This window comes from Bactrocera latifrons, unplaced genomic scaffold (genome assembly GCF_001853355.1).
Source record: "Bactrocera latifrons isolate USDA-ARS-PBARC rearing strain unplaced genomic scaffold, ASM185335v1 scaffold_24, whole genome shotgun sequence".
Taxonomy (NCBI): Eukaryota; Metazoa; Arthropoda; class Insecta; order Diptera; family Tephritidae; genus Bactrocera; species Bactrocera latifrons.
This window is the reverse complement of record NW_017535963.1, coordinates 696,986-769,074: the sequence shown is the minus strand read 5'-3', so window position 1 is coordinate 769,074 and position 72,089 is coordinate 696,986. Positions and strand designations below refer to the sequence as shown.

Genomic DNA, 72,089 nt, shown 5'->3' with positions numbered 1-72,089 from the left:
TAAATAAATCACATGCTAGTAACTGGTTGACAACGGTCAACTAAGTATATGTGAGTATGTTGTAATATTACAATTTATTTCAATTTTAAAAAAGTATTGTTATTAGGATTGTAGAGTTCATTTTATTTTCTAACCAATACATACCTAATTTTAATGCTAAATATCAACAATGGCAGCTGAAACAGAAAATATAGAAATGTTTGCCTATCCGAAGGCGCACTAACATATGTGCCTGTATAAACATAAAATTCATCAACCAAAGTTGGTATTAGACATGGTAAGCAGCCACTATTTGTCAATTATTTCCTATCTTTAAACATTTTTTAAATTTTATTTTTAAACGAATTTTCAAGTATTCTCAGTATATATGAACTTAGTTTCGCTGAGGACAAAGGAAATGAAATGGATGATCATCTAGCTAAAGGAGTGGCGCCAACCCAGCCGATAGGACTAGACAATTTTTTGCAATGCCCCGTACATGATTACATACAGAACAGCTGCGACATAAAGAAAAAAAATAAGGGTGATTACTAGCCGGAAATATCGCCAATCGAAAAATGGAAGTGATGTTCTATTGAGCAACTACGGGAGGACACAAGAGGTGACCGTTTACACAGCCAGTCAGAGGACACTAGCCTTGTCGTCGCCAAAAATCAACTCCGGCGTAGCAAACAAAGCAAGAAGACTTATCCGTAATATGGATTATTGGTCCTAAAAATATTTTTGGCTACGAGGTAGTTATATGACTTGTTAGCGAAGTCGGGAACCCTTCTCTACGTATCCGAAAAATATACTACTAACAGCAAAACATAGTAAGACTTTGCTCATAGTTTTAAAATTGTTAATTTAATCTTCAAAATCTATTTCGTCTCTCTCAAAGTAATCCCATACACTTTTGTCAACAATTTCCGGTGTAGCCTTCAATCCGCGTAGCGATTCACCTTTATTGTTTCAATTGACTCAAAATGGTTTCCCTGGAGTGGTCGCCTGAGTTCGCTGAATAGTCAGAAGTCACACGGAGCTAAATCAAGCGAATACAGCGTTTTCCGCACAATATTGGTTGAAAATTTGCCGTAAAACTAACAAGTAATGCTCTGTCCGACGATGCACTGTCGTGGTGTGAAACCTTAGAGTTGTCGGTCCATATTTCCGACTTCTTTTTCCTAGTAGCTTCACGCAAATGACGCATAACACTCAAATAGTATTACTTGTTGACAGTTTGGCCAATCGGAAGGTAATCGGAGTGCATCACTCCTTGATAAACCAGGAAAACTGTCAACAAAACCTTGATTTTTGTCATGCTTTGACGTGGTTTCTTCGGCTTCAGCACAGCTTTGCCATGATATTTGGCCGATTGATCGTCTGCTTCCGGGTCATGAGTATATCTAAGACTCATCGTCAACATGTTTCTGGTAGGCGGAAAGCATTGTTTCACAGACGTTAACACGATGCTGTTTTCTGAAAAAAAAAAAAAAAAATTGTGATTTTTGAACCAGTCGGGCTTTCACTTTTCTTAGGTCCAAATGATTTTTCACAATGTGTTTCATTGAACCTCCTGATATCAAAACGATGCCAGTAAGATCTCTGATTGTGAATCGTCGATACGATTGTCATCAAATATCAATTCCTGATTTTATTGACATGATGATCATTAGTTGAAGCTGATGGCTGCTTTGAACGTGGTTCGTCATCAAGGCGTTCTCGACCCTCTTAATTTGTACCAACAAAACACACTTGATTGCGGCAAACAATTATCACCGGAGGCCTTTTTCAACATTCTGAATGTTTGGGTACCAGAAATTTGATTCCGCACAAAATTTTGTTGAACTTCTTTGTTGAGTAAATTCACTCATCGTAAACTTTACTTTATGTAATTCACAAATACAAGCGATTAGAAAAAATTTATGACTATTTCGATGTATAATTTAGTAGAGATATCACTGATCCTTATATCGACATACAAAAAAAAAAAAAAATATTTCTACAAATGGGTCTATCCGTGAAATTCCAATTATAAAGTCTTACTATTTTTTGCCCACAGTAATGCAACCACATGCGGGATAGTGAGGCAGATGTGGCGAAGCAAAAACTAAGGACTTATTGGTGGTTCCGGAAGAAGTACACATATACAGCCCATAACGAGGCACTAGCCATTTGAAGAATATATAAACATGAGTGCCAAGCCCTATCTTAAAGCAATCATCGAATTTTTGTATATACATAAAAATAAAAATTCATAAAATTTTTTAAATTCATTTTTAATTCAAGTTGGCAAATAGATTTTCAGAGTAAACGATAAAACATTCCACAATAGCTGAACATAGATATGTATCTACTAAATTTATGTTTGAATAATATACTATAATATATGTATGTGTTGGCTGTAGCTTGTGGGTAGCTTTAATTATATAACTATATATACTTTTTTGTAAGTATGTGTGAGATATTTTTATAATAAATGCTTAAGCGCACCAAATACATACTTTTTATTGTTTGCCACTTTACACAAATTGGTTTAACTGTTAACTCTTGCCCTTAATAATATGTCATGCAATACTTGCTTTAACAAATAAGTACATATGTATGTGTGTATAGAAGTGAATGGAAAAATTGATATGGATTAGAAAGATTTTATTTAATGAGTTTGGTGAATAAATTCTATAATAATATGTATGTATGTGTATACACGCATACTGTATATTAATAAATATGTTTAGGTGCATATATGTATGTATGCAGTTTCAACGTCGTACAAACGGACATAGGTTTATAACGAGGATATGTGTGTATATTTACTTAGCATATATATGTATGTGTGTGTTCATATGTATATGTTACTATGCATATCCATGTGTGTAATGTATATATGTATTTATAATATAAATGAGCAATTCGACTAATTTGTGGCCGCTTCACTGATGCGTACACTTATCCTTCGATTTCTTTTTCCGCTCGTCGCCTGAGTTTGAGCGTCGCGTACCCTGAATCGGCATATAAGGCGGTGTGGGGCTTGAGCTTTTATCTGAAATGCAAAAAGGCGAAAGTAAGCATTAAAATGTACACGCTTTAGGCTGACAACCAAATACATATATACCAAAAGTACTCGACTGCGAGTAGTTCATGCGTGGAGCTAGCTCATGTCTGTTTAGTGAATCATGTGAATCGATGGAATAGTTTTCAGATCTGCAACAACAAAGATGTGGAGAGAATTGTACAATTATTGCTGGTGCAACGCATGCAACGTCACACCTACCTAGTCATTGAGTTGTGTTGCAACAGATGCGCATCACTGGTTGCGCTAATGTTCAGCGACGTTGGACGTTGCCCCGGGCGACAGCTGTCTACCGGCAATGTGTAGATGTCATCTTCGCCGCGATTGAGCAACATGCTGTTCGGATGCGCACCGATGCCATTGTGTTGACTGCCGTTGCTGCGACGCCCACCCTCACGCGACAGACTGCCATTGGTGAGTGTGCCATTTTGTTGTTGGCGTTGCTGTTGATTGTGCAGTACATCGATGGGATTCGAGTAGGCCTCCACATCGATGATGTCCGCCTCCTCCTGCTCCTCCGCCTGCACGTGCAAGCCATTGCGCGCTGCCGGTTGTGGCGCGTAGGAGAAGTTGTTGGCAGCGGCCGCAGTTGGCGAGTGTGCGGCATGTGACGAGTGTTTGCCAAATGAGAGGCAATCCTGTGGCAGCGGTAATAGTGGGCCGCAATGTAGCCCGTTTGATGAGCTGCCATTGGAGGAGCAGAGTGTTGTGTTGCCATCTTTCTGTTGGTGTTTACGCAGGCGCGCTTTTTCTTTGGCGCGTTTCGCCTTGGCGCGCTCCTGTGGAAAACGGTGCATAATTAATATTTATCAACAATCATATGGAAAGCAATAATTTACGCGATCTTGCAGCATTTTCGCTAGTTCTTTGTCTTGCGCCTCGATCGCCATCAGTCGATCGCGCTCTTCCTGTGTGAGTCCATCATGCGCCTCCATTTGCTGCAAACGACGCGCCAGCAGCTGTAATTTTAGACAGCTATATTATTTGCAGTTCAATTTGAAAATTGCAAAATGCTCACCTCATCCTTCTGCTCCTGCTTCAGCTTCTTGCTCATCTCCTTGATCTCCTCCATGGGCAGGCCGATCTCCTTCAGACTCGCATAATCACACGGATCCACATACAGTTCGATGTCGTCGGCGTGCGCTTGCATGTGCCGCTCAGCGGCCACGGCATTTGGCATGCCACGCCCACTGCCATCATTACCCACCAGCTGATCGTATTTCTCCGGTGAGAGTTTCTGAAATTTATGTTCATTTCTAAGCAAATTCTCATTGGAAACCGAATGCAGGCGATTGCTCAAAGCACCAGTTGATGGATTGGGGTGATTATTACTGAAAGTGTTGTGTATTGGTGATGATTCGGGTGTATGGCCAACAGCCTCACCGTTTAGTTGGCGTATGCTGTCTACAACATCCGAGTAATCCACCAACTCTTCAACTGGGTGCTGATGTTGGTGTAGCGGTTGTTGGTGCACACCAGTTGGTGTTGTTGTTGTTGTTGTGTGTGTTGGTGAGTGATTAGTATAGGGTGTATGTGTTGGGTGGTGCATATCGAGCGCAATGCGTTTTTGTTGCTGTTGTTGTGCGGCTGGTGCATGCAAGTGTTGGTGATTGTGCTGGTGTGGGTGTTGATGTGCAAATGTGGATGACTGTACCGAAGCGCTTGGCGATGCCATTATTGCTGCCGATGCTGCTGCTCCTCCCGAGGCTGTCGAACCCGTCGAAATGGATGACAATGAATGTTGATGTTGTTGCTAATGAAAATGAAATGAACTTGGTTAGTTTGTTAATTTTGGTGAGCTTAAAGGCAGGTGCAAGCCGCAACGTTAATAATTGGTGCTGACAAACTCACCAATAAGTGGCTGCTGCCGCTCGCTTGTGACTTTGCGGTTTTGCGTGTTGATGATGTTGGTGGTGATGGTGCATCTGCGGCGCTGGTGGAGGCTGCCGCTGCTGTTAGCGAGGGTGACTTTTGTATGCTTATGCCAACATAGCAGTCGGTTTGTGAGAAATGATTCTGTTGCAACAAATATGATTCAGGCGATGATTGTTGCAATTCGTGTTGTTGTTGTTGCTGCGGCTTGTAATATGGTTGAAATGCTGACTGTTGTGGTGTTTGTGGTGATTGTGACAATTGTTGATGACTTGATGTGTGCTGGCTACTACTACTACTRCCACCAAAATATCTACCATTCGATGTTGAGGGTTCATTTGGATTCTGTTGCAAGATACTTGCTTTAGCTGGACGTGGCGGTGGCAGTTGCGCCTTGCCACGCGTGGGCGGCGGCAAATTCACGTACAGCTCCTAGAGATGGTGCAAAATGAAATTAAATTAAGCATACACATATCTACTGCCGACTGGGTATATTTCTTGCCTGCATCTGCTGCGCCATCTCTTCGCTCTCTAACAACTCACGCTGTCGTTGCTCCTGCAAGTCACGTTCCAGCTTGTCGGCGATCTCCTTCGCAACACGCTTGTCATATGCTTCCCTGTGGTAATATAAAAATTTCAAATTTACTCCCAACGAGTGCCTTTTTATTGCACTTACTGCTCGAGCAAACGTCGCCGATACATTTCCACTTGCTTTTCCGCCTCTTCCTTCTCTTTGATTTGCTCATTCAGCGCTGTCGGAAAGTCTTCACGTACCACAGCATTGCGCTGCCGATTGCCTTTGTAGAAGTCATTTACTAGTGGCGAAGTAGTACCGGTCATAAAATGTTCATATGTATATATAATATGTAGGTTATATAGACTTACTCTCTTGAGACTGCAATTTATAGGCCAGTGCGCTGTCTTCACGTACCAGCCATTCCTTGCAAACTGCAATAAAAGACAGGAGAAAGAATTGATATTATTATTTAATTTAATAAAAATTTGTGAACACTAAGATAATGAGTCATAGAGTATATTTGTATATATAAATGGTATGATAAGTATGCTTATAAGGTAGTTATTCCTTTCGGTTAAAGAGGGCTTCTTAGGTTAGGTTGTGTTAAATGACTGTTCGCTCAGCAAAGCGTGAGGATCGCACTTGGACTGTGCAGCCCTTTGTGAAGCCAGACAAATAAAATCTGTAGTTTAGTTGGCTTTCGGCAAGAAAGAGGAAAGGAAACTCGAACATTCCTTGAATTTCTAGGTTAACACAAATATTGAGTTTTATTATTATACACAATATTTCTAATACTCCAAACTCATACATCGTCGTTTAGTATCCCTTTTATTTTATTATGCCAGTTTATATGATTTAGACCGATTTCGTAAGCTCGATATTTCAAGCACGAAATCCTATCCATAAACTATTATACCAGTTTCTGTAATTTATACTCGTTATTTAGTCTGCTCGGAACTACTCTCGTAGATTTGTTGAAAGAAGAGTTTCAGTCTGCCAATTCTTGTGATTTGAGTCAGCGCTTTTCCAGTTGCGCTACTCTAAAAGGTTTGACAAATCGATCAATTTGTAGTAGTTGTTTATCTCTTCCCTACTCTGGCATATCTAACGTATCAAACCAACTTTTATTTCAATATAAAAATTTGAGATTTATACCAGTTCTTTGTTGAACTTGACACCTGTAAACATTTGGAGGAACTTGCTACGCTCTATACTTGGCTCAATACCAGTTCTTTGTTTGACCTGCTACTTTTGTGTTTATTTTTGTAAGGAAAAGTTATTTTAAAGGCACATTGTTTATTATTATACCGCCTTATATTTGATAAATCGAAGCCATCTTAGGTAGGATATGACATTATTGCGATTTATACCAGTTGTTTGTTCGACTCTATCAAAATAGAAAATTAAAAACCTGCCTTCCCCTTAAATGAGACCATATGTTATATGTGTGCATACATATCCTAAAGGTAACTTTATACCACTTCTAAGCGCGGCCAACTCTCGTATTAAGTGCCATCACATCTTGTTAGTCATCGGACAACAGACAAAACAATTTAAACAGCTTTCTTTAGTTTTTTTAATGCCAACATTCTTATGGTCAATATTGCGAAATGCAGCGGTAAAGCAATACCAGATCACATCAGCGAGCGAAGTGCAAAAAATATGAAAGCGAAAAGAAGAGAGTATCGCTAAGAGCCAAAAAAAAGCGGCGATCATTAAATGGTATGTCATAAAAGCCAAGAATTTCTAAAAAATCACGTAAAAATGACTTTACAAACATATCTGTATACAAAAAACACATAATTTAGCCGAAAGCAAATATAAAATAAATTTATATTTACGAGTATTTGTGTACTTTGCGTGACTAATGATAAGTGACTAGAACACAGGTCACTCTAGCACGCACGGTCTGATGCAATAAACATTTCTATTTACAAACACATTTCTGTCATACTTTTTAATACTCTCCAAATGCTTGGTACTCATATTTGACACATTATAGCTGCATTTCGTTGATGATCCGTTGCGATCGTGCTAGACTGCTGTATTTTATTACTCCAAAGCCATAGCATAACAGCTCAACAAGTTTCATCATTGCTGTCGGTCATTAGCCAGGAATTTCTTTGTTTGATTTACTGGCCTCATTTACCTTAGGCACAGCTTTTCTACCTACAAGCAACCTTCTTGCCTTCCACCATGCACTGCTGCACAGGCGTGACTCACCCTGCCACAATGTTGCGGACAATCGGATGCAACTACTTAACGATCTCTGCTTTTTCTCAGCCACTTAACAATTTCAAGAATGTAACAACCATGTAAAGTATGGCTTAAAATATGCCCTGCAAGCGTTGCCCCTCAACAGTTTTTGATTGAAATTCACTGTAACTGTCGAATGACTGGTGTTTCGGCGTTTTCACCCGCATTTTGAGTGGCACTGACGCCGAGCGCAGAGGCCGACCCCGACAGGCTGTCACACAACACTGTGCTGCCTCTAACAATTTATCATAATTTTTGTGTGTTTTTCTTTTAATCCCTTTCCATTTTGTTTTTGCTCCGTCGAGCAAGCTCATTCGAAAAAATATTCATTCGTAAATAATGGTGCGTAATTTGACCGTGTTGCGTGAAAAGTGAGTGTAGAAATATGTGAGTGGATGCGTGGAGTGTGTGTGTTGGTGCATGACGAACTAAAAATTTCTGTGAACCATTTGAGGTTTCTAAATTAGCATAATTAACGATTAGGAATTTATTTGTGCGCTTAGAGTGGCTCTGAGTTTATTGACCACTTTGATTATGAATCATTAGGAGTTAATGATTTTGCCTAATTATGGAGGAGCGCAAATCAAAAATTATTTTGATCTTTTAAAATGCTAACCTCAGTAATTACATATGTATATGAATGTATATTGGGGTTGTTTCATTCATTAAAAAAGTTCATTGATTAACGTTAAACCTTCATCTGTGCATAGTCGAAACGAAATGACAGACGAATCGTACTTAGTTGGCTACGCGGACAACATTACAGCAGTAGTTACAGCAAGAGACACAGAAAGCATGAAGAAAGCTTAATCAGGTGGTACGGACGCAAGCAATGCTCGACTCACACTACGGAAAAAACAGAGCTACTACTGCTAACAAATAAGCACATACCCCTCGAAATAAATATGCAAACGACTACGAATCTTCTAAGCACACAAAATGCAGTAAACTAACCCAGACTAAACTTCTGTGTACAATTCCAGTACAGCAAAGTTCAGCTTCCAACTAAGGTATTGGTTAACATCGGGGCTCCAGCCAAGGAAAGAGAAAGATCCTAATGAAGTCGAAAGTCAGCGTCCTATTATACTTACGCTGGGCAGACGTGCTTAAAAAGGAAAACCGGCTTAAGGTAGTCGCCGGACAAACTTCAAAAGGTACAGAAGACGACACTGCACATTCAAAGAATATGTGCGTTGGCAACGAGAACGCCGTAGAAGACTTGGTTGACCCAATAAGCGCTGCTAATTTAAGCAGTGACGCAAACTGGGGGATTATCAAGAAATTCGCAACAGAAAGCGGGACCTGGGACGCAGGTGCCCAGATGTATCAATGAGAAAAATGAAACGCCATCTTGAAATAATGCTAATGTGATTATGGGATGGGCGAACAGATGATTCCTTAGAGGAGGTGTTTTTATTGATGCGTAAGTGGCACATAGCGTTGCTGTGACTACAGCACTAGGGATGCGAGTGATTTTTTTCAAGATAAATAGTCCTTAAAAACAAAACTACTTGTCTGAACTAGAGATTTCTTTGACGCTTTTGTTTGAGACTCCAATCCTTCGAATTATTTTCTCCGACTGCATATATTTTGTTGAAGGCAGAACCGTACTAGTTCACAGACTAAGATTGGCTAATTAATTTTTTTAAAAACAGTTCTTATATGCGAAACTGTAAAGTTAGAGACTGGTTTTTTTTTTTTAACTTTGGGTCGGTAAAACCCAAAAGCATGAAAAATTTCCTAACACGTAGCATGTTTTGTGGAGTAGACAACGGGTATAAGGCGAAAATTCTGAATAATCTGAACACCTCAAATACCCTACACATCTCTTAGCCCATCAGTCGTAAAATTTTCCTTCAGAAGTGTTATTAAATTATGCATAGAGGGGGAGTACTATCATTGAAAAATCTGAACATAGACCGGCTGTGAAGACACAGAAACACTATGTGGACTATTGATTAACGAAAGGCAGATATTTGTGCCAAAATGATTACAGTAATGTAGTTGAAAAGGCAATCGAATTTTGATAAAACCTTTTTTCAATTAAGCCTTCTAATAAACAATAATTATTATTAAAAAAATTGTCCTAAAAAAAAGTCAAACTCAATAAGAATATCTCAAATATAATTGACGATTGTCTTTTTCGAAGTTGTTTGGAATTATACAAATATGTATATATCAAAATAATAGATTGAGTAGCCTGAGCGAGTATAAAAAATGAATACACTAATTAACCCGAAGCATTCCTCGTGTCTTAAGAAACAGTTTCTAAGGTTTATATTTTCCCTTTATAACACTTGTTATATACCTTTAGGTCTTACAAATTTATAAGTTATAACGAACCGAAAATATAGTCAGAGTTGTATTTGCGTAAACTTATTTTAGTATGCAATCCAACAACAAATGTTGTAAACTTGTACAAAAATTTACGATTTTATGATTGTATGCTTTTCACTTGATGAATAATTTTTATACCTTATAACAAAACAACAATTTATCAATAATTTCTAGTTACAAAAAATCACGCTTCTGCTATGCTTTCATATACATATGTACATATATACATACGCATATAAGTTTGTCCTACATATGTATACCATATACCATATGTACATATGCATATAGTTTTTAAAAGATTATATAACATATTCTTCGCCTGTCATACCCAGTCATGAGTACTTTCGCGCCGCCTTCAAACGTGCCGCAACAACAATTCTTATTTATATTATTTTTCCAAACGATAACCGATTTTTTTACGTGTTTTGTTTAACACTTAGCTGGCCTTTTATGTGCATGAATAAGAACTTATCGCGTGTCCCACCAGCTTCGCACATGGTTATCTTCCTGGTACAACCGAATTGCTTATTGCAAACGTTAACTGACACACATTTGACCCATATCGCTCCACAGATATGACGCTTGCATTCTGTTGCGGTTTAACAGCAGGCATTCATACAAATATGGAACGACTTATCCACACACGTACATACATATGTATGTTGTGGTGAGTGTGCATGTGTGCAGGCATGACTAAATCTTATGAATGGGCACGAAATTTTTTAAATGTTTAGCACTCATTTTTAAGTGTCATGACTGGACAGCACCCACATTAAAACGGGTTAACGGTAAATTTGTATGTGGAGGTTTTTAATGTACATATATGAATGTATATTCTATGTATTTTTTCATGTTACTTTGTAGAGCCCTTCGAATTTTCATGTCCTGCGACTTGCTGGTAGGTATCAATTAGTTAGTAATCAGTTAGTTGGTTTCACTTATACTAAATTTTTTATTTAAATATATTAACAGGGCCGTAGAGAGAAACCCGGAGGAGGTTATAGGTTGCGAGCTCCCTGAACCAAGGTAAGTATTAGTAAGTATATTAGTAGTTGTAACCGCCATATTTAGAACATGACTTGTATTAGTAATTTTCGTAATTTTATTGAATACGCTCTCAACAATCCAATCACCAGATCATGTAAATAAAAGTTGATAGATAGCTCATTACAAAAAAATTTTACAAACTTGTGCATATGTAAACACATTTATATATTTTTTTACAAACAGGTTGAGAATTATATAGCGTTTGTGAGATAAATCACGCTTCACTAGTTTACAAATTTTCATAACACTGCTCGTTTTCAATTCCTTCCAAGCCGGATTTATTACAATTAAATTTTTATGCAAATTCTAAGTAAAAATATTTCTAACTTGAAGCAGGGAATAATCTTGTATTAAACACAATTATAGTCATAACTTCTCCACGGCTTAGCCAATTATAATTTCCTGTCAGCGCGGGAGATTTGTATTGTAGAAATTCATGACTCCACGTGTATAGAACTTCAAAGGCCAGCGCGCTGCTAAACATTATCACACTTTTATGTGGAAATTATTTTCATACCTTCACAATTTTTTCCAAAAGTAGCGTTTTATGGTTGGTCTTTTCCGACTTCCATCTTCCGTGCTATAACGCATAACCATAAAAGCACTTTTTGCTCATTATTTACGATTTCTTATATAATATAATATTATTTTTAATTTGTGCGCAAAGAAACGCCCATTTGAAGTTAGTGTTTAGAATGGAGGAGCTACTGGAGCGGGTAAACCATAATGTGGAGTCGTAAAAATTGCCATAAATCAAGTGACAAAAGAATAACGCGTATTCCTATTTAAGTATGTATATTCAAACCAAAGCCAACCAAAACAAAAACAAATGAAGTTATTACTTTTTCCTCTATCTATTCTCCACTTATTCAAAATTTATGCATATGCTATAGCTGTTGATTGAATTTCATGAACTTGCACATTTATGTGTAAAACTCGTACGGGAAAGCGAGAAGGAAAATAAACAAAGAAAACGCAAATGTGGACAATATATGTATGTATATACAAATAAAAAATTAAAAAGCGTAAAAATATAGCACTAACAATAAAAAAAAAAATAATAATAAAAAATAAATAAACATGGCAGCCATAAAAAATCAGCGTTGTCGTCGAAAACTTCTTACTTTGACCGCTCGAAGAGAAGCTTCAAAGCAAAGGCAACTACAAACCGATTAAATATGCACACAAATATGATTCTGTGGTTTTGATATTTGAAAGAAAACAAAGAACAAATACTAAAAGTTTTTAAGCGATAATAAAGTGTTAGATTAGTATTTTTTACTAAGGTGGTCGATTAATCGGCGTTTTTTTAAATTTATTTTTAATGTTTTTCCATTTTACTGAAATATAAAAAATTTCAAGAGGTCGGCTACTACAAGTTACTATAACAAAAAAATATACATATATTGGTATCATATTTGGAAATTAATTGCTTTAAAAACAGCAATAATTATTATTTAAATATTTTTGAAATTATTTGCTGAAATTTTACTAAAATTTTAAATTTAGTTATTTTATTGTCCATTAAAATTGACCTTAATGAATAATTTCAATCGATTTACAAAACGATTTCCTAATGTTGAAACAATAATGAATATTAAGCCCTCCTTAATCGTTTAAAGGTAGTACTGAAGAGGCGAGTGTGAATTATAAAGCAAATCCGTCAACTTCTAACAATAAATGAAAAATGTCATCAAATCTACACTGGAGGGTAAAAAAATGTGTCAGATATATATATATATATATATTTTTAAAGAAATTGGCTAATGAACGCCGTTCTTCGACATTTATTTTTTGAAAATTATCTCCTTCAAATGTTGACCAGGGCTACATATCAGATGGTTCATCCGTTGAGCCCAATTCTCGATGACTCGTTCAAGCCTTTAGAGTGATTATTGTTAAATGACACACCTGGTATTTTTCTCTAAGACCTGAACCGAAACAAGATTGTGCGCATAGCTTTTAGACTTTACATAAAAAGTCTAACGCTGTGATATTACACGATCTTGGAGGCCAATCGACCAGACCAAAACGTGAAATTATTTGTTTACCGAAGTGTTCTCTTAATAAATGTACTGATTAATGCGATGTGTGCAAAGTGGCGCTGTCTTGTTGAAACCAAATGTCTACAAGATCACGAACTTTTTTATGAAATGACTGCTCTTGAATCCGTTCAGATTTTTCTTTGTCCCAAATGCGACATTTTTGCTTGTTTACTTGCCCACTGAGCTGGAAATGGGTCTCATCGCTGAACAAAATATGGATCTAAAACGTCGGATCTTCTTGGAACCTTTCAAGAGTCCATTGCAGGAAGCGATGTCGCTAGCTTTGGTTCTTGCACAAGTGGTACGTCAGTCCAAGTTGCTACGCTCCGGTCTTCGAGTACACTCTCAGCTACAGCTGATAGATTTTCTTTACTGTGGGCTGAACTTGATTTTTTCGGTCGAATATTATTCAATAAGGAATGCTAAGTCTTATGGTGTGGTCAAAATTGGAACCTATAACCTATTGGTAGATCTGCAGGAAATCAGTACAATTTATAATTTAAGTAGCCTATAATTAACGGCACAATTTTCATGACCTTCACTGTATGCACAAACGAATCGCACAATAACCTGAAATTAAAATGCACGTCAATGCCTACGCCATGGACAAAACACTCAGAAACCAAACATACAAACATGAGCGTACCAACTGAGGAAAAAAGTGACCCGCGTAGTAATTTTTGCAATTTGGCATTCAGAACGATTTTAAATGCATTTAGACACATACACAATCATACATACATATATATATATGTAAATAAGTACTCGCAGGCATTTAAATCACAAAAATTTGTTTATGCCATTGCATTTAAGCGCACCACTCATTGTGTATTTGTTTGTAAATGTTCGCCAATTGCAGTTAAGACTACCTAAAAGTACACACAAGTACAACATATGTACATGTATGTATATGAAGTGCTTGTGCATGATTGAGTGTTAGTGACGAAGGGAAACAATGAAAAGGTAATGGCGAGTTCTTAAGTGGCCAGGCGGCAGCGACGAGACGTCTCGAGAAAATAACAGAAAATTGCATGAATTCCAATGTTGTGAAAATTACACACTTTAATGCTTATCAACACACACTTACGCGCTTCCATATGCATTCATGCTGGTTTGCATGTGCGCCTTCGAACAAAAAAAAAAAATATGCATGCAGGCCAACGGTCAGCTGGGAAAGCACACACAGCTGTATACACTTATGAAGATTCATATGCTTATGTTGTGGCGCTGTCTTGTACCCTGTAGGGATTATCAGTCGTGAGAATATACGGTTCATATAACTTTAGTATTCAATTGGAAGTATTTTTCTGCGCTCCTAGAAAATAACAGTCATTGATTCACCTTGCATTGGAGAGTAGATGTTCATATCAACAGACCAGTGAAGACAAGAACCTGAAGAAATTGTCTCTACGCGCAAAAAACACAATATTTTATTAAGCTCATGAGTTGGCGAAGCATCCCTGGTCTGAATTTTCTTCTAAAAAAATTTTAAAATAAAATTTTAAGGTTCCAAAACCTATAAATAAATAATTGTAGTGTAAATTTAGATAGTTATTCAATAACAATAGATAAACTGATCTAAAATTTGTAAAACGAGGCTTTAAATCATTGGAAGAACGCTTTAGATCTTGTGCTGAAGACTCCACATAACCTCTTTTATGAAACTACTAACTTTGTTCTTGCTTCTGTAGGTAAATTCTTTGTCGACAAAGCAACGCGAAAAGTTGACAAGAAGTGGCGTATCGATAACAGCATTTTATACAGGTCGGGAAGAGGCCGTTGATGAATTATCAAAAAAGTGAGAACGATGTTCATTGACTTTTTTACATCAAAGGCATCATCCACCATGAATTTGTTCCTCCTGGAAAACCGTCAACGCCATGTTTTACGTGGAAGTCCCCAAGAGATTGGAAGTTGCACCACGACAACGCTCCGGCTCACACCGCCTTTCTTGTGAACAGCTACCTAACCAAGGCCAGCATTCCAACGGTTCCGCAGTCGCCCTGCAGCCCAGATGTGACTCCCCGGATTTTTTTGTTCCTTCCCTGAAAAGGCCGATGAAAGGCAAGCATTTAGAGGCGACAAAGGGGATCCAAGCAGCAAGCACCTCGACTCTAATGGCTATACGGACTATGCCTTCTGTGACGCTTTCAATGCTTGAAAATCGCGCTGACAGCGCTTCATCGATACACAAAGAAACTAGTTTGAAAGTTTTTAAAGAATTGTTACGAATGGTTCAATAACTTTTTTTTTTAAACGACTCATTTCTTTTGCGTTCCGGATAAGTTCTGCCTGGTAGAAAAGCTTATTTATTAAATTACTTACTTGAATAAATATCTTCCAATCGTCTTCTTTTCCTAAAGGGTATGTACCATAACTATATATTTATGTAACACATGAAACCCCCCACATATAAATATGTATTATATATTTATCTTGAAGCTAAGTATTTATACTAAACCTCAGATTATTTTCACGCATGTATGTGTGACTGCTTACTTGGTCAGTTGGCTTTGCGAGGCGAAATATCTTTGCACGATTGTGATTGTTTATAAGGCGTCACGGCGCATAGCTCGAACTTGAGTAGGCACTGATTCAATTTATTTATTTATTTCTGCTTTTTTACTATGTGAAGTATGCGGCAATTGGAGTGGCTAGCGTGGGAACCAGCCGTTGCTAATACAAACCGAGCTACTCAGCAAACACTTTTAATTCAAGTGGCAACGCTGCTGATAAAACTGAAGTAGGCATGAAGCCACACACTGGTGCCGCGCTGAAATTGCTACCGGAAATGTTGTATTTTTGAGATTTTTTCCAATACCAGCAGAGAGCAACATGTAATTTTCTTAAGCGCTATGAGCTTTTGCAAAAAAATATGCACATGACCAATACACACACGGAAAGCCTGATTTCACATAATCGCACTGCGGGCAGCAGCACTTTTGTGGTTTCCATGAATGATATTTCAATGCACGATTTCTTTCACCAGTGTTTGTATGCTTTTATATTGCATTTTTTGTAGTTTTGTTGTGTAATTTTTTATTTATGTAATATTTTCTATTTTTGATATAGCATATCCGCTGAATACAATTGACCCTTGGTGTGTCTATGTGCATATGTGTCGTTTACTTTTCTAATAATGTAAATTGAAACTGTATAATAATAACGAATAACAGGTTTACAGTTAAATGTTGCAGATACAAAAGCTTACTGAAGCGACACTATTGTTGGCATACTAGGCATATGCACATATGTAAATACATATACATATATGATACCTTATTATTCTGTATATTATGGTATTTTTCGAATAAAAAGATGAAGTTGACAAAATAAAAGATAATGTGGAATGAGACCTGATGTTTCTGTTTTCCGAAAAGTGGTGAATTTTGAAGTTTGAAAACCTGGTTTTTTATTCACCAAGTGGTGAATATCTATAAGCAATTGGTTTTATTTTCACCACGTGGTGAATATTCATGAAAAAATTGTTCTCATCCGAAAAGCATTTTATCCACAAAGATTTCACCATGATGACTTCCTGAACGTAGGTCACCCGTACAATACATAAATATACATACAAATACAAATTTAAATTTTATTGTTGTTTATACCTAGAAAACATTTTCGATTTTTTTTTAATATTGGGTATGTTATCGAGTTGAAAGTTCTTGGTTAGTGAAAATTTCGGTTATGAGGACACAAATATAAAGAATAGAAAGCCTTATTAAAATTATTTTTTCGAATAAATACTGATTAATTGAAAGCCGAAACCGAAGAATGTATACTCGTATGTCCGAATATCTACTCTCGGTGTAGTTCTATACCTAAAAAGAGTTCTTCAACAAATTTTGAGGGAAGCTGACGAGTTGACAATTCTTGGTTGACAAAAATTTCGGATAAATTCCGATTACATTGACTCAAATAGAAACCATTTTCAAGACTATTTTTATCAATACCGCCGAATTGTCCAACTAAAATTTCTGGTTGATTTTGGATAAGTAAACGGTTAAGCGATCCCAAAAACTAAATACTCGTGTGTTTGAATGTCCACTGTTTTTGTTGTTATAGATCTAGATAGCACTAAAACAATTTTGAGGAATGCTGCCGACAATCCGTGCTTGAATAAAATCCGGATCCATTTCGGATACATGGACTCGATAGTCGTCGAAATACATTTGGTTCATAATCGTCTCTGTGGCCAGATTTGTGCGCGTTATAATGATTCTCGATTAATGATTTGTTATGTATCAAATTTAAGTAATTTCTGAACCCCTGAAGGAGGAACCTTAGTATGACAGAAGTATACTTGAAATTCCGAAATGGAAAATTCAAAAAATTCAAAATATTTTTTCATAATTTTTGGGGTTTCCTATATACGCTCTGTATATTCTGATAACCACCGAGAGATAACAATAACGGTTCATTGCACTCGGCTACAGTTGTTGCTCACACTAATGCGATCGATAATTAAAAATTAATATTAACGCTTGCAAGCTCGGCATGAAACAATGCGGCACTACTTTCAAAATTAACAAATTTTCCATTTAAAATTATGAAAATGAAATGTAAGTGTAATCGAAGCGCCAAACACTGACTACAAAAGCCTAACAGATATGAGTTAACACTCACATACATACATTGAATTATATACATACATATATGTGTGCGGCATGAAAAAATTAGAAAGTTGCACTTGATTGCAATACCAACACACATTTAACACATAAATACTTTTTTTAACAATAATAAAAAATTGCTGAAAAGCGTTAAGCTGAGCAGCAGCAGGTACTGGAGCTAACAATGAAAACAACAGCAAAAGCGAAATGAGGAAAAATGGTAAAATTAGCAGATGAATTGTACGGAGTCATTGCCGTCGACTTTGTGGAGTTTGTTGTCAAACAACGAAAGTGGAAAAACTTGACTCAAGGTTGATGTAAGCGAGTAGACACACGCACACACACACAAATAAATGCATCTATTTCACACCAACAACACTTTCAGGCGCTGAACACCGAAAAACCGGCTATTAATAGTGGCAATGCGCTCTGCAATCTGCTGAAGAAGAAGCTACGCCAACAACCGCTTCGACACACACATGCTTACATATAAATATGCATATATAAATATATATTTATATGGGGAGTGCTGCAACCGATATGCATTAAAATTTATAAATAATTATGTGCTTTGCTCAGGCAGGCAGCCTGCTTGACTAGCTAACTAGCTGAGTGGCTGAGCGGCAGCCGCGCTGGCTAACAATGACCTTAACCATGATGAAAGCGAACGAATGGCGCGTTGGAAATGGTGCAGCGGTAGCAAGTTGATGCGCGCCAATGTCGCCTGATAGTTTTCCTGTACACAACTGTTAATAAAATGAAATTTACGAAATGCTCAAGCGCACATATCATACACACACATAAACGTAAATATATACGTAAGCACATAAATATTCTAAAATTAGTTAGCGCTATGAAATGGCCGTACGCCGCATGCCGCTTGCCGTGCCGAAGGATGATGGGCGATGGGCTGCACATTTCAGTTTACATGTGTGTTGTTGGCAAGAGTTTTTCGATATTTTTACGACTTTTTCCTGTCATTTAATTATCATACTATTTTCGCTTTTATCTTTATGCGGCCGATAAAAGTGTGTCCTTCTGCAACTCACTGCTCATAGACAAGAGTTCTCAGTCGGTGTTAGTTGAAAAGCCGCACAAGGCGAATGTGGCATGTGGCAAGTGGCAAGTGTCAAGTACAGCGTAACAGCCGTGGCAGGCTTTTCAATGAAATGGGTTATGGCAATCGATTATCAAATGCTAGTATGTGCTGAAGAAAATTGTGAAATTTTTATTAGAAAATCGGTTAGACTTTTCCAAAAAACAATTTCGTTGTATCAGGCTTCAAATCTTTTTCAGACCATTACGAAAAATTAATTTAATTTAAAGAGTTACCCGAGTTATCGTATAGAAAATTTGTCGATCTAATCTATAATAACAGTCAGGTTAGATTAATCTGATAGGCCAATAATCCACATATTGACCAGTTTGGTTCTTTGTGATACCAGATGGAGTTCACTTGCTAAGTCCAAGAGGAGAGTTATAGATTCCGATGCCTGCACTTAACGCGAATTTTAACAGACTCTGCGGCCTCACTGTCGACACCTCCTCCAGTGTATCATACTGTGGGGACACCGGATGCTTACATAGTCTTGCCAATGCAGGTGAAGTGCACAAGAGATGCTCCAATATTACTCTAATGATCTATTCTAGGCATTTCCTGCAGTCTTTTCGATCTGTCAGGCCCATCTTTCGGGCATGTGCCGTCATCAGACAGTGGCCAGTTAGTATTCCGACAGTGTTTTCTATCGAGTGCCAGTTGGCATGCCAACAGATAACATTATGGATTAATTGACGATTTCTAATGGCTTGAGCTCTTTGCGACCGTTCGAAAACATGAGACTTTGGTAAATTCTTCAAAGTGAGGTCAAGGCTGCTTTCCCAGTCTTTGCTTCAGAAAGTTGCACATTCACTCTTATAGTATTTGGGTTTTTATAGTATGGTTGGGTTAAAAGGTTAGTTTTCATGATTTCATGAACAATACAACTTAGACAGCTAGAGATGCCTGTGATGCTCAAAACTCCTAGGTATGAATCAAACGGTCCGTCGGATATCTGCAAATCGACTAGAACCCCTAACAAATATATTAAGCCAGTCATTAGTCTACTCCTGCCAATTCGTCAGACTCGTAGCATGTATGGCAAGCTCCCGTCTGGCTATGTCTGGCTTCCTGAAGTCCGATAGTCACGGGTGTTATTTGAAGAATGCCGTGAAGTGCGATCGTTGGTATCATACTCAGTGCGCCATTGAAGCCAACGTGAGCCGCGCGTTGTACACGTTCTGCTGTTTTGCGAATGTGACCTTATCGGCACCGGTTTCAGAACTAGTTATGCTTATAGCTGCTATAAGTTATGCACCTGTGAAGGGTATTGTAGCGCGGTGCAGCTGAAGCCAATGTTTTTTCTTCTGTTACCGAAAATTCAGAAAACAATTTTTTTTTATACAATATTTGATTGATATTTCGAAGTTGTTTGGGGTTAAGCCAAACATATAAAATTTAACGGTTATAAATATTTAATTTTGAAATTTTTTCACGCGAAGAATGCCAGAGACGCTATTTGATTGATGTTGTTTGAAGACAGAAGTTCAAAATTAACATCAGTTGCACTTCTTGATCAATTCCATGCTCTATGCACATGTGTCTGCTTTTAATTCGTCGAAATAAAATCAGAGCAGTGTAATGAATGTACTTTATGTATGGTTAGGCGCATGAAAGTGCAGCAAAATGTAGAATCTTCTTTGTTGCGACCGAAATAAATATTATAATAACAAAAACTAGCTAAACCCCAAACGGGAGTGTTGAAATGAATCATTCGTTGCCGCCGCAAGTGGAACATGTTGCATGTGGGCATTGCGACCGCTTAGCTGGACGGACGTTCAACAGCAAGAGGGACTGTCAATCAAGCGCTAAGCCAATGCAGCGCGCTGTTGCATGCAATAAAACCCGAACAACGTGTGGACTATGAAATGCAGCAGCCGTTGAAATGCTGCTGCATGCTGCAGGGGCAGTACGTTGCACCAGCGGCGGCCAAAGTAAGTCGAAAAAGCAAAAAAACTAACAGCAACCACAAAATGATAGGGAACTTTAAAAAGCACAACAACAACAACCACATGCATATATGTGCAACAGTAATTGCAGTAAATAACACAGATGCTGCCGCAACAACTGTACAGTGTCCGTTGAACATACAACACTTTTTGCGGCTGCCACCATTTATGCACATACTGTTGTTGCTGTTGCTGTTGGCGGTGGAAACAGCAATTATTGGCATTGTTTGCAACAAGTAACCGTCAGCCGAACGGTGCGCCGCATGCACGCCAACTTGGCAGCAAATCAAGCATTTGTTGCCGCAATATGCAACTTGCAATATAGCGGCACAACAATGCCAACAACAAACAGAAAAACAACTATTCCATTGGCGGCAGCTACTCCAACAATGTTGATGGGTACGACAAAGCCATCAACAGCAACTGCGGCAGCTGTAGGCACATCATCTCGTGCCACTGCACTTTGCAGCAAATTGTGGCAACTGCTTCAGTAGCAGCAACTGCAGCAGCATCAGCGCTCAGTTCAGTGCACAAAACTGTTGCAAACAAAATGAGGCGGAAAATGGCAGCAAGCAGCTGTAGACACCATGCACAAGCGGCATTTAGTGGGCGCACTAGTGTGCGTGTGTGCCACATGGCATTGATTGGCGCCTTCATCGCACGACTTCATTAGTTTAAAAATAACATTCCACATGCGGCTGTGCAGCAGCTTTTCTATGTTAGCGGTGGTGGTGAAATTGTGCGGATATGTAGCTACGATGTACTTCATTATCTGTATCCGGATCTATAACTAAAATTGGTTGTCACCCCTAGCTTCATCCATATCTGAAGATAGCGCCAGGTAACATCTCTGGACTTCTACAAGTAGTCGATTTAGATCTGACCTTGTTAGTACCACAAGACGATGACCACAACTTTTCCGGCCGACAGAGTCTTTTTCATCTTCATCTTTTTGGAAGAGCTTCACCGCTTAAAATCGGTCTGAGGTTTGGACCAGTGGCATTATGTTTCGTGGAATTTCATAAAGCGACGCAGAAACTCTTTTGGATTGCTCTTAGCGCTCCATCTTTATTTCCACGCTCAATATTTTTAAGAGGATACGACCCTCAAGCTCGAATATCTTCAACTGATTTCCAGTATCTTAAGCAAACATTTTTAGCTTCATTTGATCACGTTAGTCGTAGCTAGGTGGATGATCCGAAACAGTTCGTCGGCTTCTATGGTTCGATCTTCTAACGGTATCGTTTTTACGTTTCATCATCTGTCGTCTTCAAAAGTATCTCCAAACATTTCATTCTAATATATAAACATACGTTTTTAGTACCTTTTTTTCTTCTTTACTGGCGTAGGCGACGCTAACACGATTACAGTCGAGTTAACAACAGCGCGCCAGTCTTCTTCCTTTACGCTGTTTGGCAAAAATTTGATATTCCAAGTGGAACCAGATCTTTCGCCACCTGGTCTTTCCAGGTTTTCCTCTTCCTCTACTTCTCCCGGCGGGTATTGCGTCTAATACTCTCAGAGCTCATACTTTCGGGCGACATGACCTACGCTGGCTAGGCCGCTGTCTCTTAATTCGTTAACCTATGGCGATGTCATTGTATATCTCGTAAAGCTCAACCTTCCATCGATATGGAGCATAAATCTTCCAAAAATCCTTCTTTGAAAACTCGTAATGTCGTAACTCATCGAATGTTATCATCGTCCACGCCTCTGTACCATATAGCAGGACGGGGAATATAATTAACTCGTAGAGTTTGGCCTTTGTTCGTCGAGAAAGGACTTTACTTCTCATTTGCCTACTTAATCCTAAGTAGCACCTATTGGCAAGAGTTATTCAGCACTGGGTTTCGAGGATGACATTGTTGTTGCTGTTAACACTGGTTCCAAGATAGACGGAATTATCTAAGATATCGAAGTTATGACTGTCAACAGTGACGCGGAAGCCAAGTCGCGAGTGCGACGACTGTTTATTTGAAGGCAGAAGATATTTCGTCTTGCCGTCGTTCACTACCAGACCCATTTGCTTCGCTTCCTTACCCAGTTTGGAGATAGCAGAACCAACGGCGCGGTTGTTGAGGCCAATGGTGTCAATATCGTCGTACCTTCTCTCTGCTTTTTAGTACCTGCTCAATACCTATATTTATCAATGTTTCTCGTTTGTGTGCCTCTTCTTCGCACAATTTAATGAGGTTTCTGGCGTATTTGATTTGAAATAAAAACTCAAAAACAGCTAACTAAACATACAAGCGCAAAAAGCTGACAATGAATCCGCTTGTTATAACCAAATAAACAAACAAATCAGTCTATAGAGGGATAAATAAATAAATAGTCATATGAGTATGAATATATACAGAAGTGTTGAAATACTCAAATGGAAAGTTGTATACTTGGCGTTATTCTTTCTTTATGTGCACATACTATGTATATGGTATATATATTTTTCAACTTTTACGGAGTTTTGTTAACAAATTATTATAAGTATATGTGTATGTAAATAGACAGCTGCGAAATAAAAGGCAAGTTAGCGTATGACTTTCCCATTTATTCACATATGTATATGTATGCTTGTATGTATACTTAAACTCTGAGTAACTAATTCGCTAATTCACTCAGCTGTCTGTAACTTTAGTAAAAAGTAAACAAAATTTTCTCCAGTCTACAAAATTTGCGCAATCTCATTTTCATATTTCATGAAGCCTTTATATATCCATGGAGTACTTTCAAGTCGTTGTGCTTTTAAAAACATCAAACAACCTTTTGATTATTTTGTTTCCACCGCCGGCAGCTTCCTATTGCTTTTGCTTGCCTAAATCTACACTTTCATTAAATACATATACAAATACAACTTGTATATAATATATACATACATACATACATACATACATATATAATAACATAGATGTTTAATTTTAGTATCACATCTTTTGTTGTTCGCGGTGTGAAAGTTGCAAAACAGTCTTTCGCTATTAACTGTTGTTATGTTTTGTGATTGTTTCGCTTATGATTTGATAAAAAAAACAATGTAAATATGCAATTATGAGCTACTAGCTTTTGTTGTACGAATATAATGATAGAAGAGGTGCTGGTATTAAAATAGTTCAAAGGGAAGGTTCATTAAATGCAGTTCAAACAATAGTGCGCGTTTAAGGAGGGAGTGAGAGCAAGAGCCTCTTTATATACGAACATGATCCAATGATAAGTTGATGAAGTTGGAAGTTATGGTAACGGCTGAATGAGTATAGATTTCACTAAGCGGAGACCGTCAGTCGACTTACTACGGTGGACATTTCTGAATTTCCATATTTTAGTGAGGGAACTTTGCATCGAATATAGTGGTATTAGCTGCCACGGAAGTAAATGGATCGAACAAAAAACTGATATAATTCATATAGGCTGATATAATCAAATAATATATCTCTTGTCCGAACAACATAAACTTTAAATAGGTAATCTAGTTGTATTAACTATAATGGAGTATCGTGAATTAAATAAGCAACTGGTATAAGCCGTATACATACATATATGGGTTGCACCGAAAATATTTCATGATATAAATGACATAGACTGTTATAATAAAATATATTTCATAATAGAACAACATAAATTCTATACAGGTTTTCAAGTTGTATTAACTAGCTGGTTGTATTAACAACTGGTATAAAAAACAAGCGAATCGAATGTAAAACTGGTATAAATCACTTTAACTGGTATACAAAATGTATCTCATCAGTTGGTTATACATATGTCATCAGTTGGTTTAAGTAGAAAATCGAGATGTGTGTACGAGTCTCTCAACTGTAATGGATCCTGAATACTCAATTTTTATACATCACATAGACTGGCATAAGAAAATAGAAACTTTTATCATATAATCAATTTGTACGTATTTATGAATTGACGAATAATCGTGAATCGAACACTCAACTGGTATAAATCACTTGAATGACATAACGAAATGAAAAATTTAGGCATATAATCTAGTTCTGTTTGTTTATTAACTATCCCGGAGGATGTTAATTGAACATTCAACTGGTATAAACCGTGAACACATGCTTATTATGTTCACTACAAATATTTTACGTCAGGGCGAAGAAGTTCTAGGCAGATAATCTTTTAATCTTCTTGTGTATGTTTGCAAGCTGTCACAAAAAATCGTGAATCGAACATTGAACTGGTATAAAAACCAAGACTGGCATAAAAAAATGAGTAAGTGGCGAGTTAAACCACTTAAAAAAAAAATACTAAAAATGTCAAATATTTTAATAAATAAGTGAGAAAAGTTTCTTTTATTTGGACGTAAAGATTTTGATTTTTCATTCATAAAACCACGCATTTCTGGTATTTTCGTTTAAGAATTTTAAGTGAGTGCAGTAATCATTTCAGTGAGTCTTGAGAAACTTGCAAATCATTGACATTGTGGTTTAACTACAACTTATTTATTTTAATGACTTTTGATGTTTGTTTCTCTTTTTTGATTCCTATTCTACTTGTTACTCTCGGCTCGAAAGAAACCGTCTTCAATTTTTTGGCTAAAGACATTCTGTTGGGAAACCATATAATTCATTTATATTGCAAGGCGTCAATGACTATCTGGAGGTTGAACAGTGGATAAAATAAATAAGTTTTGCTGTTTTGAAGAATTAGCTAAATGTGTTGAGGTCGGATTTTTAAGAAGGCAACCGAAGGTAGACACAGCTTATTATTTAAAAATTTAAAATTTTTAGTATATCTCAAATATTCTAAATGCTACTTAAGCTATGTGTCTGTATATGGGTGATTAAATATTTATTATGAGCTATAAATATACAATGTACAGCACATCCACTCACCTTCGTTGACATGTCCGCTCTTTGGTAATAATTCGGTTTTTGTCAAGTTATTCATTTTTTCACCTCTTTGTTCCAAGCTTTTATACACAATATCGCCGGCGATGAGCAAATTTGAAGCAAATGCGATTACACGACAACTCGCACAATTAAATGACTTAGTTGTAGTGTTTTAGAAAACAGGTTAAGAACTGGAAAGGAATACAGAGAAATACAAATTTTCTTACGTTGAAAAAGAGAAACACAAAACAGTTTTGTGTTGTGGCTTGAATTTGAGAGCGGTCCGCCTCAAGGACGAATGTAGGAAAAATGCGGCGCTCCGCAGCTTAGAGATGCTAATCGCACGAGAACGCACTGCCCGTGTGTGGTTGATTATAAGAGCAGATATTTGCGACTTGTTGAAAGCTATCACTCAAAGGCAAAGCAAAGCGACGCTGCGCGTGCAAAAGCAGGGCGACTTGAGTGTGGAGCACGACATAAATAAATATATGTTTTTGTTGTTGTTGTATATATTATAAGTGTTTATAAATGAACTTGTTTTTGTCCTCTAATGGGTACATATGTATGCATGTTTGTATGTGTGTATGGGTGGTTTATCGCCGCAACAAGCCAGGTGTTTACTGGAAGCCACAACTCAAGTGTTTTTGCTGCTGTTGTTGTTATTAAATCTCGAAATTGGAAGCAACGGAAGTGTTGCTGTTGAACTAAATCGCTACATAAATGCCGTGAGTATGTGTATGTATGTATAAATGCGTGTAAATATGTGAAATTAAAGTGTCTTGAACGGCTTTGTGCTCTAGCGGCTTTTATGTTGTGTTGATATGGTCTTAATGGCAGCACTAACAGCAAATTAAGAAAAAAACAGAAAAAAAAATAAAAATTAAGTAGATACGGAACAATGTTTGGCTTTCTGTATATCTGTGTGTATGTCTGCATAGAAGCGTACTTGTTCCTCAGTCTTTGAGATATCAAAGTGAAATTTGGCACACGTTCATTTCTACTGAAGAAGCATTTTTGGACTACTATAACAAATAGCTATCATAGAAACTGGCAGATCAAAAACAAGTTCTTCTGTTGACAAATTTTTTTTTTTTATTATTTATTTGAAAAAATATCTCTGTAAGATTTGGGAAAGATTATTGCCTCAGACAAAAAATCGGTCAGATCAGACCTTTATATCATATAGTGGACATCCAAGTTGACGGTCCAAAATCATGATTAAGACCTTCTTATACTCTGCCATACAGTAAAGAATGCACCTGTGTAGGGTATTTTTTCTTGCGTTTACTATTCTCTAATTAGTCCACGCCCGTCTCTAACGCTTTGCTTTGCACTTTACGCTGCGCACACTTTCGCCACACGTTTGTTGTTTATTTTTCGGAATTGCTTTTTCCATTGAATTTAGCGTTATATTTTTCGCGTGTTGCGTTTTTATGCGCCCAACGGTAACGATGTTTTCATTATTTTTCACCCGGTTCCAATTTGAAGGGTTCATGCACTCAACCAAGCCAAGAGCCGCTTACAAGAAATAAAAATAAAAACCCCAACAACACACTTTTCCAGCAATTGCTTCAATCAAGTGCGTATGGTTCTCAATTAATCTTAATTTCATCACTGAACTTTCAACTCACTCTTCACTTTACACTTTGCTGCCTGCCAGCACTTCTGCCACAAAAGTTCACTTTAAACCCGTCACACTCTCGCACTAAACGCATTTATTTCAATAAAAAATAGAATAAGAAAATATGAAAATGATTTTCCTCAAACGAAATCAGTGAAGTATTTTCACAGCTGTAACGCAGCAGCTGCATTCCTCGCTGTGTGTCGTCCGTTGCTCGAATGCACTTTGTTTTTTACTCGCCAGCTACTAGCGCGCCACTACCGTTGTGCCACCACTTCACTCACACGTCCGCAAATTAATGCTCGGCGATGGTTGGATGGATGGCCGGTGGACTCAGCGCTATGCTGAACTGCCAACAATGGCAGCAACAACAACAAGTGCTTAAGTGAGTGCCTAACTCAAATACAAACGAGGTGTATGCATGGTGTACGAGCTGTCTCTTATACACATCTAGATGTGTATAAGAGACAGACTCAGCGCTATGCTGAACTGCCAACAATGGCAGCAACAACAACAAGTGCTTAAGTGAGTGCCTAACTCAAATACAAACGAGGTGTATGCATGGTGTACGAGAGTGTTGTTTTGAATGCAACAAAAACAAAGGCACAAGAATTTAGCAACAACAACAATTATAATCAGTAAAATGTGTATGTGTACGTGTGTGTTGTGAGTTGTCGTTGGAAATTTTGTTGTTGTCGTATTAATGTAGTAATAACATACATATTTGAAAGTGTAGAGAGCGTTATTTGTGCACTGGAAGAACTAAGAGTTGCCACTTAATTTATATTTTTTCTGATAAGACAGGTTTTGCTTTGTAGCAAAAAAAGGGGGCGCTATTTAAAATAGTAATAAGATAGAATGCGAGAAACAAATTTGCTCTCTAGAATGACGCAGGGTTGCCACTTAATTTATACATTCTAATGCGTTAGATTTCTACTTAAAAATAGTAATATGGATAGTACAAAGACAGAGAGAGGGAAACAAAGTTTGCGCTACAAAATGGCACAGAGTTGCCACTTAATTTATAATATTTTGTAATGCGGTGGATTTTTAGTTATATATTAAAATATACATATCTCAAGATGCAAAGAGACAAAGAAAAATTTTTGCCCACTTTAATTGCACAGAGTTGCCACTTAAATGTTTTTTTTAGTGAAATTTTTAGATAAATTAAAAAAAATACTTTTGCCCTAAGTTTGCGTAGTCTTATACACCACGTTTGATCACTAAAAATATAATTTTTTGTGAAGAATGACTATATTGAACTAGAGAGTTCTTTGAATAAAAATTTCAGGGCAAGTATCTGCATGTTGTTTCAAAAGACATGCTTTATTTATACCAAATAATCTTATTTATTTATTTAAATAAGACCTGTAAATAAATTTACAGACAGACTAGGAAACTAAGGGAACTGGCTGATGGGCTTTCGTCCCTGAATATATAATTTTGATTGTCCGACTTGAGATCCATAACTATATACAAAATTTCAGTTTCCGAAGTAAATTTTAGAAATTTATACGAGCTTAGTTCTGAATTTATAAAATACCTTAAGATCAAAATAAAGAAAATTTTAATAGCATGGCAGCACTATCAGTGGAACTTATAAGAGACATTTACAGTTTGGAAAGCAATGTAATACATTCAGCTATAGAATAGCAAAATTTTCCATGTGCTGATGATTTGAAATACTAAAATTTGTATTAACAAAAATTTATAATAAAATTCTTGCAAAGGAACTCAAACAGAACTGCATCTGTGTTGAAAATTGGACTGAAAACTAATTTGTCTATTAATAGAGAGCCTTCTAAACTGCACTTAATACAATGGTGCCATTCATCGCCGTCCATTCAACCGGCCTTTGCATTGGCAGCACTGGATTTAGCGCTGGAGTAGAGTATACTACACAGATGCGTGAGTGTTGGTGCGGCCATTGTCTTCACTTCCTATTTGTTTTCATAATTGTTGGTATTACCTTTATATGCATATGTATGAATATGTATGTACATATATGTATATGTATTGTGCATAATTTTAAACTCATTTGCATTGTTTTCAAAAGAAAACCAGTTTTGAGTGTAAGGACATTTGTAGCTACTCATATAACACTTGTAGGTGCTCATGTATTCACAAAAAATCAATAAAAAATATTTCACTATATAAATTAATTATAATATATGTATATATGTACGTATGTATAATATTAATAATTTCTCTAAAAACTGCTATCAATTTCTTCCGCCTTTTATTACTTATCATAAAATCTACCAATGACAATAACTAACTTTCAACTGAAATTGAGTGAGTCAACTTGTTTGCCTTTTCGAAGTACTTCGCTCTTTTGCTATGCACTAAGCAACAGGTAGTATCAGTTCTTATACATACATATATACACAACTATTCAATAAAATTCTCTATGAGCTCAAATCGAATTCAACTGAATGAAAGTTACTCAAACACATTGTCGTTTCAAGTAGACATTTACCTACTTACAAACAACAGTGTACCAACATATGTATGAAATACTTGGCTATTAAAGGCCGTAGACTCTCGTTTACCGACACAATTGGCAGCAAACCGATTGTACTGCCTGACTATTGTTGTTGACAAACAAACGCCAAATTCATAGGTGCCCTATAGGAAATGCAGAGGAGAAGTAATGAATGATAGTAACTAAGACTTAGTAGCATAGGACACATAATATTTTTTCCAGGATTATTTGTTGTAGATTGAAATAATATTATTTATGCGTTAGCAATAACAATTTCCAGCAATTTTGGCATTTAATCAGGGAAAAACTTAATTCTGAAGAACGTTTACAAACCGTTCAACTTTATTAAGAAAATTCACGTCTGCTTCGCTCCACTTATGGTCAACATAAGTACTCAGTAGGCCGAGCGTACTAGTCGCAACACCATCGCCTCTCTTGAGACCCATTACTTATTGGATAATATTCGACTAAATAGACCACATCCAGCAGGACTGTGCAAAGTCGATTGGGCGGCGTTCGCAGAAAGTCGGACTGACGTATGGAACGACTTGGCTCATTTTATGTCGAAATCTTAAATTGAAGGCGCTTACAGCTTGTGCAAGAACTAAAACCGCTCGACCTTCAGAAAGGACATCGCTTCACTCGAGAGGATTTTGAAAAGTTTCAAGAAGAAGCTTTTCAAGCCAAATTTTGTTCAGCAAAGAGGTCCATATCTGGCTCAATGGGTATGTAAACAAGCAAAATCGTCGCATTTTGGTAATATCAAACCTGAAGAGATTCAAGAGCAGCCATTTCATCCAAAAAAAAAAAGCACCGGTTTGGTGTGGTTTGTAGTTCGGTGGAATCATCAGTCCACATTTCTTCAAAAATCATGCCAGTAAGAGCGTAACCGTCAATGGCAACCATTATCGCGCCATGATAATCGACCATTTGATGCCCGAAATTGAAGCTCGTGATCTTGACGACATTTGATTTCAGCAAAACGGTGCCACTTCCCACACATTACATCAGTCAATAGATTGATTGAAAGAACACTTCTGTGGGCAGATAATTTCACGTTTTGGGTCGGTTGGTTGATTTCCTTCAGGGTACTCAATAGAGCATATGTATTTGTATTAGTAAACCACATAAAAATATAAAAACAACAAGCGATCGTTGAGCGCTACGCTCGTAAGATTCGTTGATATCTAAGTATGTTTGCACACAACCATCAAAAGTCGGTAGAGAAGTGAAGTTTTGTTGTTTAAATACGACACCTTTAGTTGTTGGCTGAGCTTGGCTCAAAGTGGGCACTAGTAGCGGGTAAATAAAGCGCGTGCAATTAGTGTGTGTGTTAATGTATGTGTGAACAGAAATTTTAGCAACCACTAATTTTATATACCTAGCTAAAAATAATTAAATAAAAGTAAATAATTAATTTAAAAAATTAAAGGATCAAAATTATATCTGAAATTGAAACGCACTTGTATTGTTTTACTCTGAATTTGTGAATTCCAACTTGAAAAGTGCTCTGGTGTATGCAAGCAAGTTGGCTAAGTGTATTGGCAGTGCGTTTGAGCTCGCCATTAACCGCTTAAACCAGTTTCTGCATCGCGTAATTGCGCTTGTGAAGTGGCCAGTGGTGCGTGAAGGTGGAAAATTAATTATGTAAAATGTATAAGTGAAATAATTAATTAAAAATTTAAAACGAATTTTTACAAAGTTGACAATATCGATATTTATAAAGGAACAAACAAAAAAGCAAAAAAAAAGTTTACTCTTGTTGCAGCAAAATACTCTACATAAACAAAAAAGTTGCCATACTCAAATTTGAATTTAAGCGGTCAGTTAGTTTTAGTTTTGGATTTGTACAATATATTCAGAGATTGTAGCGCCATCACCTAGTAACCGATCAATTTGCACTCTTATCAAAGGAAACTGCAAACAATTTTTTAAACCATATTAATTTGCAAAAATAGATTTTAGAGCTCCACAACGCGCTACTTTCATGTAAATCCTTTCACTCTTTCACAAACATGCCTACACATGCTCTAAGAATAGTGCTACATACTTACAAAACCACTTCCCATAGCATTGTTTTTAGGCGCAGACCTTCGGAGAGCTCACCACTCACTGATCATTGCGTATGAGTCATCGGCATCTTTGCCGGTTTGCTATCAACCAACAACGGCCCGAACAAGCTGCTTAACAGCCAACCAATTAACCACTTACACATTTCTTTACTAACCAGTTGCCGCGTACACGTAACAGAATACAAAAACAATAACAAATTTACAGGGAAAAAACTAAAAAGAAAAGACAATCATATTTGTTTGTGTGCGTGATGACTTCGTGACGTGCCGCACAACGACACATTTTACTTCTTTTAATAATTATTTGTTGGCTGTTAAGGTGCGAGTAAACAAATCATAAAAGCTGTTTTCGTTGCCATTTTAGAAAAGTTTCAAAATAATATTGCCATAAAACAGATAAAGTAAAATAAATAGAGAAATCAAATAAAAGTTTACAAAAATTACGTGCAAAACCAACAACACACAACGGAAATACACTTCAGTGCGAAAAATACATAGTAAAAGCATAACAGGCGCGCATAAATAAACTCCTGCTGCCGACATGCCTTTCGGTTCTACTGCAAGTGCACTGGCATTGCGCTTTGCCTCACTGCTGCTGCCGACTTCGTTGGCCGTCGCCAAGGCAGCTTCGGGTGGCAAAACGGCTGCCAGCAAGGATTGCCATGGCAGGATCTGTAAACCAGTTGAAGAGTACTGCTCGAACTTTCTCGAAGGCTGTGATCAATGTGAACCCATCTGTAATCCGGAATCGCAAAATTTTCATGCGGATACCTGCGAAAGGGAATGTGCCGGTAAGTGGGCTTACATGTATGAATAAAAATAATGAACAAAATTAGTATATCAAAAGTTACTTTGTATTAAGTATTATAGCCGTCTCTAGCTTTTTTTCGATTGTCATACCTTGTATGGTGTGCATTGGCTTTATATAATATATTTATATAATTGCGGTTATAAATGTGGAGAGCAGTGGTCTCTGAAGCTCAAAGCAAATAATATCTTTAATATATCTCATAAATATATTACCTATTCTTACTTTATGCATCAAAGTTACCGACCTACCCTCTCCAATATGTACATGTATTCGATCGTGCAGTAAAGAGGAGGAAAGGAATAATTACCGTTATAGAGCTACCATTTCATTTCGCTTTCTTTAACCGCTTTCATTTCAAAAAATCTTTATTTTAAATACTAGCAAATAAATTTGTGCTTCCTTGAAAATCAACTAACGGTTAAATTATTTGTTACTTACCCAATTTCGTTACCGGAAATTCCTGTTAAAGCTTCTATGAGTTTATAAAGGACCAACTGATAAATCTCACGGAAACTCTTGCGTGATCGTTCATCCCTTTCTTACGCATATGATTTATAAGTTTCACTGTGGGCACTTCCCTATTAAATCTTGCAACGTATTGGATTTTTGGTAGTCAAAAGAAAATACATTAGCTGACTTCAATACTGTCAAGTTTTACATATTTTTGACCAGATTTGATAATCTACTGTCAAGACTAAAAATCAAAAACATTTTTGGTCTGGAAGACTGTGGACTTTAAAAAAATATTATAAAATACAACCTGAACGAAACCAAAGGTTTATGGAAATATTTTTTGTTCTGAAAAAAAAAGGCAAAGAATCGGAACACAATTACGCAAGCACCTGAGTACTAGGTAGTGGTGCCCTTCCCTTTAAAAACTGTTATGGATTGTTCTATTTGCTTAATGGATCCTAGAAAGCCTTTATTGCACTATTTTTCGTGGAAATTTGCAAAAACTTTTGATTAAGCTGAGCCGATTTAGACATGTCCGTCAGTCCGTCCGTCTTTATACATATACTCGAATGAGTGCAACAGTTTTTGCTTTGTCGTTCTGAAATTTTGAATTATTTGTGCTTTTCTCCTCAAGAAGTTTCCCATTTGGCTATATCGGAAACTATAGCATATAACTGCCATACAAATTGAACGAGTCAAGTGCTTGCATGGAAAATTCTTTAATTTAAAGAAATATCTTTAGAAAATTTGGCAAGGGTTTTTATCCATACAAACTCGCCCATCAAACTCAAGCTAAATTTAACGTTTATTAATTTAACAAGGTAACTTCACGTGGAACTCATTTTGACAACTAAAAACTTATTCCTGTGAAATCTCGAGGTAATTAGCGTTAAATTTCATACATAATGCCTTATAATCTAATTAAATTTAATACGTGAAAAATTTCACATTTCATTATATCAATTTTCTTATGCCAGCGCAAATCAAATAATGCGGCTTATAAAAAATTTAATAAATGAAATAAAAATAGTGGAAAAAAGTTGTAAGGCAAAGAAATTGCCGCCTGGCATGCAATGTAATTTGAGCTGCCGTTAACAACAAAAAGGCATAGGTAAATGCAAGTGCATAAGTAAACAATAAATAAACAAAGCAAACATATGTAGTGGATAGGTGTGCTTGAAGCAAATTTGTCCGACCTTTTTTCTATGATTTCACGACAACGCTTCGAAGAACGCTCTTTAGAAAAGCTTTGGCAGTGTGTAAATTGCAATTTGCATTTGTATTTTAAACAAATTCCAGTTACTATTATTTTTAATTTAGTAACTGACTTTTCATTGTATGCAACGGCTGACGTTATCTGTTAACAAAACAATAAAAAACCATGCGCCAAACCGGTAGAGCAAATGACATCATAACGAAAGAATTTGCAAGTGCAGCAAAAGTGAGGAAGTGCGGTTTACAGGTGTGAGAAATCGGAAGACGTTTTAATAAGTAAAGAACTGCAGCTGAATTGAATTTAGCAGCAGTTTTCAATATTTGTTGATAAAGTACTTTTGGAAAAATAGCAGCATTTCTTAAACTGCTTATATCGTGAGTGATTGAAAAAGTGTTTAGTAGTAACTTTAGTTTAAACGAGGAGTTAGGCAAAAGGAATCAAGTATATGGTTACCAGGGTTTATTAAATATGTATTTGAGTTAATGAAAAAAAAAAATGTTGATAGATTGAAAATTGTTCCTGTTCTCGAAACACTTTTCATCAACACTCTTTGTTATGGACTCAGCTCCTACGGCGAATTTTGTGCTATCTCTTCGATCGAATGAAAACGGGTTCCACGGAAAGGCAATTTCAGTTTGGGAAATAAGAGAAATTAACACAGATCCAAATCTGCAGAATACGGTGTTTGATCGATGTTATTCATTGCGTTTCTGGACTTAAATTCGGTCACAATCGTGGCTCAATGTAAAATACATGAATTGTTCTTCTACAATTCCGGCCGTTTTCGACGAACGAGTACCGAAAAACAATGTGCATCAATTTGAATTTTAAACGGCTTGGGCTTAGTTTTTTGTTTCGGCTCGTTCTTTCTCTCCATTCCGGTGACTTGTTTAAATATCAAACTTATAAATCTATGCCGCATCGGCAGTTATAATGCGCATGAAGAATGTGGGAAAGAAATAGGCCAGTTTACGGTACTCTTTTTGGTAAAATAAAGTGCAGCTTCATGGGGTCGAGTCGAGCAAGAACGCGTTTCATGACCAAAATATCCACCAAAATCATTCGAACGGATTCGCGAGAGATGTCGAGCTCTCTTGCCATCTCTCTAACACTTGGTTGACGATTTTCAATCACCATATCCTTCTTTAATATTTTCATCAGTTGAAGAGGTCTCAGGTCGTGCAGATCGAGGCATATTTTTCACGATCTCGACCTTCTTTGAAGATTTTGTATCACTCGTATACTTGCGTTTTTGATAAAACTGAATCACCGCAAGCCTTGTCCAACATTTACAACGTTTTTGCGCATAAAATTCGGTTAGAAATACAAAATTTGTGGCAAATTCTTTGTTCTATATTTTTATCGATTGTAAAAATTGCAAAGCACAGAGGTATACCGACTTTAGCAGCCGCTGTAAACAAACCGATTGAGAGATCGCACTCATATTATAGTAATTAAGAACAGTCCTACCAACTTAGCACTAATTCATTTGATAATTATTTTGTTCCCTTTAATATCTCCGTACATACTTACATTTTTTTAATTTATCAACTCATCTCCTTCAGATTACAAAATATACGATCCGCTCAAAGCCGAAATACACAGCATACACGAACAACAAAATACCATATTGATCCTGTTGATCGTGCTACTCACGCTCATCGCTGTACGCTACATCTACAAATGCATATGCTGGCTGCGACGCAAACGTTTCTGTGCGCTGCTGCTAAAGAAGCTGCACAAACACCATGAAGCAGCCGGCGCTGGGGTGAACAGCAAAGACATGGTCATCGGTGCGACAATACCGAATGTGATGGCCATAAATGGCGCTATGGAGCGGCCGCCATCGCAGATCTACAGCGTGACAGGTAGAAAAATTCGAATTTTTCATTTTAACTCTTTTCTGAAATTATCTTTCTCATTTTTTAGGCGCCGAAGGTTCGGTTATGACGTTAACCACACCAGTGAGTACGCGCTATCCGGCGGAGAATAGCACTCCAACAACAACTGTGACGGGCGAATACTCATATGATAATCAGGCGCTCGCCGTGACGCCAGTTTCGGAGAAACCAAATGGTAGTGTGCGTGCGTTTTGATCCTATCTAACCTACAAACGTGTGAGTTGTGGTTGTTGTCGAAATTGTGTTAAGGCAAAGCAATTTCGATTCAATATTCAAAAACTTAGTGCAAACATTTTTTGTTAACGCTGAAACTTCTAGTGCCGCATAAATTTGATCTTCATCGATCGATTAGTGGTCTTCACAGTTTAGGTGTTTTAAAAACAATACAAAATATTTTTTTTTTTTTTTTGCATATTTGAAGTAATTATTGAAATAGTATGTATATTTGAAAATCATAATAGTGTACGGCAGTGATGGCACCTTGCCGTTCGCAGCAATCACATAAATGCTCAGCGTGTATGTAATTGATCGTAAGAATGATGATCATGCGAAAACCCGTTGAAAATCTCTGACTATAATAATCGCTGAAATTTCCCCAAATATAATAGAAGCTGCGGTTCAGCTAAGCAATTTCATATCGTATATTTATATAATTAAATTTTTAAATATTTTTTTGTCGATTGCAAATTTATTGAGAATCATCGATGACTCGTATATTGGCGTGTTGACGTTCATCACATACTCATGTACTTAAAGTTAGTAATTTATTTAGTTTTAAAATAATGAAAAAAAGAGAAGATATTAATTGAACTAGCAACGAAAACATCATTGAGAAAGTATTGAACAGCTGGCTAAGTACTAAAGTATGATTGTACAAATTAAATTATCGATGTAAATCCCAAAAAGTACTGACTAATAACGATTTTTTTGTGTTGGTTCGAGATATTGATTTGATTTAATCAAGCACTGTAAAACATCACGTCCATTATGTAAGTGATATTTATTCTTTAAAAGTAGTGAGTAAGTTTTGCTTCCATTTTAAATACTATGTACTTACGGATAAGCAATATATTAGATATAACAGATATTTTAATAAAATTATACTCTTTGATTAAGAGAACTGTGTTTTCTGCATGATTGGTTTAAAAAAAAAAGCTAACACTTTCCCTAAGTGAATTTAAAATTCATGAAATAAATTCATTTAGCAGGTTTTTATTGTCCTAATTGTGAAAAATATGTAAATTTCTATACGTCACTTATATGTTTGTTATGTGTACTTAATAGTTAGGCTTTAAACGCGAAAAATTCATCCAAAAATTGAGGTAGAACTTCTATCACTCTGTTTATTTACAATAGTAAATGCTTGCTAATTTGATCGACAAATATAACTCAGAGCTATAGTGCTATCATATTTGATAAAATATTGTTCTTCGGCGATTATAGTTAAAGCGATTAACTTTCACTGTATATCTTTTATAAATACTAATATAAGTTACTTTCTCCTAATACCAGCGGCGTAAGTAGAAACAATAATAAGGGGGATTTTAAGTGTAAACATGGGAAGAGAAAAATAAAAATAGTTGGTGGTGCCGACGAGTGTTTTTGATTTTCAAATATAATACGTTGAGCAATACCAAAACCTTGATTAGGATCGACAAGGACCTCTCCGAGACGTTAGATACCAAACCAAAATTTCAGACAAGGCGACTCCTTAAAGGGGCACCTTCTTCAATTCACTGCTGGATAAAATAATTCGACCTGCAAAGCTGAATAGAGAATGGTGCAATCTTCTATAGGAGAGTACAACTGCTGGCGTACGCTGATGACATCGATATCATTGACCATAACAACCGTGCTGTTAGTCCTGCTTTCTTCAGGTTGGATAGAGAGCAAAACAAATGGGTCTGGTAGTGAACGACGAAATATCTGCTGTCATCAATCAAACAGTCGTGGTACTCGCGACTTGGTTCCCTCGTCACTGCTGACAGTCATAACTTCGAAGTCGTAAATAATTTTGTTTATCTTGGAACCAGCATTAACATCAACACCAACAATAATGTCAGCCTTGAAATCCAACGCAGAATAACACTTGCCAACGGGTGTTACTTTGGACTGATTAGGCAATTGAAAAGTAAAGTCCTCTCTCGGCGAATAAAGGCGAAACTTCATAAGTCACTCATTATTCCCATCCTGCTATATGGTGCAGAGGCGAGTTTTCGAGAGAAAGGTTCTGAGAAAGATTTATGGTTCTTTGCACGTTGCACGACGTCATTGGCATAGTGATAATTTGGCATCAAAGTTTTCCCTGAGCACTTCAAAGGCCCGAGAATTGTTGGGTTTTGAAATAGCTCCACGAAAAGCAGTTAAAGCAGTTAAATCTGCACATCCGGATAGCCAGTCAGGTAGCGTTGATTTCTATTCCTCAACTTCTACGTATTTCAGATACCATCGAGTAATTGTTTGATCGTGTTGCAACCTAGAATTTTTACCATCGTATCTACTAATATTGTGAATGAGTCAACTGTTTTTCCGTTTCCTTTCTTTTTATTTCCATATTTACCTCGCACTTAATGTAGTTCCAGAAATGATTGAGATGCGTTTCGAAGCAAGTGGACGGCAAAAATATAAAACTCAAATCGCTGTCTGTTATTTCCTGCGCTACAGCTTATGAAAAGATAATTTGAAGGCTTCATCTCAAACAAAGTTCTGTTCTAACTTATTTATTTTGCATCCGGTCAGCAGGATCTCATAGGTGATCAGCTCCAGTTTTGTACCAAAGTGTAAAAGAACATACCTTGTAAAAACTTGAGTGAAATGATTCGGTTATAGAAAGAATTAGTTTGAAAATATATCGTTATTCTACTTCTGCTACAAGCGAGATATTTCAGGTATATATATTTAAATATTTAAACAAGTTCGAGAGCCAAAAAAGTGGAGAAAGGTAAGTTTAACTGCTGTCCATAACCGCTTGGTTAATCTTGGCTATCTACTGTTTCAATGTTTAAATTAAACACCATTTAAATTTATTTTTAAGAAAACACAAAGAAATGCATTTATTGTCATAATCTTACTTTTATATAGATTCGAACATTACAGTACTTAAAATTAAAATTTCGCATACCTAAAGAGACAATTTTTTGTACGAAAAAATATGTATTTTACAACTATTATTTAATAAATATGTATGCATGGGTATGTATGTATATAAATATTTATGATTATGTATTTCGACTCAATCAATGTATATTCTACAGAATTTGTAAAAAACGTTTGGTGTTGAAAATATGGCCGGTTAAAAGCTAAGTACTCACATCAAACTATATATACCATATAGTTACACTTCTTACGTGTTTATACAAGAACTGGCAAGATAAATGGTCTACATAAATGTATATGTGTAAACATATGTATGTATGTATAAAATTTCAGCTCTACAAAGTTTTCTTAACTCTATTAGTCACTCAAGTACTCAATTATCGAATATTTATATTACATAACTATGAAACGCTCAAAAGGCACTGGACCACCCACGGACTGCACATACTTCCCTTAATTCTAAAGTCAGTTCCCTCACACATATCGTAAGTTAAACCCAGTACTGGTTTCTACGTAAGAGCGGATTACTAGCCGGCGCTGAGGGCGGTGTTGCCGTTGGCGGCGCGCTACTTTGCGGTACCGTTGAATAGCCGCCAAAATCATTGGCCATATCGCACGATGAACTCCACGTATCATTCTCCATGTGATAGGGATTGTAACGCTGTGGCAACATCATTTGCTGCGCATCATCGGTTTCATCACCTTCGTCCGGGTCATAGTCGGGATAATCATGTTTGTACGACTCAACTGGTATAATCTTGCAATGTGGTATATTACTGAAACCGGGTAGCGGTGTGGAGGCGCCGGTAGCGGGCACTGAGTCCGCCTCCGAGTTGGCGTAATGATGATGATGATGGTGGTGGTGATGATGTTGCGGACTAACTGAAGTCAAATCGGGTGGACAAGGCAAAGCTGGTGGTTGATCTTTCGAAATATCGGCTTTATCGCGACGCAAGTAACGTATCTTGAGTAGCAACATCACAACCAAGATACAGACAATGAGCACAATAAGCACTATCAGTAGCGCAACGTAATTGAAGCTGAACTCGCTACTGGCCATGGTGACTTTATTGCCACTGGTGTCTTGCGGCGCACGATACTCAATATGAACTACGCTCTGTGCCGGTTGCACGGTCTTTATGTGTAACTGATACTCAAAGTAATCCATATCCTCCACTGTAAGCTCCACCGCTTCATTGGGCACGAAGTAAACAACGCCACTGCGCAGTTCCTTATACGAAAACGTACTAGTAGAGCGCTCATTTTGCGACTCGGCCGCTAAGCCGGTGCTACGTATAATCTTCCGTAACTGGCCGGTGGTGGGCATGCGCGTAATGACGAATTTCGGATTGAATTTGTTCAACTTCAGCGAGAGCGGATTTTCCGCGACGAGCACGGACTGCAAGCGTACCTTGCCCAATTCGTTCACCATAGAGATATTCGTGATTTTGATAACCGGCTCGACGGCAACCAGCACATCCACCGTAGCGGTGTATATGGTGCCCGGCACATAAGCGCTGACTTGGAAGGTGTCATTGGAGCGATTCAGATCCGTTTGCATGTAATTTATTTGTGCCGTTTCCAGTTGGTGTTGATTGAAACGCAGTGTGGGCTGGTGCTTATACACGATGATGCCATACAGCGGTGAATTGGTGATGTTGTACGACAGGCGTTCCTGTTGCACATTCGTGCGCAAAGAGATGTGTTCCAGCTTCATAACGGTTGTGGTGGCACCTTGCGGCACCAGCACCGGATATTGATAGTCTGCTGGCAGTAAGCTGATGGGCGCAATTTTGATGGTGAATACCTCATAAGCCGGATTGAATTGTCCATCAGAGACGGTAAAGCAAAAAGTCGTGGACTGCGGTGTACCGAAGTGTACAAAAACAATGCGACCATTGTTGATATCGGCTTGTGTGAACTGATTCGAATATGCCAGCAAATCTTCGGCGTGTCCGTCGCTATTAAGCTTCTTGAGTACACCAAGCGTCGGTCCACTCATCACATCGTAGACAATCTCATCGGGTGGTGTATCCTTGTCTTCGGTAAGTAGCATATTACGCGTAATTGTTTGGTTTTCACCTTCCACCACAGTCATCTGCGGAAAATGTGTAACGAGTGTGAAGGGCTGATCGTTTATCGGCTTTATGGAGACCGGCACGGTGAGGTTGCATAGAAAAATGTTGCTGCGCGTGGTGGGATAAATTAAAAAAGGATTTGGGTTGGTTAGTTGAAAAAAGTGATCAAATCTGTTAGTAGCCAATCATAGGTTAACTTATTGTAAGACAGACAGAACTCCGAACTTGTAAGATCTGCGCTACCCCGATATTTACTTTTAATCAGTCGAGCTGTCAAAATTTGATTCTCAAATATACACTTACCCTTGCGCTAGGTACTGCGACAGATACACCGACATTAAAATCGTATCGTCCTGCGTATCGGAGTGATCGTGTATATAATACACTTTCTTAGTCAAAAAATCGCTTGGCTGAAACGTCTGCATCGCTTTGAACTCATGCCCGAGTCCAATACTGCCATGCATAGGTTTTTGTGTGGCCTCAATATACAACTCGGGATTATTTATGCCAGCACGTGTTTTTAGATACTCTAAAATCTTAGAGAAGTCCAACTTAATTGGCACTGAGCCACCTTCATCAACTTGCAGTTTCGACACAGGCAAAAAGCGCAGTAGACCACCGGAAGAAACAGATATTTCCACATTGAACTTTTGATCCAGTAGGCGATCACTACGATCGACCACCACATCAAAGTAAAACGAATCGTTTATACGAAACTCCATTATGACCGAAGTGTGTTCGTAGAAGATGCGTCCATTATCGATGTCATTCTGTGTAAAACCGGTAACTTCCTTCGAGAAACCATTATCTGAATATTCATTTACTATACGTCCGAGACTCGGCGGTACTGTTATGTTATAATATATCTCACGTCCCTCATCGGAGCAACGGAAGTATAAGTAATCGCGTAAAATTTGCTTTTTGGTGAGCGGGAAGACATGCAAATTCGTGTTGCGCTCTTCAAGTATCTCCACAGGTCTTATGGCGATATTCAGCAATTGATCTGCGGTGTTAAAGAGTCCATCCGTGACCATAAATGACATTTCGTTGCGACGCGATGTGGAATCGTGTATGAAGCAAATTTCTTCGTTGTTAATTTGTGCTTGAGTGAAAGTATCAATTTTTTGTTGCAGATCGCCACGTTTGGCCAAATAACCACCATAAATGTAATTGACAATAAAGGTTATATTATCGGCTGGTGTATCGTAGTCTTGCGCCACTATAAGGTAATATTTTCAGAGATACATAGCTAAAAAATATTCAAAAACTTACTAAGATCTGTGTACTTAATGATGTATTTGCCACCACTCCACACTTGCAGTCCGGTATTCGTAACCACCATCGGCTGTTCGTCATTGACCGGCACCACGGAGAATTCCAACTCGAATGGTACGCTCTCTTTATTCCTTGCTGTAGCTAATAATGTCATAACATCTGTCGCATTCTCATTGCCATTATGGAAATACTGTATGCTGCCCTGATCCAGTTGTTTTTGAGTAAAACGTTTCACTTTGGAATTGGCTGCCATAATGTAGCCCGAAGTCGGCGCTATAGTTATTATGTATTCCAGTATTTTACCACGGTAATACTCGGAGAAAGGCTGAATGTCCGAAGAGCTCAACTGGATCGTTTTTCCTTTGAGAAGGAGAGAGGGGTTATGTTTTAGTTTGTCGACAAGGATTTTTTTTATTCATTTTGCAATATGCAAAGCCTGGCTCAAGACTTTGGGACATCTAAAGTTTTTAGCACGGAGAACCTAAAAATATTTATACGAAACCCTTGTCGCAGAATCTGGCGACATTTCAGATACTGATATTTAAGAGTCCCAGTGAGAAAGCGAGTTCGAAGTCTTCGTTAAGACAACATTCGAAGAATTAAGAAGAAAATGTGGTTACGAACCTGAGCCATATAAAGACTAATCTTGCCGTAACAAAACAAAACCCAATGGCTACACTTGGTCGGACACTGCTTAGTGAGTATCCTCGCTACGATAGTTCGAGAAAAACTTAACTATTTAAGTTATCACCTCTTCATCTCCTCTCAGAACCCCTACCTTCAACAACGGATACCACATTCGTATGCATATAAAGCTTCTCCGGTATGATGACAATTTTCAACATCAAGTTTCGCAGCCAAGTAATACCATTTGTCACATCAAACATAAAATAGTCCATGGACTGATTGACGCCGGCTTGTATGTAGAACATTTTCTCCGTATTTATTGCTGACTGATCGAAGACCTTGCAATTGTATTCATCATCGAATGACATGGATTGCATTTCCAAATAGCCATGCATGGGCGAAGAAGTAACCAAGAATGTAATGTCACCGGGAGAGATGTTGGGATGAACGACCTAAGATAGAAAAAAATATAGTTCATAAGCCAAATAAATCATGTTCAACTGTTTTCAAATACCTCTAGTACGTCGCGTGAGATCAGCACACTCGTAGATTCCTCCACATTAAGCGTTTGGTTCTTCTTCACTTGCAAGGGTTCCCAATAGGCTGAGGGGTATATGCGCATGATCACCTCACCCTCAGCTGAGATGTTTTTGATATGCACACGATAACTGTTGATGTTAGGGAAACAAATTTGGTAAAATGAATTGACGCAGTTTAAAATAAAAGAAATCACTACTCACCGCAATTTGTCCATGGATGCGATCTCCGTATTCCAGTAGACCAAGCGATCACGCTCAATATCCAAGTGTGTGAAATTAGTCAGCGAGGTCAGATTCGCTGATTTATATTGACCCGTCATAGTATCATTGCCGCCACTTCGTGATCTGCCCAAATACATGAGTATACCATAAGCTGGTGGCTTGATCACCTCATAATAGATCTCATCCAACTTCATGTCCAAATTAGTCTCCAATATGAAATCTTTATTGCGTAAAATAACGAATTTTCCCTCCTGCACGATTGAAGCATTCGTCGGTAACATGGATACAAATGGATCGGAGGCATGCACCTCCAACAAACCATTCACCTCATGCTGACGATCCGTCACTATGAATGATGCTGTGCCAACATCGGGTCCTTTATGCTGGAAAGCTATGCGCCTATTTGTGATGTCATCCTGACTGAAGGTGTCTATGAAATTACCCATCTTGTAGAAGGCGCCATTCGTGCTCGAAACATGTATATACAATATATCCGAACGGTTTGTATTCACATCGGCATCCAAGTATTGCAACACATCGGGACTGAGGGTACGGTAGCCACCACGCACCACGTGAAAAATACGTTCCGCCGTGCGATAGGGTGCATTATCGTTGATCAATTTGATGCGTACATCAATATCGGCTACAAATTGCAAATCTGTGCCATCGGTGGAGAGTATGAGCAGATCGAAAGCGTCTTCAGTGGACTCAGTGTCATCATGACAGTAGTACACATCATTCAAAAATAATTGCTCCAATGTAAACTCCGTTATTGGTATAACTTTAGCGGCTGGCTGATCATAGCGGCATAGTGTGCCGTGCTTGGGCATTTCAGTCACGGTGAATTGTAGACTCTCATAGAGATTAAAACGTATCTCAAAGTGATTCTTAGTAATTAGAGCGCGTTCACCTTCTTGCACCAGCAGTATCTCACGTTTCTGATAAGTCAATTTATCTGTGTTCGACTCGAGTGGTGCGTAGCGTATCGTCAGTCGCCCGATTACGTCATCACACTCAGCAACGGAGACCACAAATTCCAAGTAGTCTACGAAGTTGGAGTAGCTGGTGAGATGTGTTTTGTAGCGTATACGGTTCTTATCAATATCTTGTTGAGTGAAGGAGTCCATTTCCTGGAAACAATATGAAAAGTAAACACATAACTCGTAGAATCGAAAGACCTTTGTATCTTCCTACCTTTGCATATTTACGCGACCCTTCGACAAAGATTCCGCCATATTTCGTTGGTTTAACTATTTTATAGATTATATTCCGTGGAAATGTGTCAATCGGTACAGTCTCATAAGTCAATACGTCGCTCGTCAATATGAACTCACGCGTGCCGTTAACCATGACGCTTGAAGGTTTCGCGGAATTTATGCGGAGACGTGTAAAGGTGATACGGAAATCAAATGTTTGTGTGGTCACAAAGCCGTAAGAAGCAATAAACTGTAAGTAAAAGAAAATTAGGTGATAATCAGTCAACGGAATCTACAAAAAAGTGTCTGCTTAGTCGATCCCCTCTCTATGAAAGAGACTTTGAGTCTACAATTTCTCGTCAGATGTTAAGCTGTAAGACAACATTTCTTGCAAAGACTTTCAGACAAACCGTTTACGTTCTTTTCACAAATCTGTGCCACCTCACATGTATAGCCTATTAAAAATACAAACCCTGTCTTAATTCGACTTTTGGAGCTTTGGACTCGAAAGCTTGGCCGCCGAAAGGTAAACACGTAAAGTCCAGACATTTTTGGCGATCCCATTCAACTCTGTATTGAGTAAATATTAACACCAACTCACCTTAAACTCATCTTGCCATGGAAACTCGGTGGCATGCACATATCTGATGTGTCCAAGCAACATTTGACTATCGCTGAACCAATCGACGTTCACCCAAGACGAATCGATCTGCCGCAACCGCTGTATAGCGCCATATTGTGGTGGCTTCACTATATCGTAACGTATATCGATGTTCTCATCCGCAGTATTGGTGCCAACCGAGAGATTGGCCGAACTTATCGGCAATGCGGACTTGTGTATCATGATCAAACCTGTATTGTTGACCAAACGTAACTCCAATGGATGCACCGAAACCGGTAAATAGACAGTATCACTCGTTTCAATGCCATCGGAGACATGCAAGAGCACCTGATAGCTAAAGGCCTCGGTGGTGGTTGAGTTGTAGAGAAAACTCACCTTCGCCGCATTTACATCGGCTTGTGAGAAACTCATCGTTGCTATACCATTAACAACGAAGCGCCCGTATGCTTCAGCGGGGTTCGTTGAAGGCATTATAGTATATATTAAAGCCGTTGCTACGCTATCGGGATCATCAATGTTGAAGAGATCCACATCCAAAACACGTTCTATACCTTCGACTACACGCAAAATTTTATTGATGGGTATTTGTAGTTGCGGTGGATCGTTAATGGGCGTCACATTGGCGTGTAGAAGAAAGCGATGTTTCCCCAATATATTCTCAGGTATCTTATGTATATCGCCGTACACTTGCATATCCAGCGTGGCATGATCGTTGAAGTTCTCTATGCCGTTGTGCACATATTTCACCTTGTCCGTGGAGAGATCGACCAAATTGAAAGTGCGACTCTGCACAAAGTTGTTTTTCTCGACCGAAAACTGTAAAAGTTGGCCATATTTTGGCTGTTGAACGACGTGGAATGCGATCGAGGTGTCTGTCAGGCTGGGATACTTGCGTTTATCAATGAGCACGTCGATGAAATGCGGCGACAGAAAGACGGTGCCGCCTTCGAGCAATTGCATGGGAGAGACGTAGAGCAGCTCCAGTTCGGGACTCGTTTCGGTAAAGATCTGTGTAGTGAAGAAGTAAATATTTATAAGCAAAATGATTTTTTCTCTGATTTACCTTGAAAGGGCCCTGATAGTCAGCTTTGATGCAATAAGACTGATCGCAGTAGCAGATGAACTCATCGACACCATACTGATTGCAAATGCCGCTCTTCAAACATGGTTTGTGCTCCACGCACGGGTACTTCCAAACACAATTCACGGCCAAATGATGTGACACCTTCATTTGCGGAAAACCTAAGTCCAACTTATTTACTTGAAGACCACGCATACAACCCTTGAAGCTGAGGTCATTAACAAGCAAACCTTTATTTAGCAAACGCCTACGCATATCCTCTTGTACGCCGCCAAAGAATATACTCTTCTCCAAATTGATGGTGGCTTTGGTATCATTCGCATGTAGGCCGCTATAAACGACCTCATCCAGTATCAGCTCAGCCATGGCGGCATTGTAGCGCAGTAAAATACGATGCCACTTGCCGTCGGAGACACTTTGATTGGGCGAAAGCTGTACGAGACTGCCAGCCTTATTGAATGTTAACTTAACGGCCTCTTCTTCGATTTCCAGCAGCACAAAGTCATAGCCACCATTAAAGAAGAGCACACCGGCCGGCTCCATGGTGCGAAATTGCATAGCAAGGCTGGAAAGGCAAGGAATGTGTAATTTTGTAAAAACATATAAATAAAGCACGTTGGTTTCACTTACGACTCGCCGGCAGCGTTCGACTCTTTCGACATCAAAGCAAAGGAGTCTTCATTGAGAAAACTAATACCATCCTTTATGGTGCCATCAAATTCGTTGCTGCACGTCCAGGTCACGCCGATGCTAGTCGTGTGGCCCGTGCGCTCTTTGGCGCGTTTAATGACATTGATGTTGTTGTAAAATACCTGCAATAAGCAATGCATATGTAGTATGTAGCATGTAGAAGTTACATTATGCCACAGTTAAGAAGCGCTTACATCCGATATGCAGCCACGAAAGCCAACTACATCAGTCAAATACTCAGCGGGAAAATCGCCCACCCCGCCAAGGAATGTGCCGAAGTGCACATTCAGCGCGGACATCTCGGCGGGCAGCGTTTTGCGCATGATATTGCCATCCACCTGCAGCGTTATGTTATTCTCATATCGTTGCACTGCCACATCGTGCCACTCCAAGTCGTTCAGACGCTGCTTCTTTGGCGAGCGCAGCTGTAGGAGTAACAGCAGTATTTTAGCGAAATTGTGATATATTTAGGTGATTTCCTATATGCCAACTTACCTGTATGACTTCGCGGTCAATTTTGTAGGTAAAGCTAATTGCGGCACCCTCCAGCCGCATGAGGCAGTAATCGGTGCGTCCCGCGGCCAAAAATAGGAAGGCATTCTCCTGTTGTGTACGAAATTTCACGCGTATGTTTGTGGACATTTTGGCCTCCTGTAGCGGCATCGTGATATAGCCATCGCCGAAGAGCGAAACTAATTTGGTTAAGTGGTTAGAGTTACCATTAGTGAGTTGCTATGGTATTGAATCTAGCGTATATTACACTATATTTATATGACTAAAATGTCGGGGAACCAAGCATATCTAGTATATATACACATTTGCTTTAGTTAATTCTGAATTTGTATAGTACTCGTAATCATTAATATATGTATATTTGACAACTTCCGATATCCATCTGCACTGTACTGACTTAGCGAGAATCAACCAGTTTTGACATGGTACAATTTTTAATCTATGGATAATAAAACTCATTCAAATCTCAACACTAATGTCTTCATTGTCCGGTCTTTTCAAAATCATAACTAAAATACTTCAGATCTCACAGTTTCCGACATCCAGATAAACTAGGCAGAATTTATATGACATGGTGATTTGTGATGAGTTCATGGCACTTTGTCTAGACGTGGGATCCACGTACAGAATTTTTTTTTTGCTTGATAAAGGCTTGAAGTTGGCAATCCTAAGATAAGATAGGATATCCAAGCAAACTAGAAACAACTGTAACTCATATAAGGTTGTCAAATATCGCCCTTCCGATTTTTTCCATTTATTCATTGCTTTATGAAAAGTGTTACAGTGATCGGATTTAGTTAAACAATCTGTTTCCATCTAGACGGCAACTTCATAATACCCGCCTCGCAGAAGCCCCCCACCTTATTTGCGAAGAACTCGGCCAACCACTTTTCACAAGCCTCTTTTGAGTTTAACTTTACACCAACAAGGGCGTTTGCCATGGACAGGAACGGATGATAATCACTTGCCGCTATGGCCGGGCAATATGGTGGATGCGATAAAACCACCCATCCGAGCTCCCGTATGTCCTGACGAGTCATCAGCGAAGTGTGGGCTTTGGCGTTGTCCTGGTGGAGCACTACTACTATGTGTCTTTGGCTGAGCGAATCAAAATAAACTGGGTTAGTGAACGTTTTTATGTCAGCTAAATTAACGTTTTGGAAATCATTTCGATAAGACACAAATAATAATGTATCATTCAAATTGCTCAGCAAGAAATATGTTAACAAACGAGTGGAGCTCTAGAAGATTTTCAGAAATCAAATAAAGATTCAAATTAAAAATTTTATTACGACCTATCGAGATTTTTGGAATCAAGAAATGCGAACAGAAAGCCACAGTGAAATATATTTTTTGCGGTTTGAGGGGTCAAATATATATATATGAGTGCATGTTTTTGTTTTGTTCCTACACTTACTGTCCCTCTTCTTTGATCCACACAACTATCTATACATATACGTATATATGTTAATGCATTTCTCCATACATATACATTTTCAAAATATATATAATCTCTTGTACCTCGCTACGTCAGTCTTTTGCAGCATACAACAATAAATCACACTTAATCCACGGTTTTCAAGTAACACACCGAAATTTCGCAACTTTTCTCCATTGCCTGCTACTTTACCGAAACACTCTTGGCTGCACTGACATTTGCTGGCATAAAAACAGCATAACATTTGCTCTGTAGTGACTGCATCAACATAAGTGCCATAAGGCAGCTGCATGCAACACTTCAAACTGCCACATTAAAGCAAAAATAAATAAAGAGTTCTTGTTGAGAGCGTCGCTTGTTAAGCGCACAACAATAGAAACTTCACAAAATTAAGTAGTTGCATTTGTTTAGATTATTAATGAGAGCAATAAGTAGCACTCACGTCCAAATCGCTTCATCGCTACTAGAAAGTGAATTTTATAACCGAAACTTGCTGTTTATGTTATTTGACCTAACCTAACAAATAAATGGATGTACGTTTGCTGTTGAAATAGGGTATGATTGAGAACATATTTCTTACCAATTTAATAAAAAGAACTCGCTATTTAGCCGAAATGTTCGACAAGATGTCATAGGAGTAACGATTATAATATTATATTAGTAATACATATGTAGGGTAGATCTTAAATTTAAAGCCACTGAGTAAAAATTACGGTAGTAAATTTTCTTTAATAATTTAGCTGCTGTAATTCATGTACCAATTACATCCATTTTCACCTCTCGCAAGTTTTTACTGACATAAATGGAAATTCAGCAGTCTAAGAAAGGAACTGAATCATATACAGCAATAAATTAAATTATTGTGCGGAAAAGAATTCGGTTTCCTTTTACTAACGTATCACATTAGATTGACCCATATTTTCAATATGGTTAGCCAGATAGATTGAGGTCCTCATATTCGGTATCTGGAGTGTTAAAAAGTTGTAGTTTGATTTCGGTATATTTTAAAAGAGAGGGTCAAGCAAAGTCTATATACGTTATCATTATTGGTGCTTGATACATACATAAAATATTTTGCATAGTTCAAGAATCTGATTGAAGTGAACATTGTGTTATATGGAAGGTACACATGATGCTAGTTCGATTTCGTTCATTAAACTATAAAGATGACAGGATAATATTATGGAAAAATGATGTTCAAATCCAATCAGATATACCCCCTGTCGTGACCTTCTGAGCTAAAAAGTCTTTATAATTTTTCGATTAGCTCCGGAATTCAACTCGACTCGCCATCTTGATATATAAACTACATCTATATCGGTAACATAGATGACTCTGCGCAACATGTTGCGCGATCGCAAAAAAAAAAAAAAAAATATTTGAAATCTACCACATTCATTCTCACGCAAGCTAGAAATATGACTTGCTGCCGAACAATTCGCAACATACTTATCTAAATTTGTTGGTTTACATTCCAATACTCCAACGCCACAAACTATACCTCACGACCATATGCAGGGCACATGTCAGCGAATTAATTGCTAAGCCTATGCCACACACCGCATGTTACTTTTCACACATACACGCACTCGTACCGACATGCCGACATGCATTTTTTGTCTCGTCTGGCGCACGAAGTGACGATAAGAAATGACAATTCCAACATTGTGCACTTCAAACGACGACTTTGGTGTTGGCGTTAGCAATATGGGTGACAAAAGTGCCCGCGCCACCAGTCGCCTTGGCGGTCTCTGTGACGGCGACACTAACAAATGAAGTGCTGGACGCGCCGCAATTGATAGTGGAGAAATATTTTCGTGAAATGCGTGCGCCACTCTCGAATGTTGAAGTGGCAAAATAATAAATTCAATTTGCATAAGTGGCTTGGGGCAGACAACAAGCGGCAAGTAGGAGTTGGTTGCATATACATGTATGAGTATATATTGTACTATATTGATATCTTGTGTACATGTGTGCATGTATATGTGTAGAAAGCGCGCTTAGCCATACTCTAGAGTGTATTTATTTGCAAGCAATCGTCAATGCCTGGTTGACTGGCTACCAGCCTGCCGGCTGTCCAAGCTTAAGTGGCAAGCGTGAAGACTACAGTGTAAAAGCTCAACAAGCCGTTGCATTTACTGTTCCACATATTAGTTTTTGTTTTTGCACCAGACGTTGACTGCCGTCGTTTGCGTCCCATTTCTGATCTGTTGATAGATGTTGTGGGTGCAGTGAGCAGGCATATACTGACAGTTGACAGATATTTTGAAGTTGAAAAGCAATTGTTTGTTTAATTTAAAGTGTTACTTACAACTGGTATACTTGTATATTTATTTGAAAAGTTAAGCCTAGCAGTAGCCTACTTAGACTTGAAGTTTGTAGAAAGCCGTCTCATTGATTAACGATTAGCGCAGCATCCACCATGAAAGTTATAAGACACAAGATTTATAATTGGATTTAGTAAATTAACTTCCAACTAACTCTTTATTGCGAGCTCAATTTAAGGTCTGAGTAATTTTTTAAATTTAGATGAGGTCGGTTGGGATAAATTTCGTTATGAAATGCTCTGCTTATCACATTCTCTGAAAAAGGCGCTCAGTCCTTTTCTTATCTTCAAACTTCTAGAAAAGGCCTGCCAGAAATAAATTTTTCGACAATGAAGGATATGAAGAATATTGATCTCGATAGCAAAAACAATCAACATTAAAAATAAAACTTAGTCAAACTTTTATTTGAATTTGAGTCAATGTTTGAGAGAAAAAAATATAAGTATATTTTACTAAAATCACGTATAGAACAGTCATACTTATCTCGTAGAAACCCTGGTCTCTACTAGTAATTACTGAGACAATAGATTTTCGCAAGATGACAGAAGCAGGTAGTAATCACTTGATATTAGGTCCGGACTAAAGTGTATGCATCAGAAATTCTCAAACTACAAAAGATTCTGGCTGGTCATGATGGAACAAACTTCCTTTACTACTACTGATGGAATCCTCAGATGGTCAAATTGATGGAAACACTTCTGCGACAAAGAGTTTTAGCTACCTCAAAGTACCGACGTTCTAAACTGTCCGAAAGAGAAGCCTGTTAGCAGCGACCTCTATGCACCTATGTCCATGGCGTCGTTTATCTCATACAGCTTACCGTTCCATGGAATGCGACATTCGAGGACCATAGATCTTCCGCAGAACCTTTCTCTCGAAAACTCGTAACGTCGATTCAACAGTGGTTGTCATCGCCCATGTCTCTACACCATATAACAGGACGAGAAAATTGAGTAACTTAATGAGTTTGGTTGTTGTTCGTCGAGAGAGGACTTGACTTCTAAATTGGCTACTCAGTCCTAAGTAGCACTTGTTGGAAAGCGTTATTCTGCGTTGGGTTTCGAGGCTGACATTGTTGTTGGTGTTAATGCCGGTTCCAAAAAGACGATTGAGATTACTGTCCAAATCGAACACTTAACCTAACTTAACCTGTGTGGTACCCACGCATCAAACTTCTTTTTGTATCCGCCTTGCTTTTAGAGGTCCAACTGACTTTTTATGCAATATTTAGCTTCAAGAAGATCAAAACAGGCGTTTTCGGCTTTGTAGAAGAAAAATGGTAACAGCGTAACCTCATCACTGTTCTTCAACGCCTGATACAGCTTACTAAAGCCAACTGTTCAAAAAGTAATGTGTTTCTTTATATGTACTAGACTTTATTTGAAGCATATATGCAGTAAACACCCACAAAGAATCCTAGGAAGCAGCTGAGTGAAGTGATTCAGGTGAACGGCAATTAAAAACAATTTTTAGAGAATTTTGTATGTCACTGTAACGCGGCTATTCTATTTTTAAGCGCCATAAGCCTTTATATATGTATATGTGTGTATTTGTCTGCATGTATGCGGTGAATTTCCCAGTAAATGAAAATTTAAAGCTTCGCCAAGAAAACGTTTTTCATAATCACCGAACGCGCCTGGCACTTGCCTTTGTGAACTTGCTTCGCTACCCTATAGCTGAGCAAATACAAACACACACATTTCTATATGTATTACATATTAAGGAGCGTAAATTCGTACCGATATGCAAGACATTAAATATATTTATGACTGCTGCACTTACTGCATACTTTTCCTTTATTTCTGAGAAAACTGTGACACTTGTGCAACACACCACACAAGAAATATCAATACAGTTGCATATGTACTATATATATGTATGTATGTAAATATGTATCTGTATTTGTGATTGTCTTGTGTGCCACACACTGTACCTGCTAACTGCCACTAATTAATGTTCTTAACTGTGAATTATGATATTATTTTTATTCGTTTTTCCGCCTCTCCATCTGCCCATACATTATGGTGAGGCCTTCGGAGTTTGGTCTTTCACGCGCCGCATGCCGCACGACGTGTCCGCTTTGTTGTCAATAAGTAGCCAGAGTTCATGCTATGTTTTGTCGCTAATTAAGCACCAAAACTGGTAGATATGTTGCTTTTATATAAAGTTGTTTATTTATTGTACCAAGTAAATGCCTTGAGTCATGGCTAATAAATTGGAGCGCCTGTGACAGTTCGTTTGCTCTTTTTTATGGAAAAGCATCACGTTTTCCTTACAAGCCGTGGCCAGCTAAATTTAGAAAAAGCGCCGAAAAAATTTTGGATTTTATTGGAAAATTGTGCGCGTAGTTGAAATATTCGAAATAGACGCACGAAGACAGCGAACGCATTCTGACACAAATACATACATACGCAGCTTTTATATTTTATTTACAAACATTTGTATATTCAAATTTATGTGTACCTGCCTGCATTTACATGGTGCAACTTTAACGACTTGCACATAAAATTTAATGAGGCAGTCACGCCATTGACACCACACCAAATCAAGCTTCTCAATTATGGTGAACAAAACTTTTCGGCATTTTGAGCTTAGCACGCTTACCGGTGACAGCTGTGGGAATCTCTATTTATCTGCCTGGCATTTATCGACACCGCCAGACAACTAACTTCAAGCTGCCTGCAATATACGTTATGTCTGTCCGTTATTTGTTTGTGTAATTGGTTAATATTGCAAAGTGAAAACTCTCTCGTTAATTTTATACACAATAAGTGTTTAACTTTCTAAAATTAGCACATATCAAAGTTGTAAGTAGTTAATTTGTAAAGATAAAGATCTTTTAACAGCAAAATTTTATATCGAATGCATAATTTAACAAAGCACAAAGTTCCTGAAGAGCTTTAGGTGGAGAGCTAGTAAAAGTTTTGATGAAATGTAAATTATAACATCAAGTTGCGATTGAATTCGTTGCATGAACAGTACATGAGATCAAGTGTGGTATGATATCTGATATTGAAGATTTTTCGTGGGTTCTTATATTCGCTAAGCTAAGATAACAACCTCTGGAGTTATTTAAAGGAATTTATTTGACTTTTTTTTCAAAGTTGTATGTTAATTTAGTTATAAAAATATGCCGACACATGCATAGTATATTAAATGGTACGTAAGCTATTTTTGTCATTCACGTGGTGCATACCTGAAGGATTAGCCTAGTTTAAAACCCACAAAAAATACTTTACTGTAAAATAATAATGGTAAATAATTTATTCGTCTGAAGATTCGTAGAACGATCTCTTTATCGAAATAAAGCCTTGGAAAACGTTTATTTCGACGCTATTTTATCAGACCACATTTTTCACTATTCTGCTAAATAAATACTGTTTTAATGTTCCTAAACTATACTTTAAACAAACAAATTAAATTAATCGATTTTTTTTAAACTCATAGACTGACCTATCTCATTAAGTCAGAACAAAAAAAAAAAGAATTTTTTTTAAATAATAGTTTTTGGCTCTCCTCAGCCCATTCTTCCTGGCAATTTGTGGACTCTCACCCAAAAAAAAGAATGAACCAAAAAATTTTTGATACCCTGTTACGCTGCGAACCATATTCTAGTGAGACCTTTCTTTATAGACCAAAAGAAAAGATAATGAAAAAGGGCAAGGTATATTCAAAACTTCCCAGACAATGTTTTCCAGATAGTTTTGACCGATATTGCCAACAAGAGATCGAGCGTTGTTATAGTGATAAAACTGTTACCCTGTGTCTAGTCGCGAATTCCATTAAGTTGTAATACCGGGATTGTCCGGAAAGTAATAGGTCTGATTTTCTTCCGCCGCAAGTGAACTTCCGAGAGTTCAGTAGAGGGCGTTCCTAGCTAACGAACGAGTGGCTGGTCAGTTGTCACCAAACATCTGGAGAGTCAGGACAAACATTTTCGCGTGACTTGTTTCTGTGAGTGGTTTGATATGATCAAGCAGGCCCAGATGTTGCTTTACTAAAAAGTGGTGTGTTTCGGTGGCGGCAAGACATCGCAGCCGATTGGAAGTTGCGCCACGATAACGCTCCGGCACACCTTCGCCCCGGCTATTACTTTCCGTCTTTCTTGTGAACAGCTACCTAACCTAGGCCGGCATCCCAAAGCCTCCGCAACCGCCCTGCACCCCAGATGTGCAACCCCGGAATTTTTGTTTGTTTCCTTGCCTGAAAAGCAAGGCAAGCGGCGACAGAGAGGATCCAAGCAGTATGCACCTCGGCTCTCAAAGCTATTTCGGAGGATGTCGTCCGTGATGTCTTCAATGCTTGGAAATCGCGCTGGAGCGCTGCATCGACGCAGAAGGAGCATATTTGGAAAGTTTTTAAAGAATTGCAACGATTAGTTCAATAAACTTTTTTAAATTGACTCTGTCCTATTATTTTCTGGACGAACCCTGTAGTCTCCCTATGGACAGACTTCTACTACAGAAAACGGCAACAAAATATCCGTCGACAATCCGCGTAGCAGCACCATAATCTGCGATGATGTTCAACGAACTTTAGCTGTTAATCCAATAAATATAAATCTTGTTTCAAAGGTCTACTAAAAACTTTTATTTATGAATATTATGACAAAAATTATATAGATGACAGCTTTTTTATAAAATGTTTATTCAACTTAAAAGCAAAATACTCATTAAGTAATATTTATTATCTCTTAGAATCATATTAGAAAATAAATAAATTAGAGCACAATAAACAGCAGCGCGTCGAATTTCCTCGACCGCTTGGTCATCAGCAGAAATTGGCACGCTGCGCTGATTTGAAAAAAAAAACACACACACACAGATAAAACTACGCCGCATGAGTGTACAATGCCACACAGAAAAATATAAGCAAATTGACAGCACAACAAACGAAGACACACGACAACCAGGCAGCTGCCAAAAATTAAAAATATTACAAGAATAGAACGCCGCAGCGGCCATTAAAAGGAAATCAGGCAAAACGTGCGAATTCGCACAGCCGGCCGAAACGGCACTCGAAAGTTGGTCGAAACGCGCCAAATTGCCAAGTTGTTGCCGGCCGACTTCAGGCGTGTTGTTTTCTGTTTTTGTGGCTTTTGTAGGCAACACCGATGACTCATCGCCAGTAGAACACCACACAGTTGCGCAGAGTGACGTCACGAATACCAACAACTATATGAAAAACATAAAAAATTCCAGAAATGGGGAAAAAAGAGTAGCGTGCAACAAGAAAACAGCAACAACATGTAAAGTGCAGTAAAAAGCCGCTCGTTCGCCGTTTTATTTAAAGAAAATTTCGCATACAAATGCTTGCCGCTTGCTGCCAGTTCCTTGTTGTTATTGCCATTTTGATTTTTATTGCCGTCTTCATGGCTTTGTTGCAGCTGTGGAAAGTGGCGTGCACCAAAAGTCAAATGGCAGGCGTGAAAAATGCGCGAGCGCACGACGCGTTGTCACAGCACTTAAGTCGCTAGCGGATTGGCTGTCTGTCTCTCTGTTGGTATGTGTGTATTTTAATCCGTTGCAACGTCTGTCTATCCGTCTAACTATTGCAGCGCTGCGCTTGTTGTCTGTTGCATATTTGCTTTCATCGCAACTAGGCTCGTTATTGGCGTGGCTAATCTTGATGTTGGCACTCAGTGGCGCAGTCTGATTTTATTTATTTCATGGACTTGCATATAGCTGTACATATAATTATAAATGTACAAGTAAATCTGGTTATTTTCACCTCAATTTTTGAAATCGTTGTCTGCAATGCTTTTTTTTTTTCTAATGTATGACGCTTCTTTCGAAGCAGATAGTTGTGCTCCGGAAACCGGGAAATGTGACTGCTAGATCGATTTCGAACCATTATACAGCATTTGTCCGGAAAGAAATAGGACTGAGTCAATTTAAAAAAAAAAAAACTATTGAACCAATCGTCACGGAAGGCAATCTCCTGCTTCGATCCCCTCTGTCGTCTCAAAGGCAAGCGCCTTTCATCGGCCTTTTCAGGCAAGGAAACAAGGATATGATTAAGTAGCTGTTCACAATAAAATCTGTGTGTGGCGGGGCGTTGACGTGATACAACTTCCTATCGGTCGCGATGCGATTGAATAGTTTTCATACAAACAGCTTGATCAAAATGAAGATAAAGGTATTTGCATACCCTCTCATGCTATAAGAAATGTACCTGTAAACGGAATTTTCTGTGCATAATTTTTTCAATTAAAACGAAAATCTAAAACTATTCAACGTACCAATGGCTAGCCACCCTAATACATATAAATAACTAATATATATATTTTTTAAGTTTTTTACCCCCACAACTACGTCCTTTTCAGCTGTTGAAGTACCTACTTATAATGACATCCACTTTCGACTCAGCAGCGTACCACTAACAAATGCAATTGCTTGGTTGCGGTTTAATTTATTTATTCGCATTAAGTCTGGTCGAAGTGCACAATGCTCACAGCGCTGTTTACATGGAAATGGAAACAGCGAACAATAACAAGTCACGAAATTGCACTACTGTTGCGCTCTTTGTAATGCAGCGACGTTGAGAAGCCTCTATATGTTGTGAAGTTACATGTGAGAGAACAGAAAACTGTGACTCTTTGAGAAAAGTCGTGTGATCTCAACTCTAGGTCTCGCTAGTAGATCGAATGGTCTTTTGTGCTAAAAAATAAGGAGAAGGATTTTCAAAAATATTTTGAGTTGAACCATATCCGAAAGGTTAGTGAGAAGTCTAGACAGAAAAGTGAATAGGTTTTTATTTTATACTTACTTCGACTTACTACTATAGAATATTAATGCGATAAAAGTGTTTGTAAGTAGAAATAATCTCTGAGACAGACCCTACTGTTTGCACAACATTTTTTATTATTATTATTTTTTTTTTTTTGTGGCGATGACATTTACTTAACCTTCGGATATGGTTCTTACTTACCGACAACCATTGCTAGACAATTTATATCACCTAAAAGGAAATTTTAGAATCTGCTATCTTTATTGAGTGTCCAGTGAGAATTGGAGGAGAAGTTATTGCGTTTTAAGTGTCAGTATGTTTGTGTTATTGGTTTGAAAATGAGCTTCCAACAAAGAGCCAAAATTAAATTTTGTTTTAAAATTGGTAAAACTTTTACCGAAACGTTTCAATTGATAAAACAAGTTTATGGTGATGATTGCCTATCGCGTAGCAGAATGCTCGAGTGGTTTAAACGTTTTCAAAGTGCTCGTGAGACATAAATGATGATCAACATGTGGGATTTTGATTTAATGGAAGTGGAATTGAACATCTTCAAAACATCGATTTATTACATTATGACTGAGCATTTTTTTCCAACATTCGAAGGAGGATTATTTGACCAAATATCATATTTAAACCATTAACCACTCCCCGCATTTACCTGATATGGCACCGTGCGACTTCTTCCCTTTCGAAAAAATGCATTCGTCCATGAAAGGAATGCGTTATGCAGACGCAGGTGTCTCTCAAAAGGCTTGCACCGGCATGCTGGCAGTCATACCGGCCAAAGAGCTAAAACACTCGTTCGACATACGGTTGGACCATGCAAGAAGCTATATTGGAGCAGAAGGAGACTATTTTGAATAAAATAAATTGATTYYGCCGAAAACCCATTTGTTCTGTTTTTTTTTTTTTTTAAGTCATGTTTACTTTGGAAACCTCCTTGTTTTTAAGTCAGGTGAATTTAAAAAAACAGTCTTCAGTTACAAATACATATAAGTGAATATGTAGCTCCTTGGCCGAAGAGAAAATAATGGAAAAGTGATTTTAATTCTCTAAATTTGTTCCATTTTGAGTATATGGCGTTCGAGAGAACCATAACAGAAAACAATTTCTTAATCAATAATTTTTTCCCCCTTCCCTAAAGCAATTATCGTCGAAATTGTATACCTTAAAAGCATCTTCTTTCTTCGTTTTAACAATCACTCATACAAAGCATTCACATTTCCAATTTAATAATTTCACCCATTAGAAAGAAATTATTTGGTACCGAGAGGGTAGAGATACCGGGACTATAAATGAAATGCAACTGTTGGATAATAAAGATAAGCCTAAGTAAATAAAAATGAGTATGTGAGTTAGGAGCTAAGTATATACGAGTATGGCATACGCACCTTTCATAGCGCTGACGCTGTGGCAAAGCAATTGTGCCACAACCAACGTGCAGCACAGGACACTCCAGCGCAGCTGCGACATTTCCCCCAAATTACGCACGTACGGTCGGAGTTAGGTTAAGTGTGATAAGAGTGTATTGGTGTGTGCTAGGGAGCACGTGTGTTTTCAAAAATTTTAGAAAATGAAGTAATTAGAAAAACTGTTTATAGTTGTTTTAGAATGCAGACAATTAGTCCTTCCACAACGTAAATTTAATTATTTTACTGCACGAACCCCAAACACCGACCGTGGGGAGAAGAGAGGGGCGACGCGTATAAATGATTGTTCCAATTGCTCTTCGATCATTATCACTGCACTTATTGCCGCTGCTACTCTTTCGCCGTAGAGCTTAATTTCAGTGTGTGGTTTCTGTTGTTGGATTTTACTTTCGGTATTTTCGGGGTGTGGGTGATGATGTCGATAATTCCACTGGAGTCATTGCTTGTCGTAATTGTTCGTGCAATGCTGGCTTGTTGCTCACGATTATTTGTCGTCGAATTGCTTCAAAACTGATTGTTGTTATTGTAAACGATTGCTACTGACGTTGATGGCACACATCTGTTGCATGTCAGCGGCATTCGACATGTGTACGCGCCCTCCGCCGGCAAACGCTATGTATTCGGAAGCGTTATTACTGCGGCGTTGTCTTTTGTTGTTGTCTTGTCATATATTTTTACATATGTATAAGTATATTGCTTATGTAGTTGAGTATATAATGTATTTAGCTTGTGTAGAACATGTGAAAATGCATATTTATGTTCGCTATCATCAGTCGTTCGTGCACTCAACGTGGAGAAATCATTTTTGGCACATAATTTTTATGTTTTTACACGAGTTTTGAATTCAGTTAGCTCACACTTGCTTTCGTCTACATGTTTCGGCATTTATCAGAATTTTTTAACATTGCCTTTTTTTTCTTCTTAAAAATCACTCAACGCCGCTGACATTTTGCATAAACAAACGATACTTTTATTTCCGTCTTCTTTACAGTTTGTTTATGCAACATTTGCTTCCAAGTTATTATTCACGAAAATGTGATTTTTTATTGATTAAGGGGTCATCTTTTAATAAAAATTTTAATTTTTTATTAATTTTTAAGTGTTTTGAGTTACTTATATACTTCTAAAAAATTTAATCGAAGAGTTTAAAAATTCTTGACTCTATGAAACCGTAGTTAAACGAATAATTTTTTACGGAATTTTGGTTTGGCAGAAAGCGCTGAAAAAAACTACACTCGTGAAAAAAGTAACGAGGGTTCGACGAGCTGCTCTGTACAGTACTTTTGGTGCACTATGAACCACCGACTATGGCACAGAATGTTCTCTTGCAAGTAACACCAGTACACATACCAGCGAAGTGTATGGCCGCCAAAGATTCCCTCAGCCTCAGAGCATCTGGGTACTTAAGAAGATGGCATTGATTTCTATATAAAATATTTGCACTACAAGGTCGCCGAACTTAGCCATGGCTGTCATTTCACAGCTTACATATCTTCGAGGAAATAAAGGGAGGGAAGAAAGTGATGGAGAAGGTGGACGGAGAGATGGATTAAAGCTAGTACACAGAGTACACCGTCGGAGACTTTCCAAGGGATCCAGTTTTAGGCTTCCTGAACACTGCAGCGTCTTCTAAGCTAATACATCCGCCATAAAGGTAGCAGTAGATCTATTGCTTCGGAACCCAGCCATCTTCAGAGTTGTGACTATCCACTCAGATAAAAAGGAGTAAAGGATGCATAGACTTCTTTTCTGGTACTGACCTTGCTAGGACTGCGGAATGGGAATAGCTAGGACCTCGGTTGGTTTCTTGATATTCAATACTGAACTGACCTCAGTCTCAAAGTCTTTATGGCCAGGGGAATTTGTAAGAAATTTTCGTTCTCAGCAAGGTGTACTTTCAATGGTTATAGGAGTACTTACTGGACACTGTCCGTTCGGGATTCATGTAGTAAGATCGAATATCTTACCGGATGCCAGCTACATCAGCTGTTGAAAAAGGATGAGGTAATTCCCGCTTTTAATAGATTAAGGTAAAATCACCTCGGATACCATTTTTTTAGACATCCTGATGAAATAGCGGAACTATATATAAACAAAAAAGCAGACTTGTAACAGGTTCAGGACATTTTTTGCCAATAGCTGATATCAGACTAAAGGTTACAAAGTACTGTACCTAACCGTCTAAGTGTGATCACCTTGCTATGGTGAGCGGTCAGTCATCTAACCTATCCTGCAAAACTAATAATAATAGGAGTATAACCCTCGATTGCATCAAATTTTAAAGACATATTTTATTTAAAATGACATAGTACAAAATAACGAATCCTTTAAAAAGATTTAATTGCTTACAAAAAGTGCTTTCGCCAGCGATCTTTGGAAGGTAGAAAAACCACACCTAAACTTTAGTTACTGCATATATACCTCGAGAAATCTAATGCTTCCTGTTTTCAGAGGCATAATAATGGATCCATGAACATGCAGAAAATCTCTGAAGAGTAAATTTTCTGCTTTGATCAACTTCATCTCCATCATGATTAACTTTTGTTGGTATAGTGTCCTAGAATTTCAGGAGCTACTAAACAGTACTTTCAGCTACAATGTTTGAAAAGTTGTTTTGCAAAGAAAAATGTAATAGATTTATTAACATATAAATAGTTAATTATAAAAAAATCATAATTTTTTTCTATCTATTCTATCTATGTTTTCACGTCTATTCTTTACTATATGATCATATTTATATACCAATTCGATTCCCTCATAATTTTTTATTTATTTTTTTTGCTGAAAATGGACACTTCTTATTTTTCATTTTTAGAACACATAACACATTAAACGTGACAACATATCCCTCTTTGCTCTCATTTAAAATTCACTTTCAACTTGTTAAAAGGCACAATTGTCGCAAACTCATAAAATGCAGCAATAAAACTTCAATAAATTCGTGCAGCAACTGCTCGGCAGCAGATGTACTGTTAAGCGCCTTTTAAAAAAATATTAAGAACAACAGCAACACACAAAGAGATAAGAAAAAAAATTTATTTTATGTACTTTAAACATACATAACTATGTACATATATACATAACTGTTTGAATGTACATGCTATCGGCAATAAAATCCCGCACGATCGTCGCTCTCAGTTTTGAATATCAACCGATTGGAACATGCTTGTCGGTGTGTTAATCTTTTATTGCATTTGAAACATGAAAACTGTTTTAAACTCGGTGTACTTTTAAATATTGGAAAATCTTTTATATTTCTGTAGGCTAATGTTGCATGCCTGTGTCGTAACAGAGAGATGTCAAGCGAAAGGAAAGTTTTTACTTTCAATCACAATAACATTCTTCATCACACGCCAGCAGAAACTTGAAATTTTCGATAATTTTATTGCTTAGTTCTGGTATTTTTTAAAGATGAAGTTTATCGTAAAAGTAGCTTACACAAAACAGTTACACAGGGTTTCTTAAATATTTTTTATGGATAATTCGTCAATTTTTCAGAAATACCTAGCCTTAAGCCAAAAGTCATGTAGATTACTCGGAGTTTCTCTCACAAAGATTATGTATCAATTGCTCATAAAAACTTAACATTAAACTTGAGTTTGTAGCGCGATGTAAGTGCCTTAGAGTTTCTTGAACAACCCTTAAAAGCATTTTTTGACTTTTTATAAACACTACCTATTAAACTAAATTACTTAAAGTTTCTTAAAATCCTCAGTAAGATATGCCGGCAATATTTCATACCGACACTCGAGTTTTTTGCGCCAAAGCTTTTCACATATTCGCAAATGAGTGCATACTTTACGGGAATCTATAAATTATATTGATGAAGACTTGTTTCAAAACTGTTCCATACTACTTGGGATCATATTTGAAAACTTCATAATTTTTTGGTTGCTTCCTTAATTTCTAAAATATAACTACTACGATTCTGAATTCTATAGCCAGACAGTCGAGTCTAATCCCAGAAGTATATGATGATATGTCTGATAAAAGGTTCGCAATGCAAAAACATTAAGAACACAATACAACCAAGATCAATAGAACAACAAAGAAGGAATATCGATTACATCTATTTTCAAATAAGGTTGGACTGTTCACGAATAATTCATGACCATCCATGACACTCCCGTTGATTTTTCGACTTTTAACACTTCTTTAGAAACTATTCCTTATCTGCAGATACCAGCAGCAAACACGATTTCTCATCCTGAATTGCTATAAAAGTGGTTTCTACATTGGTTTCCTAGATTGAAAACGCCAATTACTACCAGAGGATGAACTAAATCGTCGGAAACTTTCAAGCTTCCTCTGTAGACAAGATACAAAAGCGCAAATTGTTGCGAAAGACAGGGAATATTTCGTCTCAACCTAATCCATTCACTCGCACATTTTTTTTTTTTCAGAGGAAGAAGGGAAGAGTTCGCAGCGACACCAAATCACAGCAAAAAAAATGTGGGTGAAACTATAGACAAACCACATATTTTGTGCGACTCTCAACATTGGATGTTTTCGAATAACTTTCACATCAAAAGTGCAACTTGACGCAAAAGTCATATGCCACAAAGGGCAAAGACCTATCAGGCCCATCAAACTTGCAACATACTAGCATATGGTGGAGATTGCAAGACCAGAAAAAAAACCAAAACAGCACAAACAATACTGGGAACAGGCGAACTGCACTCTACAATTGCCGCAACAACAACAACAGCAACATAAACCGCAGAACAGAGCAACGGCAAACGTTAACAACTTCAGACGCGGCAATGGCTCATTGTAAGCGTGCAGATACGCGAACTCTGTTATATATATATATATATATAATATATATATATGTTGCATATGTACGTGCATGAAGTACATATTTGTGCTAAAATATATGCAAGTGCGATTCATTTATAAGTGAAAATGAACTAAAATAAAGCAGCGACGGCGGCATGCAAAAAATGGCGTAACAACAATAAGACAACAACAAATGATAATAATTTTGAAGTATTTTTTGTCGTCACCCTCCCTTTCAATGCGTCTCGCCAACTTGTGTCTGCACCCATTTCAGTAAAAATCAGCAATGCACAACTTGCAACTTGCAACATGTAGCATGCCGCATGCGAAAAGGGAGCAATGAAAACATAATTTGTTGTGCAGCACAACGGCTGCAATTGCAATTGCAACAACAACTATGCGGCAGCCGCTCCAACTTGACTGCATAAACGAGAACGTGTGTACTCTACATACTCATATGTACATATGTACATAGTTGTAGGCACATGCATATAAACACCTATATAATACATACATACATATGTAGCTGTACGCATGCATGCACCTTTGCCCATTTGCAACGCGCAGCATCAAACGGCAATGGCAACAGCAAGCGACAGCTGGCGGATAAATACTGCCTCCGCCAGCCAACAAGAGGAATAGGCACAACAACACCAATAACAGCAACAACTAACAGCTCTGGGGACATTGTTCTTGTTTTTGTTGCTGCTTTTGTTTGCTGCTCTTCATAAACAGGAAAGTGAATTATTTACGGATGGAATTCTAAATATAAACCACTCCCCCTCTTTGAAATAGAAGTCACCGCGTCGTCGGCGTCCCCTGTGTTGCACGCAAGTTGCTGCGTGTAGAAAGCCGTTAGTGCTTCTTGTGAAGTGTCGGTCGCGACTTTTATAGAGTAGGGGTGCTGGAAGCGTTGCTCCAATCTAAATTTGTTGTCTTTGACGTTTTAGTTGCTCGCCTTGGCTCACCGCTACACTCGTTCGTTAATGAAGATGAAGTTGTTGTTGCCAGCACCAACTGTTGGTAGTGTCAACGGTTTGACGCCGCTCGCTCGAGACATTGATTAATATTTAGTGGATATATATATTCGTTGTTGCAGTTTTAGGTGTCGTTCGAAATTAATTGGAATATGCACAAATATAGAATAATTGAAATATAGGTGCGAGCCGATGTCTGTATTTGTGGAGTATTCTTTGAATTTATTCAGATTTAAGGCAGCAGTAGAAATATAAAAAGAAATATAATTTTCCAATAAGAAAATACAATAGTATTTAAATAGATTACATGAAAAGCTTCTGCATAGTTCTACAAATTTATTGGAGCTTGATGCCCAGACAATTAAAATTTGTTTGAAAAAACTTCTTCAATGAGCTCTTTAGCAGATTTATTCACTTCTTTAATACATATCGCGAGTTTATTAATATCAAAGAGGAAAAAGTAAAAAAAAAAAGTTTTCCCAAAATTTAAATAACTAACTTTACAAATTTCTTCAATATATGAGAAAAAAAAGTATGAGTAATGTCAATAACTCCTCCAATAGCCGGCCCAAGTCCTCATGGTCAGAGGGGCATAAGTTAGTTGGATAAGGTACCCTGATTGGATTTCGGTAAGCATCACGTGAAGTAGGAGGAAGCAACAATATCCGCTGAAAAACCCATCCACATTTTTACATAAAATTAAAATGCTTAAACAAAATTGAGCGAAGGTGACAACATAAAGATTAACACTCGAGTTGGCACTGCTTCGGCTGTGTCATGACACGGATTCTGAAGACTCTAACCTCTCTCTGAGACAAACGAATAAGTACGCCAACCGCCAATTTGGGAGGAGATAGGAATCTTGTACGAAAGACTGGCAAACGTGCAGCGAGCAAACCGCGAATACTAATCGCTGGACCCAGCCCTCAGGACAGCGGGGTAATAAACATGAAGAGTCAGGAAAACGACTACGGACACCATACAGACAAGATTACCAAAAGCTCTAAAAGACCAAAACATAAAATCTGTTGCAAGAGGGCGACTGAGCGGGATAATAATGGAAGTGGTCGGTATGAGAAAAAATCACCAGTGATCAGACATAGTGGAAAAGGAGGTCGTACGTATAAGCGACAAGTCCTTTCAACAACGCCATAATCGACATTGAAAGTCGGAGGTGCGACGCTGATAGTCTCATAGATCTAATACTGGCGTCGACCTTGATCATGTTGGTGTTCTAAATCAACATGGCTAGCTTCGAAAGTGGAGCCTTCTGATTGGCCATTTTAAATTTCAAAATGTCTGAAATGATCTGAATTCCATTCTAAACAGAAAAAAGTGTGTTTACTTGGATGAGCTGATATTTCCTAAACGGGAGCGTGTCATCAGCAGACTGAAACCATCGTTTGACGTTTTCTAAAAGATCGGAATCCCTTCCGATTAAAAAAAAATATATATTAGCCGCATTGATATTGTCTTAAAAGGAACGTGCTATATGGCGACCCAATTCATGTAGAAATATTCGCGGAAGTGGCTGAGTGCCATGATTGGTCTTCGTTCAACTTTTTTGCAACTCAAGATGACATATTATGTCTGCTTCAGAGAATGAGTTATGAAGGCCACGAGAAATTTCTGAATGTCATACCGGAGAAGAAACGGGTTTCCTATTTGAACATGCTTATACCAACCTAAAAGGACTATATGTTGTAGTCGGTAACTGATTTTTCGTGTTTCTGATCCCATCCGAATCACATTTGAAGAGCTACACAAATTATATGATTAATTTTTTTTTTATAATGAGAATATATATATTTTTTTTTTTATAGATAAGCTGAGGAAAGAGAAAGTATCTATCAAAAATTGGTAGTCAAAGCCGCTGAATGGATATGTATTTAAATTGATTGTACACATTACTCAGATGAGCTAATAATATTGTTTAAAATAATATATTTTTCAAAAAAGTATATGTAAAGTCAGATATCATATGTTAGATATGGATTTCAAACCCATATACACTCAACATTTCCATCTGAATTGTCTTCGAATCACTTGCCGATCACCATTCACTATGAAAATGCATAAATATTCAATAAAAGTTGATATCAAGATTTTCCGTACTGAACACAAAAGCATTCGTTGATTTATGTTTTGTGATCGTTCGATGCGATCTCTTCTGTTTCTTAAACACAGTAGGCACAGTTTTCCAATAAACCACCATATATTTGTAAGCATTTAATAAAAACTAAACACATATGCGTTTAACAACTTTTTCTTGGAATAATTTTTATTTTTTATACGCGATCACTAGATATACCACATAAACACACACACACCCTTATGCGCGCACACGAACGTTGGCTGCTTATATGGCTGAGAGTGAGGTCACAATGTGGCACGCAATTCGAAGCAGAGTAACAAATTAATTAGGCGCCTTTTGATGGAGCTTTATTGATAATTGGGGGCATTGAAAGGCTGAATTGAACTCTTATAAACACACACACACATGTAGGCTCGCATTAAAGCACGCTGAATGGAAGTTATTGTTTGCGGCACAAAACAAATGTGTGCAACAAAATTGAATTCACATAAAGGAGAATTATTTCTTTTTTTTTTATAAACAAAAGACTATTATTTTATTAACACTTTTGGCAGCTAACTTTGATGCTAGCTGCCTTTTTTGTAACGCAGCGGACACACCAAAAATATAAGCACACAATGTGTGGCCCCAAACTATACACTTTGACACTTTACTCAATTAAATTTAGTTTCACTTAAAAAAAAACACAAATTTTCCAGCACCTAATGGACCAACTATTTCGTCGACACACACCTATATTTGCATTTATCCAACTTTTCGTAAGCACAAACAACTTTTTTCATTGCGATCGCGATCACGTTCAATATTGGCGACTCCCCTAGACGCGCCCACAACCAACAATATTGGATTTTCACGCTTTTCCCAACAACAACTAACACTATGCATACACCGGGTCTACATAAATACATACAAATACAAACAAATAAACAGGCGGACTGAGAACTATACACACGATACCGTTAGTGGCAGCGAAAGTGCCAAACCGTCCAGCACAGCGAACACTCAGAGACTGAATGAAGAAGTCAACTCGCACTAGCGCTAGCTAGCTAGCTGGCGGCATAGAGACCGGCAAGTCGCTGGCCGAGCAGCAAGGCGCACTTACTCCGCCGCATAGCATGAAGGCGGCGCACCCGCGTCTTGCAACAAGCCCTCGCGCATTTTCTGCGTTGCTTCGCTTGAGTATCTTCTGCTCGGCCAGCTGACTTATGTATGTGCGCGCGTGTTTGTGTAGCTGTGTGGCAGGGAAGTAATTGACATGGCAATGGGCGCGGGGGTTGCACGCACTAGCGCTAAATAAATGTGTATGTGTGTGTGTGTGTGTGTGTGCTTATGTGCGCTCTGCAATCAAATGCGAGTCACATCACTCCCTTTGCGTGTGTGCGTCCATGTTTTCTTTTCGTTTTTCCCAATTTTCGTGGATCACACTGAAAATAAATACAATCGAACATACACATATGTACACATTCTGATTCTTGCGATCGCGCAAAAATAAAAACAAAAACATAAACGAGCAACAATGAGTGTGCGGTGGGTATTTTTACATACATATAGACGTATTTACATACATACAAACAGCCAAGATGTTACAGGCTGCGTTGCTCTAGTATGGATCGACAAATAAATATTGGCTAGCACAGGGTTGTCCGAAAAGAATGGGTGCTCTTTACTCAGAAAGAATTATATTTAAAAATCTCATTACGAATATATGATGAAGAAGGAATCGCGCGCTGAAATTCTCAGTTGGAAGGCATTTTCAAAATTTCTTTTCAGTTCTGAGTTCGTTTGGATCACTCGAAGCGTCGGAACCCCAACAAAGAGAAACCTCAAAACTTTTTTGTTAGTGTAGTTGTCTATCTGGTAATGGTAGTGTTGAACTCCAGGCTTTCATCTTTATCTAAAATATATTTTAATAAAAGAATAGGGGTGATATAGTCGTATATCGAATTGCAAATACTCAACAAAACTAAAGGAAAAAATTGCGACTGATGTGCTAAGAGGTCTTTGGGGTTTTTTAGGTATTGTGAAATGCCATAACTTTTAGTATTTATTTGAGCACCCCTGTATCACAGCCCAAATGTAAACATACATGCATATTTCAATACAAACGTGTTTATGACTAAATGTTTCCTTATTGAAATATATTTGTATGGGAACTGACTAGATCGATCATCTTTGCTGGTCTCGTGCACATTTTCCGCTTTTTGATGAAATTTGGAAATCTAAAAATTGGTGTTGAAAGCACATATAAGTCTAAATATATGTATGTATTTTTGTGTATGTAACTGAAACTAACATATTTACCTAGAAGTGTGTGATTGTGCTTTGGCTGACTTCATGAGTAATTTTGCAACATTTCCAAGCATAACTTTACTTCGGTTTCAATTAGTAATTAAATACACTAATGATGAATGAACTATCCATTGACCTAAATATTGAATGAACATTTTACAAACTCTACTAATAATAATTTAATCCCATAATTTCTAGAGGAACTTTTGAGCATATTGAAGTCCTGAAATTACAGTTATTTAGTGTGGGATTTTCAAATTAAAATTTATTTTTATTTCAGTGATCGTTTGTTATGCAATAAGTTTTTTTTTCTCTAGACTTTGTTGTGCTGCTGGGTTTTTCTTGTCCACAATATAGTCTATAAAGTCGTAATTTACTTATATTTTTTTAGATTTTTAATCATACCTGATTGCAAACCTCAGATCAACTACTGGTTGCTACGTAAGAATATTTTCAGACACGGTGTCTCTTTTCTCATTTCAGGATTCAATAGAATTGTAAAATGTTGGCACAGCTGACTCAAGGGTCTATGGATATACCTATAAAAATTGGGTACATGGATTTCCTAATATTTTTTGCAGCATTTGTTTCCCTAAAAAGAATAATTAATAACTTAAAACTAAAAATAAAAGTTAATGAGATATTTTTTTTTTTTTAATAAAAATTGAAAAAAGTAAATTAATTACAATTACAATTTATATATATATATAGCGCTAGCGGTTAAGCCATCAGCTATGAATGAATGAGATATTATATTATGAATGAGATATTATTTCATATAAAATCTTAAAAAAATAAAAGGGTTTAATAATCAAGATCACCCTTGAGAGCATACGTAATTTCGAAATTTTTATGAAAAATCTTGAAGCAGAAGAAAATTTAAAATATTCTGCATCACCCTTGAAAGTATACGAAATTTGGAAATCTTTATGACAAATTTTGAAGAAGAAAGAAAGATAATCTGGATCAATATATTCATATATGAAATTCCAAAGTTTGAACCAAAACTCTTGAAGAACACATGCAATTTCGAAATTTGAACAAAAAAATTAAGAAGAAAGGGTGAAAATCTTAACCAGGTTCTAGTTCAGCGAAATTTCGATGTTTGAACGAAACTCTTCGAAAGACATACAAAGTTTCAGAATTTGAGAAAAATATCTTGAAAGAGAGACGAAATGTTAAATAACTTGGATCATCTTTGCTTTTACCCGAATTTTTGAAGTTTTAACAAAAATATTAAAAAACATACACAATTTCTAATTTTAAACGAAAAATCTTGAGAAAGCATCGAAATCCTATGTAATCCGGATCACCTTTGAAAATGTACGAAATTTCGAAATTGTCATTGATTTTTTGTTTAAATATCGAAATTACGGATATTTTCGAATGTTAGTAGGATTTCTTTCCAAATTTCGAGCTTTCAATCTCATACTAATATATTATGGACATATCGACTTTCTTGAGCAAGTTCATCCCAACAAAAATACAATGCGGCAACGAATTATTAATTATAACGAAAACCTATCCAACAACAAATACACAAACGGTTTAAAATCGTGTATATCCTTCAAAGTATATACTCCTCTTGATAAATAACGAAACCTAAATATTTTACTTTTTTAAATGCCCTTGTCAGTCACATCAACCACATATTAGATTTTCATTAGTTAACAGTAATAACTGCCAAATAACGCTAATGACGCACCCATCAGCATAAAAAAGCATTAAACGAGATGGGTATGCTACAAAAAAAAAACAAAAATAACTGCTCAATAATTTCCAACTTTCATATCGCAGAAGTTGCAATAAATCACAAACAACGAACAATGCAAAGCAAAGGCGAAGCAGCCACCCCTGGGAGGGCTTGATGAGAGTCGAACACGCGGCAAATGCATTTGTGGCTAT

General features: G+C 37.6%; 3 protein-coding genes across 14 annotated transcripts; 1 reads left to right on the top strand and 2 right to left on the bottom strand.

The window, feature by feature from the left end:
• Positions 1–2,242: 2,242 nt before the first annotated feature.
• LOC108969109 lies at positions 2,243–27,545 on the bottom strand. 4 transcript variants are annotated; one of them, XM_018933637.1, is made up of 12 exons: positions 27,248–27,545; positions 25,620–25,807; positions 5,810–5,872; positions 5,601–5,739; positions 5,427–5,541; positions 4,904–5,356; positions 4,707–4,805; positions 4,071–4,289; positions 3,892–4,011; positions 3,254–3,831; positions 3,087–3,183; positions 2,243–3,022 (listed from the first exon to the last, which is right to left on the bottom strand). In XM_018933637.1, the coding sequence occupies exons 2-12, from the start codon at positions 25,672–25,674 to the stop codon at positions 2,897–2,899; spliced, it is 2,064 nt and encodes a 687-aa protein (XP_018789182.1). In that variant the 5' UTR covers positions 25,675–25,807; positions 27,248–27,545; the 3' UTR covers positions 2,243–2,896. The 4 variants fall into 4 exon arrangements, with proteins under 4 accessions (XP_018789182.1, XP_018789179.1, XP_018789181.1 ...); XM_018933634.1 differs by having other exon boundaries at positions 4,071–4,805; XM_018933636.1 differs by having other exon boundaries at positions 3,095–3,183; positions 4,071–4,805; positions 27,248–27,544.
• Positions 27,546–31,000: 3,455 nt separating this feature from the next.
• LOC108969067 (protein grindelwald) lies at positions 31,001–37,293 on the top strand. Of its 5 annotated transcripts, none has more exons than XM_018933569.1 (4): positions 31,001–31,130; positions 32,162–32,588; positions 35,843–36,145; positions 36,207–37,293. In XM_018933569.1, exons 2-4 carry the CDS (start codon positions 32,339–32,341, stop codon positions 36,371–36,373), a joined length of 720 nt encoding a protein of 239 aa, XP_018789114.1. In that variant the 5' UTR covers positions 31,001–31,130; positions 32,162–32,338; the 3' UTR covers positions 36,374–37,293. The 5 variants fall into 5 exon arrangements, with proteins under 5 accessions (XP_018789114.1, XP_018789111.1, XP_018789110.1 ...); XM_018933566.1 differs by having other exon boundaries at positions 31,001–31,346; XM_018933565.1 differs by having other exon boundaries at positions 31,001–31,547.
• A 2,213-nt stretch (positions 37,294–39,506) lies between these two features.
• On the bottom strand, positions 39,507–68,896 carry LOC108969100 (chondroitin sulfate proteoglycan 4). 5 transcript variants are annotated; one of them, XM_018933620.1, is made up of 14 exons: positions 68,848–68,896; positions 60,006–61,106; positions 48,100–48,296; positions 47,799–48,029; positions 47,545–47,726; positions 46,897–47,479; positions 45,813–46,841; positions 45,210–45,461; positions 43,995–45,145; positions 43,769–43,922; positions 43,406–43,706; positions 42,625–42,987; positions 41,656–42,571; positions 39,507–41,460 (listed from the first exon to the last, which is right to left on the bottom strand). In XM_018933620.1, the coding sequence occupies exons 2-14, from the start codon at positions 60,085–60,087 to the stop codon at positions 39,765–39,767; spliced, it is 7,137 nt and encodes a 2,378-aa protein (XP_018789165.1). In that variant the 5' UTR covers positions 60,088–61,106; positions 68,848–68,896; the 3' UTR covers positions 39,507–39,764. The 5 variants fall into 5 exon arrangements, with proteins under 5 accessions (XP_018789165.1, XP_018789163.1, XP_018789164.1 ...); XM_018933618.1 differs by having other exon boundaries at positions 68,806–68,890; XM_018933619.1 differs by having other exon boundaries at positions 68,853–68,890.
• Positions 68,897–72,089: the final 3,193 nt, after the last annotated feature.

Excerpts from the sequence above, each read along its gene's own strand:
- LOC108969100 (XM_018933620.1), bottom strand. The coding sequence starts at position 60,087 with ATGTCGCAGCTGCGCTGGAGTGTCCTGTGCTGCACGTTGGTTGTGGCA. Across the intron at positions 48,297-60,005 it reads CAGCGTCAGCGCTATGAAAG|TTTCGCTCTTCGGCGATGGC; the intron begins GTGCGTATGCCA and ends TAACCAAATTAG. Across the intron at positions 45,462-45,812 it reads CATGGCAAGATGAGTTTAAG|TTTATTGCTTCTTACGGCTT; the intron begins GTGAGTTGGTGT and ends TTTTACTTACAG.
- LOC108969067 (XM_018933569.1), top strand. The coding sequence starts at position 32,339 with ATGCCTTTCGGTTCTACTGCAAGTGCACTGGCATTGCGCTTTGCCTCA. Across the intron at positions 32,589-35,842 it reads CTGCGAAAGGGAATGTGCCG|ATTACAAAATATACGATCCG; the intron begins GTAAGTGGGCTT and ends CATCTCCTTCAG. Across the intron at positions 36,146-36,206 it reads GCAGATCTACAGCGTGACAG|GCGCCGAAGGTTCGGTTATG; the intron begins GTAGAAAAATTC and ends CTCATTTTTTAG.